We start from the raw sequence: 72,089 nt of genomic DNA, 5'->3' as shown, positions 1-72,089 counted from the left end.
GCAATTAAAGGAACAGTTACCATCTTGAAGAGAGCCCTCGGATACAATGCCAATAATGATTAATGATTAGGATGCAACTGTAGACCCCAGGGTTGGGGCCCATTGCACTCTGTAAAAAAGAAATTGAAGAGAAATAAAAAAAGACAAAAAACATTTGTCTGTTCTGAGTGTGGTCAAAGGTTTGGACGAAAGGACACCCTGAACACACACGATAATTCATACAGTTCCTACTGGACACGAGCCTCGAGTGTCCTCGGTCCCACTGTGAAGGGGTTTGTCAGGAGATATCTTGGTATGAGGATGTTTCAAAAGAAACAAACCCCAGCTACACTCAACAAAAATATAAACGCAACACTTTTGGTTTTTCTCCCATTTTGTATGAGATGAACTCAAAGATCTAAAACTTTTTCCACATACACAGTATCACCATTTCCCTCAAATATTGTTCACAAACCAGTCTAAATCTGTGATAGTGAGCACTTCTCCTTTGCTGAGATAATCCATCCCACCTCACAGGTGTACCAAGTTTCATGTTCTTTCAAATTATGCATCAAATGATCTGATTTGTTGGAGCATATTTTGAAAAAAACATAACTTTTATGCTAAGTGACCAAGATAACTGAAACTGTGGAGAATGATCATACAGAAACCGTTTTTTTTTTTTTATTTATTACAATTCTTGTTTTTTTTTTATGTATGTGTATATATAATTTTTTAAAACTTGCTTTTGTTAATCACTTCCCATTTCTACCTTCATTATTGTCCAGGCAAGAGAAAAAGGAGCCTGTTCCAGCAGGAGAATCTGTCCATCCAGCAATGTTGGGGTTGAAGCTGAACTGGGTTCAATCAATCAATCAATCAATTTTTTTATATAGCGCCAAATCACAACAAACAGTTGCCCCAAGGCGCTTTATATTGTAAGGCAAGGCCATACAATAATTATGTAAAACCCCAACGGTCAAAACGACCCCCTGTGAGCAAGCACTTGGCTACAGTGGGAAGGAAAAACTCCCTTTTAACAGGAAGAAACCTCCAGCAGAACCAGGCTCAGGGAGGGGCAGTCTTCTGCTGGGACTGGTTGGGGCTGAGGGAGAGAACCAGGAAAAAGACATGCTGTGGAGGGGAGCAGAGATCGATCACTAATGATTAAATGCAAAGTGGTGCATACAGAGCAAAAAGAGAAAGAAACAGTGCATCATGGGAACCCCCCAGCAGTCTACGTCTATAGCAGCATAACTAAGGGATGGTTCAGGGTCACCTGATCCAGCCCTAACTATAAGCTTTAGCAAAAAGGAAAGTTTTAAGCCTAATCTTAAAAGTAGAGAGGGTGTCTGTCTCCCTGATCTGAATTGGGAGCTGGTTCCACAGGAGAGGAGCCTGAAAGCTGAAAGTTCAGTGTGATCAACACATCCAACTGATCCTCAAAGAAGCAATGGAGGTGGAAGCTGCGTTTAATCAGGCATCCTTGGTGTGCTGGGCAAGCTTATCCACGTGATGCATGACCAGGGCGTGTGTCCTGCGCCCCCACCCCAGGACTATAGACACATGGAACTTGTTGCACAGATTTTTTATTTTTTTTTTGGCATTTGCTCTTCTCTTAGTTGCAGTAAACAATTTGACTTATGTGATTGTGTCATAATTTGTCATTTCTGGCTGAGTCAATAGTAAAAAACATTTTCATTGATGTTTTGGTACGATGATGGTAACATTTTACCACAAACTATTGTACTGTGGTGTATAATTCTGCTGGATGATTTATACCAAACCAGAAGTAATTTATTCAGATATTTTGAACAACCAGTTTTACTGTCTGTTTACTTCCATTTATGACCCCATTAAATGTAAAACGTATTTTACTACTGGATTATGCTTAAACAGCTTTTCAAACTGTTAGCATTTAATTTAAATCAGTAAACCTTGGTAACTTTTACAAATCAAATTGATGTTACACAAAAGTGGAGACATTTTAGCAAAAAGTACAAAAGTTTATTTGAAATTCACAGTGAAACATAACCAGTGTATAATGTATAGGCAAACGATGACAAAGGTGTCCCGTTCAGTGGCTACCATCGACATTAACGCTTGTCTGATTGTCCGGGACAAGTGTAAAATGTGATCGGACAAGCAATAGCTCTAAATCGTTGTCCGACCGGACAAGTGGCATTTTTTTTGTTTAAAACATTCAAATTCTTTATTTTCATTGCTTTGTTTTCTTATTTACATCACGTCTTGTCTTGCACCTCGTGAGAAAGTGTCTTAGGTTTTACCCACCACTCTCCATGCAGCAGACAATCGCAAAACATGATATCACAGGGTTCTCCCCAGACAATGGAACAATGGTGCCGCGCCATCAGTGTTATGACAGCGCCATCCCACTCTGCTCTGCTCTCAGGTCATTTTCTAAAATCCAGCCAGGCTGTTTGTGGGTGATTCTTTAACTACGGGCACTATTGGCCTTGTAAATGTAATTTCCACCACACCATTGCCTTACAATATACAACCCCTGGCAAAAATTATGGAATCACCGGCCTCGGAGGATGTTCATTCAGTTGTTTAATTTTGTAGAAAAAAAAGCAGATCACAGACATGACACAAAACTAAAGTCATTTCAAATGGCAACTTTCTGGCTTTAAGAAACACTATAAGAAATCAGGGAAAAAAATTGTGGCAGTCAGTAACGGTTGCTTTTTAGACCAAGCAGAGGGAAAAAAATATGGAATCACTCAATTCTGAGGAAAAAATTATGGAATCATGAAAAACAAAAGAACGCTCCAACACATCACTAGTATTTTGTTGCACCACCTCTGGCTTTTATAACAGCCTGTAGTCTCTGAGGCATGGACTTAATGAGTGACAAACAGTACTCTTCATCAATCTGGCTCCAACTTTCTCTGACTGCTGTTGCCAGATCAGCTTTGCAGGTTGGAGCCTTGTCATGGACCATTTTCTTCAACTTCCACCAAAGATTTTCAATTGGATTAAGATCCGGACTATTTGCAGGCCATGACATTGACCCTATGTGTCTTTTTGCAAGGAATGTTTTCACAGTTTTTGCTCTATGGCAAGATGCATTATCATCTTGAAAAATGATTTCATCATCCCCAAACATCCTTTCAATTGATGGGATAAGAAAAGTGTCCAAAATATCAACGTAAACTTGTGCATTTATTGATGATGTAATGACAGCCATCTCCCCAGTGCCTTTACCTGACATGCAGCCCCATATCATCAATGACTGGAAATTTACATGTTCTCTTCAGGCAGTCATCTTTATAAATCTCACTGGAACGGCACCAAACAAAAGTTCCAGCATCATCACCTTGCCCAGTGCAGATTCGAGATTCATCACTGAATATGACTTTCATCCAGTCATCCACAGTCCACAATTGCTTTTCCTTAGCTCATTGTAACCTTGTTTTTTTATGTTTAGGTGTTAATGATGGCTTTTGTTTAGCTTTTCTGTATGTAAATCCCATTTCCTTTAGGCGGTTTCTTACAGTTTGGTCACAGATGTTGACTCCAGTTTCCTCCCATTCGTTCCTCATTTGTTTTGTTGTGCATTTTCGATTTTTGAGACATATTGCTTTACGTTTTCTGTCTTGACAATTTGATGTCTTCCTTGGTCTACCAGTATGTTTGCCTTTACAACCTTGCCATGTTGTTTGTATTTGGTCCAGAGTTTAGACACAGCTGACTATGAACAACCAACATCTTTTGCAACATTGCGTGATGATTTACCCTCTTTTAAGAGTTTGATAATCCTTTCCTTTGTTTTAATTGATAGCTCTCGTGTTGGAGCCATGATTCATGTCAGTCCACTTGGTGCAACAGCTCTCCAAGGTGTGATCACTCCTTTTTAGATGCAGACTAACGAGCAGATCTGATATGATGCAGGTGTTAGTTTTGGGGATGAAAATTTACAGGGTGATTCCATAATTTCTTCCTCAGAACTGAGTGAGTCCATATTTTTCCCTCTGCTTGGTCTAAAAAAGTAACCGTTACTGACTGCCACAATTTTTTTCTTGATTTCTTATAGTGTTTCTTAAAGCCAGAAAGTTGCCATTTGAAATGACTTTAGTTTTGTGTCATGTCTGTGATCTGCTTTTTTTCTACAAAATTAAATAACTGAATGAACATCCTCCGAGGCCGGTGATTCCATAATTTTTGCCAGGGGTTGTAAAGCGCCTTGGGGCAACTGTTTGTTGTGATTTGGCGCTATATACATGTGCTCTGATGTCACTGTTTATCTCCATAGAAACTACCCAAACAACCTTTCATAGAAACTGTTTAAAGGGACATTACAGTGTTGTGGTGGAAATTACAGCAATAGTGTGGGACAACTACATTTTGTTTAAAAAAATCACAAAAGTTGTATGACACTGAATACCCCAATTATATTTTGATTATTTTACTGATATTTTATTCAGAGATATTTTAAAACATTAGAAAAAACATTTCTTTACTATTCATTTTTATCATTGAAGATCAAAAGTCTGGGTGTCGGACAAGCACAAAACAGCAATATTTGCATATAATGATGCTGAAAAAAGGTGAAAAAGTCATCATAGACTACTAGAACAAATTTCTTAACACACTTTCATTGTAAAGATAACTATAAAAGTGTGAAATTTCCCCTTTTTTCTGTTTTTCATACAATATGATCAAAGGACATAAGTGCCCGTAGTCTAAGAATCACCCTTGTGCTGAACTTCCCGCTCTCCCCTCCACCGCCGGCAGGCTGCAGCTCAGAGAGCACAGTGGGGGAAAAAACAAAACAAAAAACCTCCGTCAAAGTCTTCAGATAAAAAAGCTCCTTCTGCTTGCATAGCTCCAGAAATTTATTTATAGGCTTTATTTACAGTTGAAAGCCTTCATGTTTCCAAAGTTTGCTCAAATACGGTGTGAGAATGAAGAGTCTCTCATTCCCTCACAGAGCGAGGAGAGAGAGAGAGGGAGAGGAGGAGAGAGAGAGGAGGAAAAAGTGTTAACAGCAGACGCTACACGCTGTAAAAACGCAGCGAAACAATTTTAATAAACTATCATCTTCACCACACAGCCTCAGTGAAACAGTAAAGTGTGAAAAACTGATTCAGAAAGATTTTTCATCCAGGATTAATCTTTAAAAGAGCAGATTTACTCCTTTACTTCTTCCAGAATTTTTTTTTTCCATTTTCTTTTTATTATTGTTGTTTATGCACCAATGACACCAGATCAAATTACTTGTATGTGAGAACTTACTTGGCAATAAATTTGATTCTGATTTGACAATCAAATCAGTCCAGATTTAGCTCTTGTTCAAACAAGACAATTAGGGGTTATATTGTTTTTTTTTTTTTTAAATAAGCATGCAATTCCACTCAAAAATGTTGAAAAAAAAAAAAAAAAAAAAAGCTAAACTGTCAACATGACAGTAAAAACTCTGCCTGTACGGTACGGTGTGTCATTTTTAACGAAGAGAGCAAATGTTATGTCCATCAAATATTAGTGTTTTTAAACTTTTCTATGTCATTTATTTTCTTAACACAGACAGAAAAAATACAAAAAAGAACTTTGACATTACAACATAAGTGTAAATTTTTGTATATTACTATTGTTTTCAATGCATCTAAAACCAGTCAAAATGACTCGCAACAAGCGCCGCCACGGGTGATAATTGCCAACAGCACCACTATACTAAAAATTTCTGGGGAGAACGCTGTATCATGTGTGCATGAGACCACTGTATGGAGTGTGCGTTCATAGCATCTTCTTGCAAGATGCTGTGGCGGGAAACATTAGATAACGATCACATCGATTAACACGCCTTTTGAAGAATACAGTGAGGCAAATAAGTATTTGATCCCCTGTCAGTTTTGCAGGTTTTCCTACAAAGAATGGAGAGGTCTGTAATTTTTATTATAGGTACACTTCAACTGTGAGAGACAGAATCTAAAAACAAAATCCAGAATATCACATTGTATGATTTTTAAATAATTTGCATTTTATTGCATGAAATAAGTATTTGATCCCCTAGGAAAAACAGACCTTAGCAATTGGTACAGAAACAATTGTCTGCCATTACAGAGGTCAGACGTTTCCTGTAGTTCTTGACCAGGTTTACACACACTGCAGCAGGGATTTTGGTCCACTCCTCCATAGATCTTCTCCAAATCTTTCAGGTTTGGAGTTTCAGCTCCCTCCAAAGATTTTCTATTGAGTTCAGGTCTGGAGACTGGCCAGGCCACTCCAGGACCTTGAAATGGTTCTTACAGAGCCCCTCCTTAGTTGCCCTGGTTGTGTGTTTGGGGTCATTGTCATGCTGGAAGTCCCAGCCACGACCCATTTTCAATGCTCTTACTGAGGGAAGGAGGTTGTTTGCCAAAATCTCGCAATACATGACCCCATCCATCCTCCCTTCAATACGGTGCAGTCGTCCTGTCCCCTTTGCAGAAGAGCACCCCCAGAGTATGACGTTTCCACCCCCATGCTTCACGGTTGGGACGGTGTTCTTGGGGTTATTCTCATCCTCTAAACACGGTAAGTGGAGTTGATACCAAAAAGCTCTATTTTGGTCTCATCTGACCACATGACCTTCTCCCATGCCTCCTTTGGATCATCCAGATGGTCACTGGTGAACTTCAAACAGGCCTGGACAAGTTCTGGCTTGAGCAGGAGGAACTTGCTACCCGGCAGGATTTTAAAGCATGACGGCATCATGTGATACTAATGTAATCTTTGTAACTGTGGTCCCAGCTCTCTTCAGGTCATTGACCAGGTCCTCCTGTGTAGTTCTCAGCTTTCTCAGAATCATCCTTACCCCACAAAGTGAGATCTTTTTTTTTTTTTTATTATATTTTTTATTAGTTTTTAAGGACAATTGTACATACAATTTACAATGTATTCCATTCATCCACACATAACATCGATTTTTTCAAATAAAGACAAAACAAAGTAAAAATAAAACAACATGTAGCTGAACAACATGGGGGAATATAGATTTATATAAAATCAGATCTTATTGACTTTACAACCGCTAACCTTCCCTTCCATATTTTCTCAAATTTTTCTTCCTCAAATCTCAAATAATGTCAATTTCTCCATACAATATATACTGTGCATCACCTCTATCCAATTTTCAAATTTCAGCGCCTCTTCCTTCATCCACATTTTGGTGATCCCCTTTTTCCCTGCTAAAAGCATGATTCTGAACATCTTATTGTTGAGATAATTCTTATTTACCTCAAGTTTTCCCAAATAAAATACCTCAAAAGTAAAAGGAAGGTCAGCCCTCAATACTTTATCTATACATTTTTTTTAACTCGACCCAACAGCTTTGTATTACTGGACAAGACCAAAAGACATGTACATGATGTGCCATTTCTTCCCCACATTTTCTCCAACAACTTGTCTCGATATTTTGTCTGTGCCGGAGTTCTAAAGAATCGTACAATATTTTTCCATCCATGCTCTCTCCACATTAATGATGTTGTTTTCCATACATGTTAATTGATCTCATCCCAATCTTCTTCCCCTGTTAAATTTATATTGGCTTCTGCTTCCCATTTCAGCTTTATAAAATGTGTATCTTGGTTTTTTAAATATTCTAACCCTATGTATAACTTAGATATCAATTTTCTACTTAGTTTAGATTGGTATGCTGAAATAAATAATAAGATAATTTGTATGTCTAATGAGCAATTTTCCTTTTTGATATTATAATCTAAATAATGCCTCATTTGTAAAAATCTATAAAAAAAAAAAATCTCTATTTGCTAACCCAAATTGCTCCTTAATTTCCTCAAAACTCTTGCATTTTGTATTCTTCAAAAGTTCCCACCACATATGTGGGCCCAATTCCCACTGTCAAAAGCAATCCATCTTAACAGCTTACAGGGACCAGTCATGTTATACCTTGTGACTACTTCATACCATACTTTCAAAGCTACCTCGAGCCATGGATTTATTTCCAAACTTAAGAGTCTATATAATTTATTATCCCCTATTATTGCTTCTATTGGTGTCCCTCGTATCCTGCTGATTTCTATTTCTTTCCACCTAGCATTATATGAGGGATTACACAAATTTAACATTTTGATTTGTGCTGCTTGGAAATAACTCTAGACATGGTAGTGCCAAGCCCCCCTTTTCTTTGGGTAACTGTATTGTTTTGAATTTTACCCTTGGCTTTCTGCCCTGCCAAATGTACCTTGAAATACATTTGTCCCATTCAGTAAATTCCCCACTTGAGATCTCTACTGGTAAGTTTTGAAAAAGGTATAGTAAACGAGGGAGGATGTTAATTTTAATTACCTCCACTCTTGATACTATTGTCATGAATGGAATTAAATTCCACCTTTCTATATCAACCTTTATTTTTGACATTAACAAGTCATATTTGCCTTTTTTAATTGACTCAGGTTTTTTGTCAGCTTTACCCCTAAATATTTTATTGAATCCTGATTCCAATTAATTCCATACAAATTTCTAATACATTCCGCGGGGTTATAATTGTAAGTAAGGACTTGTGTTTTTTGTACGTTTATTTTATAACCAGATAATTGTCCAAAGTCCTTAAATTCGGACATGAGTGCTGGTAAGGAAGTGTTTGGATGAGATAAATATATCAACACATCATCTGCGAATAAAGCAATTTTTTTGAGTCCCTCCCACCATGTCTATCCCTTGAATATTCTTATTTTGTGCTACTGCCAAACTAAGGGGCTCCAGAAATATTGCAAATAATAAAGGGCTCGCCGAACAGCCCTGCCTACAACCTCTTTGTAGTTTAATATCATTAGATACCCCCCCCCCCATTCACTTTGATTTTAGCTGTTGGTGTAGAATACAAAGCTTTTATTGTCCTAATTAATGTTTCATGGAAGTTGAATTTTTGCAACACCCTGTATAAAAATTCCCACCTAACCAAATCAAATGCCTTCTCTGCATCCATCCCCATGATAACTGCCTCAATGTCCCCATCATTTATATGCTGCATCACATGTAACGTCCGTCTAATATTATCTAGAGTTTGCCTTTCTTTAATAAACCCCGTTTGGTCCAATTGTATGATATCGGGCAGAATCTTCTCCAAGCGACGGGCCAAAATTGCTGTAAATATTCTGTAATCTTGATTGAGAACACTAATCGGTCTATAATTTGAACATTCCAGCTCATCCTGTTATGTGCAGACGCGAGTTGAGGAGCGCGACCAGCGTCTGACTGAACCCAGCGCTAAAATAACCAGAAAGCGGTTCCAAAAACAAAACATTTATTTCCCTTTTGTGCAATAATTGTGTACAACATAAATGTGCGTTTGTCTGGTGAGGTGAAGGACGGCGCGCTCTCCAGCGCCCAAATCAATCAATCAATCAATCAATTTTTTTATATAGCGCCAAATCACAACAAACAGTTGCCCCAAGGCGCTTTATATTGTAAGGCAAGGCCATACAATAATTATGTAAAACCCCAACGGTCAAAACGACCCCCTGTGAGCAAGCACTTGGCTACAGTGGGAAGTAAAAACTCCCTTTTAACAGGAAGAAACGGAAATGGATCAAAGCCCGACGCTTCTGGACCCAGACTCACCACCGAACACCCCCCAGGTAGACACGACAAACTGACTCTGTGAAGGATGGAAAAGGTGAGGTAAGTCAACAGCTACAACAAATATCCTTCAAAGGCACACACTATCAGCAACACATTCAGGTCTGAATTTAAGCTTTATGTAAATGAGCAGCTTCTCACAACAGGTGGAGGATCATCAGTCCGTACGCCACAGCAGTGAGAAGCGAGCTGCACAATTCTCATCAATGTTCAAATATACTGCGTAACAAAATATCAAATTACTGTTAACACTTATTCAGACAATCATCACCTCTGATGTGTGCTGACAGCATGTGTCCCTCACCCGTCCTCCTTCACAGGCACGATGTGTCAAACCCAGGCGCGGTCCTCAGCGTCTCACAACCGAACGTCACAAGGTCGAGTTCCCGGCAATTCTGCTTGAACCACTCATGGCTTAAATGCAGAACGCCATCTCATTATCTGCTTCAGCTGAAAGTCTTTAAGTTTACACGTAAGCATCATCCACAGGTGCTGCGAGTCAGTAGGCCTGCACGTAAACATCCTCCACAGGTGCAGCTAATAATGCTGATGAGGGTGAAGGACTCTTCTGCCAGCACCTTCTCCACAGACAAAAACCAGTTTGCATGCCACCTGGAGAGCAAAGAAAAGAAAACACCAAAATGTCCAGCCAAACCCGCCAACACACAACACATCCTTGCCTTCTTTTAGGATCACTGATATAATTGCCTCTCGCCATGAGCATGGTATTTCTCCCTTTTGTAGCACCCAGTTAAATGTTTTTTTTAAAACTGGAATCAATAATTCTCTAAAAGCCTTGTACCATTCTGAGGTGTACCTGTCTGCCCCTGGGGATTTGTTTAATTTTGAAATTGCTGCATCAATCTCTCGTTCCGTGATTTCTGATACAAGGCCCCAATTTTGCTCCTCTGTAACTTTAGGTAGATGTAGTTTATCTAAAAACTTGTCTATTTCTGTTATATTATCAGTTGTTGAGTTTGAGTATAAATTTGTATAATATGCTTCAAAACACTTTTGAATGTCCTTGGTTTTAAATTTTGCTTCTTTAGTTTGAGGATTCCTAATTTTGTAGATGCTTCTTTTTGCCTCCTCTTTTTTTAATTTGTATGCCAATGATTTAGTTGATTTTCCGCCAATTTCATAATATCTTTGTTTCATAAATAACATTTTTTTTTGTATTTCTTCAGACTAAATCTCATTTATTTGAGCCTTTTTCTTCTGCAATTCTTGATATAATTCACTGGTAGAATTTTGTTTGTGATCATGTTCCATTTTTTTTTTATTCTGATTGCAATATTTCGAGTTTCTTTTGTTTTTGCCTTTTCAAAAAAGCTGTTTTGGCAATTATCTTCCCTCTTAACACAGCCTTGCAAGCATCCCAGAGGACAGGCGGGGACACCTCTCCATTATCATTTTCCTTCAAGTATCTTTGAATTTCTAGTTTTAGTTCTTCTTTTATTCCTCCTTTCAATACATTGGTGTGTGGAGAAAAGATTATGTTGTTTTGCCCCTGTCTTAAAGTAACCCTAATGATGTACTTGTTATTATTACACTGATTGCACGAATTTGTTTTTGTAGCCACTAACGACTGGGAGTGAAGCATGCTGGGGTCATTCTGAACTGGGAGTGAAGAGCTGGGGTTATGTTTTTGCAAGAGGAAATACCTTTTTGATGCCTGTTGATTAAAGGAATTATGTGCGCCAGAGAGTTTGAGATGGCCACTCACCCTCCCTTCGCGCACACACTAGAAAAGAGGGGGCAGAGCCATGCTCCGATAGAGTCTGCTGCGGGTTTCGTACGAATGCCCAGCCGGTTGACAAGCGCACTCTACCGAAAGGTGTTGGCTCTCCACCTTAAAGGTGTCACGGTAAGAGAGAAAGAGATATTTTATGCGCTGCAACCACTTTTGTGGGGAATAAATATACGCCTGTTTGTTCTAGCAAAATGCAGTCTGTGTGATCATTTTTGTGTGCCGATCTGACCGAACCTTGTTTCAAAACATTTTTGGCGTTGTCGGCAGGATACGGTTGCGCTCAGACTACACACAGAAATGTCTTGTTTTAGTAGAAAGGGAAAGAAGGATGCCGAGGAGGCATCTCAACAGGAAGAAGTGGTCCCGGGGTGGGATGGGATCACTTTTAAGGAAATAGGCCAGCTTCTACGGCGACGCGGGGGACGCCCTGGGCCGTGGACTGGAGCGATTCCCACCGCAACGCCACCGGTTTTATGTGAGATGTTAAAACGGGTGGAGGTTAAAGAGAAAGCTCCGTTGGGAGGTATTCATGAAATGATGTGGATTTGTGCGGAAGCTTGGAAAGAGCGAGTTTTAATGTTAGATACGGTTCGCTCATCAGAATGTGCTAAGTCACAAAAAGTGACAAAATTAGAACAACAAGTAAAACAGTTGGAGGGACAGTTAAAGGAGTTTGTATGGGGGGAGGAACAACAATGCTCATTTGACATGGCAAAAGAAGCCATACAACAAGCTGTGTCTTTAGGGAAAATGCAATCAGGACCAGTAGAACTTCAAGTGTCTGCTTTAAATGACTATGCTAATTGGAGTCTATGGCAGAAACAAAATAAGATACGCAAACCTTTAGGATTCTGGTCGAGGAAACTCCCAGATGCGGGTACGCGTTATACTCCCTTTGAGAAACAACTTTTAGCATGTTATTGGGCTCTAATTGAAACTGAATCACAAACAGTAGGACATGAGGTAATGATGAGAACTCAGATACCTATTCTCTCATGGGTAATGAGTAATCCTACCACACACCGAATAGGAACAGCTCAGGAAGCTAGTGTAATAAAATGGAAATGGTATGTGTCAGAACGAGTGAAACCAGGTGAGAAGGGGGTTTCGTTGCTACATGAACAAGTAGCTGATGCTCCTGAGAAAGATGAGGTGCCTTTTGAAGTTCAACCATTAGAGGAATCTCCTGTGAAAGCGGGAAAAAGATGGGATGATTTGTCAGATGATGAGAGAAGTCGAGCATGGTTTACGGATGGTTCTTGTCAATATCAAGCAGGAAAAAGGCGATGGAAAGCAGGAGCTTTCAACCCACAATTAGGTCAATCTTTAGAAGAATTAGGAGAAGGAAAAAGAAGTCAGTGGGCGGAGTTGAAGGCTGTGCATATGGTGATCATGCAGGTAGGAGAAAAAGGAGTTAAGCCGAGTGCCCCTCCCGTTGAGGAGGAAGAGGAGGAGGATTCCGATGACGACATGGTGCACATAGCTGCTACGCGTAAGGTCAAGAAAGATAGAAAGAAAGGAAAGAATAAGGGAAGGCGTTCCTGGAGTCTTGATTGTTATGATGAGGATTAGGAAAATGGTCAAGCTCTTGTGGCCCGCCGAGATTTAACACAATGGTCCACAAGTGATATTAGGCCCTATGTTCGATTGGAAATTTATTGGATTAAATCAGTTCAAGTTACTTCGGCTTTAGTGGACACAGGAGCGGAGGCCTCATTAATTCATGGCAATCCAGAAAAAATTCAGGGACCAGCTCAGACCAGTACAGGTTCAAACTGATAATGGTACTCATTTTACGGGGAATAAAGTAAAAGAGTGGGCCAAAGAACATCATGTTGAATGGATTTATCATATTCCCTATTACCCGCAAGCGGCGGGACTAGTAGAATGAATGAAAGGGCTCCTTAAAGAGACCCTATTGAAGCTGTCAAAAGATCGCACAATGCGACAATGGAAACAGGACTTGACTACTGCAGTGGATCAGTTAAACAATCGACCTATAGGGTCCGGATCCACACCATTGATAAGGATGATTTCAGGAGAAATGATAGAGCATACTACTGACAGCATCAAAATGTGGAAAATTGATCCACAAGCGGAATTACCTGTCAGAGCAACTCCAGGCTCAGCAGGACTGGATTTGAGAACATTGGCAACTGTTACATTGGTACCTGACCAAATTCATGTGGTAAAAACAGGACTAGGTTTACAGTGTCCAAAAGGGACATATGGGCATGTCCTGCCACGTAGTGGTCTATCACTCAAAGGGCTAACTATTCAAGCCGGAGTGATAGATGCAGATTATCAAGGTGAAATTGGAGTGGTTTGTAGATTGTTTGGAGAACAACCCCTGATATTGAACAAAGGGGACAAAATTGCTCAATTAATAATTAAACCCTGTGAAATGGGGTTGGTACAGGAGATACCAAAACCCGTAGTAATAACTACACGAGGAACACAAGGTTTTGGTTCCTCAGATCAAGCAGGTGCCAAAGTTTGGGTTAAACAACCTAACGGACCGCCTAAAGCGGCAGAAATTATAGCTCAAGGGAATGATGCAACTGTTAGTATACTCTATCAAGGTGAAGAAAAATGGGTAAATGTGCCCATATCAAAGTGTTATGTAAGAGAAGATTAATCATTGTCATTCTACGATTAGTTCTCTTGTTTAATTTAGATCCAAATGCCCTGGTGGGAGCTGTTGATCGGGAAACCAAGGAACACAAGAGGCGGACGTCGTCATGGCAACCGGTGGAGGCCTCGTGACTGGAGGTGTCGGCTGCTGGGTCATACTCCTCCTTGTAGGTGGTGCCATGGTCTCCAGCTGCTGGGGAATGACTGAAGGACATCCATTAACAGAACAGACTACAGTGACCCTTTCCTGGAAAAATTACACACAAAAGAGAACACAAGATAATTTTGTATATGAACCCAATAACAAATGTACCTTTGGCAATATAAGTAGCGATTGTACCATTTATGGATGTAGACAATGTTATAAAAAACTGAATATACCTGTAATAACTAAAGGGTGTAAGATAATTATTAATTCATCAGTGCATGTGTGTATATATAATCAAACGGCTGATAAATGTGAAGGTACACAAAACGGTACACAATGGAATATTACTGCAGAATCTAATATATGGATAGCAAATGGCACTGTCATAAACAATAGGACATCTTGGGGATATTTGATTTGGGTATTACCAAAAGAAGCTAAGGCAACACAAACCCAGGTTGCACCTTTAATTGATACCTGCACCTATTTGGCACAAGCAACTGTGAAAACAAAGGTATATTGGCAAATTACCTTTCCAAAGATTCCAATTTGCAAAAGACGTCGAAGGGCGTGGTATGACACTCTATTAGGAGGAACAGGAACTGTCTTAGGAGTATCAAACACAGTTGATAATGAAGTGACCAGAACAATGTTATCAAACACAGGGAAATATTCGTCTCAAGTAATCCATCAGGTAGGAGAATGGATGCCTAAAGCCTTAGTAGGCAAGTACAAAATACTAATTTGTGGCAAAAGAATTTCAAATGACAATTGGCATTATGGAATTAAACATTTAATGTCTTCCAAAATTTATCTCATATGGGAAATTGGACAGCATGTGCTATACAAACTCTTCATGCTGAAGCTCAAAGAGAAAGATTTCAGCGTATAGTTACCACAGGGAACTATCATGATTGGAAATGGATTTGGAATATAACTGATACCTTATGGTTAAAGTTACATCCAGAATTTACACAGTGTAATGAAACAGTATGTACTGGACACTGGACCCAGTACAATGTGACACAACCAAAGGTTGTTTGTAAATATCAAGTGTTACCGGTAATTACGACTAATGGCTATTGGTTCTTGCATATGGATGGAGAGTGGTTAGAACCAAAAACTAATACGACTTTTGATACCAAAATGTGTGATACCACAGATAAAGGTATGGCCTGTGTGCTGCAAATGGGATATGCCAATCCATGTCTAACCGACTCAGAGGTTGTACTTTGTGATTGGACCAGGGAAACACCAAGAGAAATGTTGTGGCAAATTGGCCCACATGCTCTGTGTGTTGCAACAATGAGAAACAATTCACAAGTACCTTCGGTTCCGTTTACTGGCTGCCTGAACAATGTGCACTTATGGCATTGGGGAAACCGGACATATCGTTTGACTAATTATTCTGTATCGAGTCGGCTGACTTCGGTACAATGGGATGTATTGCATTCCCCATGGAGTCTTTCCCTGGAGCGTTTCAAATGCGCATTGGAACAATCTACGGAAATTCAGCAATTAATAGAGTCACATACGTCCAACGTCTCCAGTCTCATGGTGTCTACATTGATAGCTAGCGAACGGGTAAAACATGTGGCAAAATTAGTACAGCAAGCGTCAGCACACCATTGGTGGGATATCTTTTCAGGGATGTCCATCATTGCCAGGAGTACCTTAGTGCCGCCCTTAATTTTATTAATTATAGCAATATGTGTTATGTTATATGTTTACGGCGAGAGGTGGAATGGGTAATATTTCAGCGTATGAGATGAAGTTATCTTTGCTATGTCATGATCCCTTTGGAGTAAACCAATATAATGTCACATTAGACCCCACAACATCGGGTTTTGTATATGAGTATATTGTTTGGAACAGGTATAATCAAGACTATATTACTCAAAATTTTGTTTGTGAATCACTAGAAGAAATGTGGGAAATGCTATGGCAAGACATAATCAATGGAATAGGCTGGAGCCCAGCATTACCTGAATCTGCTAGTGGTTACATAAATTGACTGGTGCAAAACACCAAGAGTGGAATGTGTGGAGAAAAGATTATGTTGTTTTGCCCCTGTCTTAAAGTAACCGTAATGATGTACTTGTTATTATTACACCGATTGCACAAATTTGTTTTTGTAGCCACTAACGACTGGGAGTGAAGCATGCTGGGGTCATTCTGAACTGGGAGTGAAGAGCTGGGGTTATTATGTTTTTGCAAGAGGAAATACCTTTTTGATGCCTGTTGATTAAAGGAATTATGTGCGCCAGAGAGTTTGAGATGGCCACTCACCCTCCCTTCGCGCACACACTAGAAAAGAGGGGGCAGAGCCATGCTCCGATAGAGTCTGCTGCGGGTTTTGTACGAACGCCCAGCCGGTTGACAAGCGCACTCTACCGAAAGGTGTTGGCTCTCCACCTTAAAGGCGTCACGGTAAGAGAGAAAGAGATATTTATGCGCTGCAACCACTTGTGTTTGATGTAACTGCTTTTGTGGGAAATAAATATACGCCTGTTTGTTCTAGCAAAATGCAGTCTGTGTGATCATTTCTGTGTGCCGATCTGACCGAACCTTGTTTCAAAACAATTGGCATTAAGCCTCCAAAGAGTTCTCTTTTTCTCAGGTGTCAAAAGCAGATTCACATAAACTGGGCAATGATCAGATAAATCCCTCACTCTGATTTCACAGTTCTCTATTCTATATCTATCCTTGCTATACATCATAAAATAATCAATTATAGAGTAGTTATTGTGTGGAGAGGAATAAAATGTGTAATCTTTGGTTGTGGGGTGTAATTCTCTCCAGATGTCTATGATACCTACCTCTCCAATTAAGTCTGTCATCTTTTTAGCTATCCCACTTTTTGGAGGGCCTCCTGTGGAGGTATCCCACTGTGGTTCCAACATCTGGTTTAAATCTCCCCCTGCAACTAATATTCCCTCCCCCTCAGATGTCATTAAATCAAATAGTTTTCTATAAAATATCCAATCAGATCTGGGAGGAGCATATATGTTTAAAAAGCTGATTAATATCCCCTCTAGTCTCCCCTTCACTAAAACATATCTTCCCTCTTTATCACTTATTACAGACAATTTTTGAAATGGAATTCTGTTCAATATCAAAACAGCAACACCTCTCCTGTGACCCATTTTATATGATGAAGCATATACCTGTGCAAACCGGTTTCTTTTTAATTTGTCATGTTCTTTTTCTGACATATATGTTTCTTGCAAAAATGCCACTCCCACTCCCTCTTTTTTCAATTTACTTAGAATTTACCTCTTTTAATTGAGTTAAGTAGCCCATTTACATTGTATGAAGATATTTTAATAAAGTTATTTTGCAAAGCCAACTTTAATACTTCTAAGTTTATAGTTATTCCCCCTGCTACAGTAACAACACTGAACAAAGAACATAATAACCTTAACTTGAACAAAGTTCACCTTTAAAATGAAAAATGAAATTAAAGTAACGTCCAGAAATGGGGTCTCTTCATTGACCCTATTTGAGCCCCGAAAAGGCTCAGAGGGATAGCCTCTGGATTTACACCACCGGAGGGCCCCCTTGTCGTAGAACCCAATCATGCCTCTGCTGGCAGCTCGAGAGCACAGTCCCGACTATTTCTTACTCTCCAGGAGATTTATAATAAACATTACTCCCCACCTTTATACTTTTAACCTGAATACACAAGTCACTCATCCTGTCTCCGAGGGGATCTCCTGAAAGCATCCAGTCTCTTCATAAATTCTGGTCTTGCCTCCTCCTGACGTTTTCCACTTGGTGTTCGGCCCGCCCTCCAGGTTTGATGCTTCACTCTTTCAAACACATTTTCTGCTGGTGTCACTACTGTCACCTCATATCCCCTCGCTGCCATATCCTTGGCCGCCTCCTCCGCTGTATTATAAATCCTCGTTCCGCCATCATAAAATACCCGGAGTTTTGCAGGAAATGGCGTTTGAAAGCGTATTTTCTTTCCTTGAGCACCCTTTTTGCCTCTGCATATTCTTTGCGCTGCCTCAGAACCTCCGGAGCATAATCGTGATCGATGATTATCTTCCTTCCCTCATACATGAACCCTTTCTTCTGCCATGCCGCCTTGATAATCGCCTCCTTGCACCTGTAACTTAGCAGCTTCACCACTATTGATCTCGGAGGAGCATTTTCTGGTGGCAGCCACAGCGCGGTGAGCCCTTTCTATCTGTAGATCCAGTGAAGGTTCCAGCTCCAAATTCTCTTTGAGGAGACGCTCAACAAATGCGGTCATTGATGTAGCTCTGTTTTCAGCCTCCTCTTTCACATTATGGATCCTAATATTCTCACGTCTCAACCTCCCCTCTTGGTCCGTCAGCCTCTCCATGAACTGCTTTTGCATCTCCAACAGCTTCAGAGTGGCGTCTTCCATGTTTTGAATGCGCTCCTCAGACTCCATTATGCGCTGCTCGGCTTCAACACGCGCCTTCATCATTACAATATCCTCTTTCAGCTTTTTGAATGAGTCTGCTTGTTCTCTCCTAAAGTCCTTTATCTCACGTAGCACTGTTTGTAGCTCGGTCATATTTTCTTCCCCAAGTTCTTTAGCCGCTGGTTCACCCACTGCTAGCTACATGTTAGCCGTTAGCTCCGGTCGTCTTTCAGCTTGGTCAATGTCGTTTCTTGCGTTGCCTTCAATTTTCTTTGCTTTTCCCCTTGTCATAATATTGATCCCCTTAGTAAAGTTTAACACTCGCCTTTTTCAAAAATTCTGAGAAGTAAGATCTTCAGGGGTTTTGGAACTTTTAGTCGGGGAGCTGTTTCTCCATGCCGCCACCCTGTTCATTGCACACAAAGTGAGATCTTGCATGGAATCCCAGACCAGGAGAGATTGACAGTCATCTTGTGTTTCTTCCACTTTCTAATAAATAATCATAACAGTTGTCTTCTCACCAAGATGCTTGCCTGTTGTCCTGTCGTCCATCCCACCCTTGTGCAGGTTTACAGTTTTGTCCCTGATGTCCCTCTTTGGTCTTGACTATGGTGGATAGGTTGGAGTGTGATTGATTAAGTGTGCGAACATCCATCCATCCATTTTCTTCTGCTTTATCCGGAGTCGGGTTGCAAGGTCGCATCACTGCAGATGCTGCACCGATCCGTCTATCGATCTCACGCTCCATCCGTCCCTCACTCGTGAACAAGACCCCGAGATACTTAAACTCCTCCACTTGAGGCAAGGACACTCCACCGACCTGAAGAGGGCAAAGCACCTTTTTCCGGTCGAGAACCATGGCCTCGGATTTGGAGGTGCTGATTTTCATCCCGAACGCTTCACACTCAGCTGCAAACCACCCCAGTGCACACTGAAGGTTCTGATTTGACAAAGCCAACAGAACCACATCGTCTGCAAACAGCAGAGACGAGATTCTGTGGTTCCCAAACCAGACCTCCTCTACACCCTGGCTGCGCCTAGAAATTCTGTCCATAAAGATAATGAACAGAACCGGTGACAAAGGGCAGCCCTGGCGGAGGCCAATGTGCACTGGAAACAGGTTTGACTTACTACCGGCAATGCGAACCAAGCTCCTGCTGCGGTCGTACAGGGACCGGATAGCCCTTAGCAAAGGACCCTGGACCCCGTATGTGGACTGGTTGGTCGAACTCCCATGAACCCTCGAGCACCCGATGGAGTGTGTAGAGCTGGTCCAGTGTGCCGCGACCAGGACCACACTGCTCCTACTGAATCTGAGGTTTGACCACTGGTCGAATTCTCCTCTCCAGTACTCTGTAAAAGACCTTACCGGGGAGGCTGAGGAGTGTGATCCCCCTATAGGTGGAACACACCCTCCGGTCCCCCTTCTTAAACAGAGGGACCACCACCCCGGTCTGCCAATCCAGAGGCACTGTCCCCGATCGCCACGCGATGTTGCAGAGGCGTGTCAGCCAAGACAGTCCCACAACATCCAGAGACTTAAGGTACTCAGGACGGATTTCATCCACCCCAGGAGCCTTGCCACTGAGGAGCTTTCTAACCACCTCGGTGACTTCAGCCTGGGTAATGGATGAGTCAGCCTCTGAGTCCCCAGTCTCTGCTTCCTCTTCGGAAGATGTGATGATGGGATTGAGGAGCTCCTCGAAGTATTCCTTCCACTGCCCGACAACATCCCCAGTCAGGGTCAACAGCTCCCCACCCACACCATAAACAGTGCTGGTGGAGCGCTGCTTCTGCCTCCTGAGGCGCCGGACGGTTTGCCAGAATCTCTTCGAGGCCGACCGATAGTCCTCCTCCATGGTCTCCCCGAACTCCTCCCAGACCCGGGTTTTTGCCTCTGCGACCACATGGGCTGCGGCACGCTTGGCCTGCCGGTACCTGTCAGCTGCCTCCGGGGTCCCACCTACCAACAAAGATAAGTAGGACTCCTTCAGCTTGACGGCATCCCTTACTTCCGGTGTCCCCCACCGGGTTCGGGGATTGCTGCCGCGACAGGCACCAGAGACCTTGTGACCACAGCTACAAGCGGCCGCATCAACAATGGAGATGGAGAACATGGTCCACTCAGACTCCATGTCTCCAACCTCCCCCGGGATCTGGGAGAAGCTCTCCCGGAGGTGGGAGTGTGCAAACAGGTGTCTTTTATGCAAGTAAGGAGTTCAAACAATGAAGGTAAAGAGTGCAGAATAAGAGGGCTTCTTAAAGACAAACTAACAGGTCTGTGAGAGCCAGAATTCTTGCTGGTTAGTAGGTGATCAAACACTTATTTCATGCAATAAAATGCAAATGAATTATTTAAAAATCATACAATGTGATTTTCTGGATTTTTTTTAGATTCTGTCTCTCACAGTTGAAGTGTACCTACAATAAAAATTACAGAGCTCTCCATTCTTTGTAGGTGGGAAAACCTGCAAAACTGACAGGGGATGAAATACTTATTTTCCCCACTGTATATTGAACAGAATGTCTTTTGTAAAACCTTGGAAACCGGGCCAGATACCAGGGAAAACACCAGTCAAACACAAAGCATGAACCCCTGCAAGTGTAGAAGCTTCAAAGAAGAGGTATAAAGAGAAAGGAAGTTTGTGAGTAGCTGGACACAGGATTATCCGTGGCTGGGGCACAAGGAAGAGGACAACACAATATACTGCCATGTCTGTCGGGATTTTCCTTCAATTGCGGACCAGCAAGTCATTTTTAAATGTTGAAATAAAAGAATTTGATTTGCTTTATCAAAAAACATACTGGCAAATGATCATGCATTGAACAGTGATGAATTCAGAAAACACACATGAGAGAAGCAGATGCATATTGGCATTTACCAATTATTTTAATTTTTGCCCAATTATGAACAATCGCAGGAGTAAAACATTATGAGCTATGTCTTGGTTAACAGATTAAAAGGCTAGAGGCTATGCATGCAATATGTAATAAAATTAATTTTTTTGAAATTCAATTTTACCACCCACACAGGAGAGAAGCAATTTATGAAAAAGTGTAATTTCAGTACTTCCACAGTAGCATGCCCCCAAACACCCCTTGGTGATACGCGCCACTGGCGTATGTATCACATGCCTTCGGTATGCTTCATGCAGCTCGCGCCTGCGGCGCTCACTTGTCCAGACAACCAGCTTTTCCTATAGGACAAGTAAACTGCCAGGGTTACTTGTCCTAAAGTACACTAAAAAGCTTAGTCGGTAAGTGCACAATCAGGTGTTACCATTTTAATAATGCAATGTTACCAACCTATATCTCATAAAATAATGCCATTAGGGACATTAGAAGCTATTGCTAAGGACCCTTCGGCATACCTTTATTTGTGCTCTGCTTTTTACAGTTTGGAAATGCATAAAAAACCTCAAAAATGGTGAATATATGGTGAAAAAAAAAGAAGCATTTTTTTTTGCATGTTACCTCGTTTCATGTGAAATTTGCTCATTATACAATAAAGCTGATATTTATCCTCTCGAACGTTTCAAAGAACTACACCAATCAGTGACATTCCCAGTATTTCTCTGGTCATGACAAGTTACGGAATCAAAATATCTTCACTTGTAGCCAAGCAGCAGTCATTTGAGTAAAATAATAGGTTTGTAACCAGAATTCAAATTTGTCAATTCATTTGATAAAACACTATGTTCTAAACATAAATCCTTTGATTTCATAATTCCTGTTTATTAGATTTGACACCTAAATGGATCCCCTACAAAACAGTGCTAGTAATCTGTTTCAGTTTTATTGCTGGAACTTCTGGGAAATTCACATAATCAGGGATGTGGACGTCCCCCAAAATATTGTAGTCTCTGTAGTAGCATACTCACAGAGAGGCAACACTAGGTGCAGGAATGATACCAATATATTTCACTAGAGTGTCTTTGTCTCAACCATGATCTAGAAATTTTTAGTACCTCAAGAATGACAATTTGTGCCAAATGTTGTCTCCGTAGTAGTAGCTCTATACTGGAATCACTTGTAAAACTATGGAGGTTTTACAGCAGAAATTTTGGTCCAGTCTTTTGACTCACATTATAGGACACAGAAATAACAATTTCTAATGCTTTGGTGTGTAACTTTTTGGAAAAAAAGAGTTCTTCACAAACCTAATGTAGTCTCCGTAGTACCTGTTTTTGTTCACAAGGATCAAGCACTCAGTCTGTCACCAAAAAAATCTAAATGGTATTTGCTCATGAAATTCTGCATGAAGATCCCTTGGGATGTCATCATTGTGAAACAAACTATTAAGCATTATACTGAATTTCATTTTTCGCCAAAAGTGAAACACTAGTGGTACATCTGATTGTGCAATTACCGTAATGTCAATGCCTGTCACATGTCCAAGAACTTTTCCACTATCAGAATTTATTGCACAATGTGCAATAAATCCTGATAGTGTGACTTTATCAACACTATCAGGAGCCATAATTCACCCTCAGTGTTAAAGAGGTTTTTAAAGTCGTCTTATCCGGATAGAGCTTCAATTTTATTTTCTTCTACACCTAATATGGTTATTGTGGGCAGTGTGGGGGTTAGTGTGCTCAAAGTTCAGCAATTTGGAGTCATGATGTCGATTCATGAGTTCAGATTTTATGAATTGTGTGCATAGTTCCCCTTTTGTGTATATAAAATGAGGAAAAACTGTAATCAATCATATCGATTGATCGGCTTCTTCAGTCCATCACTAAGCTGAACTGTCCATTTATCATCAACTTGTTTTATTTATTTTTGCTGATATTTGGTATTGTCTATAATAAGAACTCCAACACAAACTAACAGCTATCATTTGGATGTGGTGGAGTTGGTCTGAAATAAAGTTTAGTGGACAAACCTGCTCTGGATCAGCGAACTTCAGGCATGAAAACAGCATCCAGCACGTTGACTAGTTTCTTCTCTTTAAATCCACTCGTTTCTTCTTGCTGCTCTGCGATCTGTTGGTTTCTACCAACTTAAATATCTCGACATTAGCAGCAGTTAGCCGCTGTTTCAACAACCTTCTCAGCTTTTTGCTGCCTTTACTGTCGATCTTTGTACTTCTGGAGCTCTTCAAAAACATATTCGAGGATCACAGAGTGAAGTTTGATCTGTTCAGAGATGTTTCCAGCGTCTCCAGCAAACTAGCTTTAGCCTCGGACGACAACAGGAAACAGTTCTTCTTCGTTGGAGTCTAATGAGGGTGACGAAGTTATCGTTGTATTACCGCCACCTACTGGACTGGAGTATGGACAAGTGACTCGCAGAGACGAAAGAAAAAGAATGGTGAGCCCCTGTGTCAGTTCTGTGCGTTACCAGTCAGCTCTGTGGAAGCACTGGTATAATAGGCTTTTATAATTGCATGTTTTGTGTGTTATTGTCTGTATTGTTTTTTATATATATAGATATATATTTTATCTTTTTTTTTTTTGGTCTCTATGTTTCTTTTATGGACTTCGAGTTTGAAATAAAGTAAACTACTACTACTACTACTACTACTACTAGGTATCCAGGCAAATATTACTTGCTTATCTAATGTACCGATTGTATACAAAGTTTCCAAAAGCTGAACAATAAACGGATGTTTATAAGTTTTGTCCTGCAAAGCCGACAAACTAGACAGAGTCTGTAAATAACAAAACGTCTTTGGTTAGTGTCTGCAATAACATCCAAAGCCATTTTCAGGGCAAACAACTCGGCTGTATATATAGAAGAACTGTCTGGCAATCTAATTTGCCTTTGAAGAGGGCCACTTACACAAGCTGCACCAACTTTGTTCTGGTCTTTTGACCCATCTGCATAGATCTCACAATAATGTCTATTTATACCTCATTTCTCCAATTTCGTTCAAAAAGATTAAATTATTGGTACAACTCTTTTTAAATGTTCTTAGTGATAAATCAATTACTGGGTTAACGAGCTTCCAAGGGGGAATATTAGGTATGAGGAAAGAAGCTATATTAGTAGCACTGAGTATGCATAATAGAGTGTCCTTATTATGTAAACCAAAAGGTTTAGTAGCTGACGGCTTACTAGTATAGAAATTAGAATGTTTTGGCATAAAGGTACCATCATACGTCGGATTACGAGTTATTTTTTAGTTTAATTGCGTAGTGTAAAGATAACTTTTGAATATTAAATGTAACGGTAGTTCATTTGCCTCAACATAAAGGCTCTGCATAGGAGAGGTATGAAACGCTCCTAGACAAAGTTGGAGACCTTGATTCTGAATTGGTTTCAACCTGTCGAGGTAAGACTCACGGGCAGAGCTATAAACTGCACAACCATAATCCAGTTCAGATCTAACTAGAGATCTATAGAGGCAGAGGAGTACAATACGATCAGCACCCCAATCCATTTTTGACAGAACCCTTAGCAGGGCTAAGGCTTTAAGGCATTTCTGCCTTACGTAATCAATATGTGCTTTAAAAGTAAGTTTATTATCAAAGATTAGGCCAAGATATTTAGTCTGTCGAACCACAGGAATAATAGTACCATGTAGGAATGTAGGAGAGTAGTGATTGGAAGATGAATTATGTCCAAATTCCTCAGCCAATAAATTCACAATGTCCTGTCTTGCTGTACACTTAACACCGTTTGCTTTAATTAAATATGTTACAGAAGAGCATATGTATTTCCAGCTTATTTTTCTCACCATCTCCCACACTTTAATCATGGGAGTATTAATAGTCAGCTTAGAAACATAATTCCTCCAAGATAGTTGTTTATTTTTCTTAACTACTTTACAGGCTTTTGCCCACATCTCGCGATATATTCATAAATAATCCTGTAATTTTCATCCCCAAAACTAACACCTGCATCAAATCAGATCTGCTCATTAGTCTGCATCTAAAAAGGAGCGATCACACCTTGGAGAGCTGTTACACCAAGTGGACTGACATGAATCATGGCTCCAACACGAGAGATGTCAATTGAAACAAAGGAGAGGATTATCAAACTCTTAAAAGAGGGTAAATCATCATGCAATGTTGCAAAAGATGTTCGTTGTTCAGTCAGCTGTGTCTAAACTCTGGACCAAATACAAACAACATGGGAAGGTTGTTAAAGGCAAACATACTGGTAGACCAAGGAAGATATCAAAGCGTCAAGACAGAAAACTGTCTCAAAAATCGAAATGCACAACAAAACAAATGAGGAACGAATGAGAGGAAACTGGAGTCAACGTCTGTGACCGAACTTTAAGAAACCGCCTAAAGGAAATGGGATTTACATACAGAAAAGCTAAACGAAAGCCATCATTAACACCTAAACAGAAAAAAACAAGGTTACAATGAGCTAAGGAAAAGCAGTCGTGGACTGTGGATAACTGGATGAAAGTAATATTCAGTGATGAATCTGCATTGGGCAAGGTGATGATGCTGGAACTTTTGTTTGGTGCCGTTCCAATGAGATTTATAAAGATGACTGCCTGAAGAGAACATTTAAATTTCCACAGTCATTGATGATATGGGCTGCATGTCAGGTAAAGGCACTGGGGAGATGGCTGTCATTACATCATCAATAAATGCACAAGTTTACGTTGATATTTTGGACACTTATCTTATCCCATCAATTGAAAGGATGTTTGGGGATGCTGAAATCATTTTTCAAGATGATAATGCATCTTGCCATAGAGCAAAAACTGTGAAAACATTCCTTGCAAAAAGACACATAGGGTTAATGTCATGGCCTGCAAATAGTAAGGATCTTAATCCAATTGAAAATCTTTGGTGGAAGTTGAAGAAAATGGTCCATGACAAGGCTCCAACCTGCAAAGCTGATCTGGCAACAGCAATCAGAGAAAGTTGGAGCCAGATTGATGAAGAGTACTGTTTGTCACTCATTAAGTCCATGCCTCAGAGACTGCAAGCTGTTATAAAAGCCAGAGGTGGTGCAACAAAATACTAGTGATGTGTTGGAGCGTTCTTTTGTTTTTCATGATTCCATAATTTTTTCCTCAGAATTGAGTGATTCCATATTTTTTCCCTCTGCTTGGTCTAAAAAAAGCAACCGTTACTGACTGCCACAATTTTTTTTCCTGATTTCTTATAGTGTTTGTTAAAGCCAGAAAGTTGCCATTTGAAATGACTTTAGTTTTGTGTCATGTCTGTGAGCTGCTTTTTTTCTACAAAATTAAACAACTGAATGAACATCCTCCGAGGCCACCGATTCCATAATTTTTGCCAGGGGTTGTAAAACAAATGGTGACTGGTTTATAACACGATGACAGAGTTTGAGGGGAGAGCAAGCAGCAGCAGCAGCCAGCTCCTGCAACAAATAATGAAACTCCCCGAATTGGGAACATCTTATGAGGATGTTGTGAACCCAGGGACGGCGCCGCTGGCAACGTTTGTCAGCTTTCCACAAGAAATAGAGCACAGCAACTCCATCCGTGTGATCAAGGTCTGCCTTGTTGACTTGACTGACAACCGGAGCCGGCGAGCGGAATGGAAGCTCCTCCTATTTAATGACGCATTGGGGCAAATTTTCATTGGCATTGGATTCTAAAAAGTTTTGTGTTGCACTATTTCTTGATCCTGAGATTTCTTGATCTTGAGACTCTTGTCCTTCAGTGTGTTGTAACATTGAAATAGAGCTTTTACATAATGAATTTTTTTTACTTTTGTTTTTTCATAAAACAATTCTCATCCTACAGCACACATTCACTAAATTACGTGGTAAAAGTAACAATGTTTAGTGAACAAACCTGCATTGTACTAGCGGACTTGAGGATTAAAAGCAGCTTCCAGAATTTTCAATCCTTTGTCCTCTTCTTTTAAATGATTAATTTCTTCTTCATACTGTGCAATCAATCCTAACAACTCAAATACTTCATCATCAGCTGTTGGCAATTGTTTCAGCCTGTCCCTCAGCTGTTGGCCTTTAGACATGTTTGTAGAAAGCCTTTAAAAAGACACAAAAAGAGTTATTGACCAAGTGACTCGATGAATCAGTAAACTATCAGGGAGAGAACAAGTGCAGAGATTGAGTGACAGGGTTCTCCCCAGACAGTGGAACAACGGCATCATGCCATTATACTGCCATCTAGTGCCGCTATGCTGAGTGAAGTCATCTCATGTTTTAGCACAAAACTTGGTGGTAATCTGACTGCACTTAAACCCATTTTTGTGGGGAAATTTCACATAAAGAACTTCTGCTCTTTATTTTATCCAGTTTACATCCAGCTGACAAACCATGACAAATTGCAAATGTTACACAAACACCAATGATCAGAGGACAATCTTTATATATTTTGTTTGATCTTGGCGGGCACCATAGACTGTGTGAGGTGCAGCAATCGCTGGGCTGTCTGGGAAGGAGGCATGCCGGCGCTGAGCGTACGGAGGCAAGTGCACAGCCGACTCAATCGACGCTGTCTGTCGTGGGATCGATCAGATCAGAGTCTAAGAATGATGCTGCAGCCCCTGTGACAGTGAACAGGGAGGCTTTTATGAAGAAAGCTGCAGAATACAGGGTTCTTCCCAGACAATGGAAAAATAGCACTGCACCGTTATACAGCCATCTAACACCGCTATAGTGTGGTGTCATCTCATGATGTTTTAAGCCCCTTTCAAAGAGAAGAGAGGCTTCTTTCCAGGTTTATGGAAGAAAGTATCCACTCAACTGAACGCATTATAGGGCAACTGTTTGATGGTCTTCAGGCTCTCCTACTCATCAGCTCCACATTTACATGAACAAAGTTAGTTTAGGACCTCGCTGAGACAAGCATGTAACAGCCTGAAAATGACCACTCGTCCCAAGTGTTCCATCAAATAAGCTGTATTTTCTAACTGCAGCAGCTATAGATTTTCCAAGGTCTTCAATATGCTCAGAATGGCCGGTACATGTTTAGAAGGATCATAAAAGAGTGTAAAATTTCAAATTTTGATATTTTAAGAAAAAAACATTAGGTCAATCGACCTACATACAGTCTGGAATCACCACATATTTAGTATCTTAAACTTTCTGTTGTGGATGTTCCCTGATAATCTTTAAAACATTTAAGACCTGTAGATACTGCTGTCTGTCAAAGATACAAGGTTTGTTTTGTATTTTCCACTTTAAATGCATATTCTATTGATAACACTATGACTGAAAATAAAAATTTCATATTTGGAAAATGTTCATTTTCTTTTGACGCGTGCGGTAATACGTTGACCCACTTATTTTAGCCATATTTTTCTTAAAATATCAAAATACAAATTTTACACTTTTCTTTGACAGCGGCTGGTCTGCTCTGTCTGATCCCGTCAGACCTCAGAAGCTAAGCAGTGCGGCATCTGGTTAGTACTTGGATGGGAGACCTCTTTAGAACACCAGCGGCTGTGTGTTTCTCTAGGTAAAACTGGAGTTGCGTCAGGAAGGGCATCTGGCATAAAACTTGTGTCAAATACCAGTGCAGATCTGGCTCTATCCGCTGTGGCGACCCCAAACAAAAAGGGAGCAGCTGAATGGACAACAATGACACTTTTCTTTGACCCTCCCAAACATTTTCTGGTCATTCTGAACATATTTAACACCTTGGAAAATCTATAGCTGCTGCTGTTCAGAAATTACATCTGTATTTGAAGTAACACTCGTGATGAAAAAGGGTGTGGGTATTTTGGGCTGCTTGTCCTGGATAGAGACTTTGGCACATATCTCAAGTAGTTCATTGGGGTCATATTAGTCTGGAACAGGTGAGTTAACCTCTCCTAAATGATGTGTACACATGTCTCAGCTAAGTCCTCTACTAAGTCCACTATTTCATCAGTAATCACAGTGAGCCACCTGACCACCCGACCCAAGTTCCCACTAGTGATGTTAAGCTCGAGTCAGTCTGCTTGACGTTACACCACGTGTCGAACTTCGCGAAAAATTCGAATAATCTGGGCCTGTCAATACGACCCGCCAAGTATGTAAATGAGATCTGAATCGTAGCTCAAACCGTGGGTTTTTGAGAGGAGGGGATTGCTAGCGACACTGTTATTGCCAATTACCATGTGAATCAGAGCCAAGAAAAGCATTAGTTTATATTTAGGTCTTGTTTAGAGTTCATTTAGTATAGTTAGCTACATAGACATAGGATCTAACATAGACAGACACACACCATACACAACAGGCATCCATTCATATAAAACATTTATTCACACAGTACATCAACATAGGTTACAGGTTAGACTATATATTATAGGTAGATCAGAGACTGAGCTGTGTGACTGAAGAGCTGTGATTTTGTTGAAGTGAAAGGTGTGAGAAAGGTGAGTGTGTGTGTGTGAGAGAGTGAGTAGTGGTGAGGAAGGGACATGGAGGAGCCAGTTCCAAAAAGAGCACGATCAATTGCTTGGGAGCACTTTGATCTAATAAGCCCCAAAAAGGTCAAGTGCTTGATTTGTGCTCAAGAGTTGAGGTACAGTAACAATACGTCTTCAATGCTGCGACACCTGAGGTCCAAACATCCCGAGACACCAATGACTGCTGCTTCTGTTGCTGCTCCTGGAGCAGGAATCAGGCCATGTAAGCTATATTTTATTCTTTATCTGTCAGTATGTTATTGTGCTGACAAAAAGAGTCGACTTTAGGATTTGGTTTTATGATCTGACTTCACAGTAATGCCAGTTTAAGAAATAATGTCAAGCTCTGATGTAAGAGAATAAAAGTTTTTAGCACTACATTTTATTTTTAACCAAAGTGTTCGCCAATACCATAGCAGGCAAACACCTACCTGTAATCATGTACTGTAACCAAAGTGTTGTGCTGCAACCAAAGTGTTGTGCTGCTGCCAGGTTTTTATTTTATATATATGTGTATGGAAGAAAGTTGTATTGACTTTAATAAAAAAAAAAAATAAAAAAAAAGAGAGAGACTTGGAACTACTTGTATAAACAAACATACTGCATTCAAGATGTCATAACTCCTTTAATATTTTTCGATTTTGATTTTTTTTTTTCGGCCCTGTCCATAACTCTCATTTAATGCAGTATGTTTGTTTATACAAGTAGCTCCACGTTTTGCCACCAGAAGTATTGCTGTGCGAATAGTGAAATGAGAGTTATGGACACTGCAGCCGTGGGAATAGCCACTTCCATATAGATATGTAATTAACCTTAGCTATTGATTACATGATTACATGTTTAATAAGCATTGATAAATACTGATCACTATGAGCATATGAGTAATATATTCTTCAACAGCAACAACCTCTATATATAAATGATCACTTCCAAACATTAGAACACTCTCATAAATGTAACAATATATTCTTGGCTCAATAAAAGAGTTAAAGCAAGTTATTAAATATTAATCCATGCAAGAACACGGCAAAGCATTTTAACTGAGTCAGCATGACGGCGTTTTCTTCACAAACGTGTTTGTTGGAGTAATCCGCAAAGTTAGACATCCGGAACATCACCGTCACACGAACAACCGGAGGGAAAAAAAACGAGGAAACAATAAACCGACATTTAACACTTATTAACGGCATTCAGGTTAAAAAACAAACATTTACCTGATCATGTGCGGCCAACAACAGAGACAAAAAGATAAAACTCCACCAGATACGTCCAGACTCTACATTAGCTGTTTTCTGTTTCAAAACTTCTTCTTCTTCTTCTTCGTGTTTAATGGCGGTTGACAACCAGCTTCTATGGAGCATTACCGCCACCAACAGGACTGGAGTGTTGGTCAGGAGTCTGTTTCAAAACTTTCTGTTGTTCCACCTTTTGGCGCCAATTTCACCTTTTCTTCTTCTTCCAGTTTACTGTCGACCTTTGTGCTTCTGAAGCTCGTAAGTAATCTACAATCTCTACGTTCATATTCTGTCGGTCAATATGACATCCTGCTCTGGAGCGGTGGCTCCCATCGGGTCGGACTCTGCTGCGAATGGAGCGTAAAGTGTTGCTCCTGTCAAGAGAAAACTCATGTCAACATCCTCTTTTTCTCTCTCTGTGCTTGGACAGTGAAGGATGAGAATGACATCATCCCTTGTTGGACCGCAGCCCGCAGCTGACCACGCCCACCGCCCGGCGAGAAAGGGCGGTGTGGAGCTCCGCCCACCCTGCGGCTCGAGATCCCCGAACCGATCGGTATCCTGTCGCTGGAGCCAGTCCGTTCGCAGGGGGCGGGTCTTCCATGGTGGCTGGGGACTCGCTCTCCTGGCAATCTGATTGGCCATCAAGTGTGCTTTCTCAATTGTCATTGGCTATTTGTAATGTCAATCATTGTGCTGATTGTCATCCACCGTAGTAGGATCAAACGGAAACAAAACTGAAACATAGGCTAAGACTGAACTGTGTATGAAACTCTATGAGACTTTTATTTTGACACAATTTGAGGAAGTGGTTCAGCGGCTGCACTGATGAAATGCTGTAGCTTCACCGATCACGGACTTTCCTCGTTGTGTTGACAGCATTCTCTACACCAGGGGGCAGCACTGCACCGTTTGTCTCATTTCCGGGTTGGAGAGTCGGAGGTGGATCTCAGAGTTCGACTGAATTCTGTCTGTTTTGTCTTTTGGATTGCTGTCTGCGTCTCTTTGTCTCTGTTGTCGGCCGCTGGTCATCAACTAAAGGTTCTTTTTAACTTGTCAATGACGTCATTAAGTGTTTATTGTATTTCTCGTCTATTCGCCGTCGGTCTTCAGATTCGCTCAGAGATATTATGACGCCGACAGACTTTAGATTTGAGTGAAGAAAACGGCCTGATGAACACTGAGTTAAAACTTTGTCGTCTTCTTGTTTGAACTCATCTTAATAACTTGGCCGTGTGCGCAGACTGAACTGTGTGTCGGAATCCTGAAGCTCGTGTCGAGTCCTGCCGCGAGTCGAAGCTCCTGCTGTTTCCCAGAAATCACGACAGGCGCCAGGAGACGTGCAGGCTGTTGATTTTTGTTTATTTTTATTCCAACATTTTTATTTGGCATTTCGAGATACAAAAATGAACACGTATATAAATGCAGACAACTGATCCAAAATAGAACATAAACATCAAGCGTGTTTTTTTTTTCTTTTTCTCCTCTCCTATTCCATTTTCGGAACCTTCATGTACATGACAAATTGAAAGTAAAAACACAAATGCCAAATAGACAAATTTAATCTGGAAGCCACATTAGTCATCACAAAAGTCAAACTCGATGTTCTCAGTAGATTTGGAACCAATAGTCAACATACGAGGTCTGTTAGAAAAGTATCCGACCTTTTATTTTTTTCAAAAACCTGATGGATTTGAATCACGTGTGCTTGCATGAGCCAACCTTGAACCTTCGTGCGCATGCGTGATTTTTTTTCACGCCTGTCAGTTGCGTCATTTGCTTGTAAGCAGCCTTTGTGTGAGGATGGGTGGAGTCTCTCGTCGTTTTTTCTTTGCAAGGAAATGGCGGAACAACTGGAGCAGCGCGACTGCATCAAACTTTGCCACAAACTGGGCGACAGCCAGGTGGAAACCATTCGGATTATTCAGACGGCTTTCGGTGACGATACTCTGGGCATCACACATATTAAGGAGCGGTACAACCGGTTTAAAGACGTCCGCACAACAGTGGAGAGCGCGCGCTCCGATTGGCATCAACACGAAACGACCAGATCATTTCCAAAGTGAACGCTGTGGAGATGTGTGACCCAGCTCATGCCCAGCTCTTCCACCATTCCGAAGATTCAGATGGCTTTCGGTGGCTTTTCAGTCGTGTGACTATCCGAGAAATTGTGGATGAGCTGGGCATGTTACAACATGTCCTGTGAGGCTTCATCACGGAGGCGCTTTTGCTGCGCCCTCAGCTTCGTGCCGATGAATTTCGCTGCAACTCTTTTCATGGCCAAATCTTCTGTCACAGTGGAATGTGCCAAAAAAGTGCTGATGTCTACCTCTTCCGCAATTTCTTGAATAATCACACAACGGTCCCACATCTCCACAGCGTTCACTTTGGAATTTTCCGGTCGTTTCAGCATGTTGATGGCCGACCGGAGCGCGGCGCGCTCTCCACCGTTGTGTGGATGTCTTTAAACCAGTTGTACCGCTCCTTAATCTGTGTGATGCCCAGTTCTGCCATTTCCTTGCAAAGAAAAAACAACGAGAGACTCCACCCATCCTCACACAAAGGCTGCTTACAAGCAAATGACGCAACCGACAGGCGTGAAAAAAATCACGCATGCACACGAAGGTTCAAGGTTGGCTTATGCAAGCACACGTGATTCAAATCCATCAGGTTTTTGAAAAAATAAAAAGGTCGGATACTTTTCTAACAGACCTCGTATATTGCATATTTACTGCATCTCTTCACTTTTGGTCTCAGCTGTAACTTTAGAGGCCAAGCTTTGCTTCATCTTCAGCTTCTCCTCAGCTCTCTGTTTCTGTACTTCCTTAAAAACCTGAATACAAAGGCCTTCTTGGCCAGCCAGCGATGAGTGGCCCATCTGTAGTACTCTGGAGGGAAGGTGTAGGTGATGCCAAGCTGCTCACAAACCTTCTCACAGTCTTCATAGTGAACCAATCTCAGTTTTTTTCAAAAGCTTCTTCCTGTGGTCCACAGCCAACAGCATCTTCCTCTTATTAGCTTTGTCCTTGTGATGCTTTTGTAGGTGTTCACGGCGGTTTTGGATCATTGCTGTCAACTTCACCACCCTGACTTCCACTGAGTCACGATCAGTAGGATCCCTCTGGACTTTCGCTATGAGCTGTTCTTTTTTTAACCTCAACTTTATCCCTCTTAATTGCCAACTTCAATGAAAGAAGTCGCTTGACAATATCATCAGTCGTTGCAGCGAGGGGAACAGCTAAATATTCCTTCTTCAGCATAGTGGGAGGAATGTTGCTCAGTTGGCTTTTTGGCACCGTCTGTTGTTTTGGTGGTTGAGCAAAGTGCCTCACTGGTGGATTGATAGCAAAACATCTAAACCCACACCTGAGTCTCCACATTAACGCAGAGCTGCATGTAGAACGAAACAAAACGCCTGCTGACGACTTCAGAACACTTCACAAGGCTAAACCTGACAGCATGTTTGAAAAATACCTCACAAAGTATTTCAAGTTTAGATTCTCAACGGAACAGCTGCTCGACCCCTACACGAAGCTCGCCATCTTAAGCAGACTAGCGTAGGCTGTTTATTGGTCAGGCCTCGGCTCGGAGATGACGTCACCAAGTCTGCGCTGCTGAGTTTTGCTTTGATCGTGATTTCAAATCAAAGATGAGGTAAAGAAATGATGATTTAATAATAAAATGATTACCAATAAGTTGTCGACTGAAGCTGCAGCTTATTTTTACACAGCAAATTAAACTCATTTAATTTTAAATGAATCAGAAACAGAACAGATTGATCTGATGACTGCCTCACGTGTCATCACCTAAACATTATGACTTTTTAAATCCATTCATCTGTCAAATTTTTTAAATCTGTTGTTCCTCCATTAATAGAAGGATAAATTCAGATTTAAATGTATTCAGTTGTCTTCAGGATGAAACCAAACAATATGAATGTCTGCATGAGTTACTAATTTAGATTTGGTCCTTTTTTAGTGGGCGTGGCCACAGCTGGTCTGATCCAGATCTGCGTGTTGATTTGGCACAAGTTTTACACCGCCTCTCTGATGCAACTCCATATGACGTGGACAACTGTTGAGTTCATCACAATGTGGACAAATTCTACAACTAGATCAGAAAAAGTCCAACATTCAGTCTGGAGCTGTGTGAAGTAAAAGGTGTAAATCATGTCTCACTCAATGCTTCATCTAAAATAAAAAAAGTGTGGACCTTAAACTGTTCTTCACAATATGAGTGAATGTTGAGGAGCAGTGATCTGTGTGATCTTCTCCTGTTCTTCTTCAGTCTGCAGGCTGATTTCCACAGTCAGAGTTCAGCAGCCAAATCACTGACAGACAGCACGAAACATTTCCTGGACCGCAAGAATCCAACCTCAGGAGACCCACCGCAGAGTTCTGAGAGGGAAAACAAAAACCATGAAGAGGAGGAGGGAGTGTCCCTCAGAGTCTGAAGGACATGAAGACACCAAGAAGGTGATGAAGGGTTGTGGTAAGTGTCAAATAAATAAATGGTCTGCATTTATATAGCGCTTTTCCATCTGCATCAGACGCTCAAAGCGCTTTACAGTAATGCCTCACATTCACCCTATGTCAGGCTGCTGCCACACAAGGCGCTTACTACACACCGGGAGCAACTTGGGGATTAAGGACCTTGCCCAAGGGCCCTTAGTGATTTTCCGGTCAGGCTGGGATTTGAACCAAGGATCCGCTGGTCTCAGGCCCAATGCTTAACCACGGGACCATCACCTCCCCTAAAGTGTCAAAAATAATCACAAAATTATTTCACTTCCTGTGAAAATTGCGTCGTCCCAGTTTTATTTTGGACATAATAAATTCATTTTTTGTCAAATTATTTGTTGTAACTATATTTAGCTCATAATTCACATTATTAATTAATGACGTCACTCAGCTGTTAACGTCTCTGTCTTTTTAATTTGGTAACCTTTGATTTAGTCATGAAGATCATTATATAGGTAGATTTTAAGGTCAGGGTTAGCAGCGTGTACTGGTGAAAAAGTTCAGTAATTTTTGTCAGTAATTATAATTATTATATATTCTAGTCTCATTGCTTGTAAATGAAAATGTTTCAAATATTTTGAGTTCTTGTCCACACAGAAATGAAACCTTCCCAATACTTTTTCTTTGTTGTTTTCAAAAAGTGTTCGTAAACACGGCACAGTTTCAGAAAATATCTCCGTCCACACAAAACAGAGCGAAACCGCACTGAAAATGCTGTAGTACCTATTCCAGGTCTGTATGTGGTGCTGTAATGCTTCCACAAAAATGGAGAAGACGTGTAGTGTGTACATAACCGGTGTGAGGAGCTAATCGATGTATCAGCTTTATGAAGCAGCGCACAGAGAAAATAAAAAGTTTTATTGTCACCTGTTGCGTCCTTTCAGTTTAAAACTGTTGTCCACATGAGATGGCCTTGTTTTTGGAAGAATTTAAATCCTTAAAGTATTTCCACAGGAGCATTTCCTGCACCCGGTTTCATGAAGCAGTCTAATCTCGTTTCATCAAATAAACTCACTTAGTTGACTAAGTTTTTAGTCGTTAGTTGCTGCACAAAGCGTTTAGTCTCAAAAGTTTCACATTACCCGACTTAAAGTTTTGCTCCTGGTACAGAGGAGGCTAGGCCCAATCTCAATTCTCTTTTGTTCCCCTTCCCCTTGGCCCTTCCAATACCCCTACGCCTACCCCTTCAAAACAAGGGGTAAGGCAAAGGGGTATGCCTCTAGCCCTATGAATTGAGACACCCCTCCACCTTAGGAGAAAAAAACCTGCCCGTCTCAAATTGCCGTCTTCACTGTTTGTCAACATGGCAACCGAAGCACAACTTGTTGCAGTAGCCTGTTTGCTCTTTTTATTTTCTCGCCTTTCTGCATAAATGCAAAGAAATAGAAGAAGTCGCAGATTTCTTCGACACATCGCAATCATGTCGGAGAATTTTGTGGTATTAATAATTAATTTGATTAATTTGTAATTTATAATAGTAATAATAATAACAGTAGTATTAATAATTAATTAATTAGTAATTAATTTATGTTAATAATACAAATAATCATTAATAATAGTAATATTAATCATGTTAATTGATTGATCATTAATTGATTGATTAGTAATTAATTAATTAGTAATTAAAATAAACACTTGAAATATATCAGTTTGTGTGGAATGAATGTATACATTATACAAGTTTCACTTTTTGAATGGAATTACTGAAATAAATAAACTTTTTCATGATACTCTAATTATATGATCAGCACCTGTACGTATGTATGTTATGGGCTGCATCTGTAGTTCTCTTAACCTTATATTTCCTTTTTCAAATTCTTCCATTTTTTGCATCCAGCCCTATTTCCTTTAGAAATTTCCTTGACAAATAATAGCAGTCTATTAGGACGTCAGGTTATGTGTTACACATATACATGTGTGTGTATATATTTCCCAACTTACTCCCATTGATGAAATGTCTCATTTTCTGCCTGAAAGCTTATTAGGAGACGAGTGTGTTCAGGGCTCCCTGTTTGTTTACAAAATACACACGCTTATACAGACCTTGAAACCCAACAGCAGGGGTCGATATTATCCAAAGATTTATGAACATACAAATTAACATGCTTATCCTTTATCATGATTTTCTCCATTGTGAGATATAAAAGTGTCTTATCGTAGCGTGCATGTGTATTATATGCATTATAACAACTCAGCGCACGAGCGAAGTTACGATATTCTTCAGAACGACAGTATACACAACATGCATCCAGCAGCATACACGTTGCTGTCATAGACAACTGCCTGTAAAGTATATTGGCAAGTTATAACTTTCTAAACAGCGTAATTTGTAATGAAAGCCGCTTATTTTGTGCAGCTCTTTCGGTGCCATGTTTGTTTCTTTGGAGACAGCAGTCAGCTCCTCTTACCCCTCCAAACGGAGTGAATCTGCATGCACACTCCGTTTGGAGGGGTTTGAAGCTCTCTGTCTACCCCTCCACCTCGCTCCAAAAAGAGAATTGAGACACCCCTTTGTCTCTCGTGCCCATGCAAAACGGAGGGGAAGGGGTAAGGGAAAGGGCCAAGGGGTAGAATTGAGATTCAACCTCAGTTTATTTTTGTCAACAAAACTTCAGTGTCTTACCTCAAAACCGGCGGCTATCATGTACCACCACTTGATGGAACACTCAAGAGGTCCCCTGCGTTGCTCGTAATCCTCCAAAAGGAGGAGCTTCCTCCACTTTTGGCCACAGTTTAGCAGACGACTGTCATGTGACGTGTTTGTGACAGTTGTCACATTAACCACCCGGTGTCACTGTTACGCTGAGCAGCGTTGTGTGCACAAATGGTTTGACAGAAGCGCAAAGTCTTCACAGTACCTGATAGCCATATTTTAGTCTCTGGTAAAAATGGCGACACATCAAACTGTGGGTGTAGTTTGTCATGTGACCCAGAAGAATGCTGGGAACTCCTGTGTGACAGCATGTTGTTGTGTCTGTGTGAAGGTGAGGACACAGAGGAGGGGCCCTCGATCCAGACCAGAGCTCAGAGGTGAGACCAGGATCTGTGACTGTGGACCATGTCAGAGCTCTGCGCTCACATCGCCCCACCATCATTATTCACGCTCGGTGCTCTGTGTGTGTTCCAGGTCACAGTGGGGTCGAGCACGTGGGCCTGAACCCAGCTATGTGTCCATGAAGAGTGACAGTTCAAAGGACATTTGGACTGATTTTAAACGGAGGTATTTATATGATGGACATTAAACTGACCTGCTGTAAAGATATTTACAGTTATTTGTCCTTCAAACATTATTTATGATCATGTTTTCTTTAAGAAATAGTTGGTGCTGTTTGTCTTTCAGCGTTCATCAGAGTCCAGACCCGTCTGGACCTGGACCCAGCTGTGTGTCCCTGAACAGTGACTGGTCCATGGAGAGACTCCCTCTTTTTAAAGGACAGCATCCCTCTGCTGGACAGACGTGAGCTCTGTCTGACACCAACATGTTTCTGTCTTTATGATGTCATGATTATTCATCCTCTGAATTTGATCATAAACAGGAGTTTTAATTAATTAATTAATTAATTAATTAATTAATTAATTAATAGTAAACTAAATTGGCTTGAAGATGAGACTGTTGGACTGGAGGACTTGCAGACATGGACACAGCTGGTGTCCTGGCAGTGTGGGACTTCTCCTCTTACCAGACCCTGGAAGTTTTTGGGGGTTGACCTGGAGCGACCAGAGTCCACAAGAGGAGGTGTTTGACATCTGAGGACAGTGTGATCTTCTTCCAGAGGAGTCGTAGTGCACTGCCTGACCTGAGGGGACACACAGAGACTTTTTATTTTTTAATCCGGGTCCTGTACTCTGGGGATTGTTGGTGTACTTACAGAGGAGTTGAAACACTTTGTTTATCATCAAATCATCACAAGTCTCCACAAGACGTTAGACACATTTGAGGACATAGTCACACTGTGTGATCCTCATCGTGGCCAAGCACCTTTGACCCCAAACTCCAGCTGGTTTGACTCGTGTTGAGGGCTCTGTGCTGAACCTGGTCCACTTACAGAGAACCTTCAGGGAACGGTTCAGTTGGACTCGGCTGCTGGCCACATGTAGTATGACGACTGCCTGTGCACAAGACAGTCCTCAGACATCTGACATGACTTCATTGAACACTTCCAACAAATATTTGTCCTCCTTGGACCCGACAGTCTTCACTTCATTCAGGAGCATTTACAGATGAGGTCAAAATGATTCACCCCCAAAATTCACAAGTGCTGTTTGAACAGAGCAAAGGATTTTCAACGCAGCGTTTCTAAACATCCTGCTTTGATTTTGGACGCTGACGTTATTTTACTTGTTGCTTCCCAGTGTTTTCCCGTGACTCGAGTGTCTCCTGTTGGTCCTCTGAACCACCGTTTTCTTCTCCCACAGTCCTCTGGAAGTCTGTGTGCCTTCTGGCCTGTTTCTCTGTGTCTCTGTTTGTACCTCCGTAAACGATGCATTCCTTCCCATTGTCCGCTTCAATCTTGATCCGTAAACATGATGGACTCGAATCCAGATCAGGCACTGAAATAGGACTTACCCCAGTTGTCCCCTGAACCTTGAGGACTTAGACGGTTGTTCCCGACCCTGTCAGACAAAGTCGCCTCTAATGACCAGTTCTCATCACCTCTGGGTGATTGTGGAATTCATCGTCATGAAAGAGTGAAAAATTTTTTGGTGGGATTTTAGGTCCAACATTGTCTTTGGACCTGCATATTCAAGAGGTGACCAAGATAGACCGTCTTCATGTCCACAGCATTTAAAGGACTCGACCTGGTGATGTCCAATGGACCCACACTGATTCATGACTGTAATCTGTTATTTTGTGGTCTGATCCATAAAAGTAGATGTTCAGAAAACGACAACCAGGTTTGAACCAGACTGAGGACGTTTGGTCGTGTCTCTCCCTCAGTCGTCTTCTTGTAACGACAGGAGCAGATTCTCAGTTTTTGTTTGACATCAGATGCTGAATTTGGGACAGAACTTGTTCAATCTTGTGACCCTCACGTGTTTAAGTTGTTTAAACGGGCAGAAGACAAATGATTTGACTGACGTTTTGAGAAAAGCTTGTAGTTGGACAGAATATATCAATTTCTACAGAAAGGACAGAATTTACATCTGGAAACTGTGAGGGAACTTTCCAGCCTCGGTGTGGAAAAGTCACAGTTTAGACTTCAGGGTCCTGAACCTCATTGGATTCTTGGACCCAGTGGTTGTCAAGGTCCACAGCTGGTTTGCTGCTTTCAGGACCATCTGATCTGGACAGAAAGAGACGACTTTGAGGAAATTGTTTCCGTTTATGGTGTGCAGAGATTTCCCGACATGCTGGAGAACGGACTCAGTGAGAGCGACTTAGAATCCCATAGAGGGAGGAGATTCATTGGTACCAGCGAGCTGTAAGGAGACAGAACAGGACGTGGACATCTGTCAAATAACAGCAGCTGCATGAACAGATCCTGAGTTCCTGATCATTCAGTTTGATCCTCACTGCAGACACCAGAAACACAGACAGGAAGTTAACATTTAACATCTTCAGTCAGGATCAAAGCTCTTCATTTAGTGATGCTGATGGAGGAGCCGTCACTGTTTCTGGCACGGCGGGCCGTCCTGCCAAAACTGTGGAAGGGAAACACAACCAACAGGGTCAGCGTGAGTTCCTGTGTGGAGAGACAATCAAGCCCACTGTGGGACTCTCAGGGGACCAACAAGAAGACCATGAAATCCAGTTTGAGTGTTCAGACCAAGGATGCAGGTTGATGTGAACTTGAAGCTGTTTCTGTTCAGACATCATGTGAGTAAACTGTTTCTGATTGGTCCACAGAGTGAAGCAGCAGAGCTCAGAGGTTCTCAGGGTTCCATCTGCTCAGCAGCATCAAAGACGCCTGAACCACATGTTTACGGTCTGTTGACATCCATCTGATGTCCTCATTGAACAGTTTGTTCATAATGTCTCCATTCTGCAGCAACAAACACTTTGATGATGTTTATTCTCTCATTGATGTTCATCAGTGCATCATTCATGGATTGATCAACACTGACTGTTATTACTGTTATTACTGTTTAAAGTGAGTTTTTTTTTAATATAAATTCAGAAAAATGATTTAAAGGATTTAACTTTTCATTCTGTTTTTAATTGAACTGGATTTTCTGAACAAAATCCAGATAATCTCACACAGTGAAAATATAATGTAGAGACAAAATCCACACTTGTAACAAAGTGATGAGTTTCTTCATCCATGTTGATGTTCTGCTGCAGAACATCGAGGAGAACATGTGGATATTTATGAAAAATGAGCTGAAGATGATCCAGAAGGTTCTCCTGACAAATGATGCAGAATACTTGGAGAGTCAGAGTGAGGATGAGGAGCAGAGGAGCATCCGACTGGTTTTCCTGGACCTCACAGTGGCCTTCATGAGGAGCATGAATTACGAGGAGTTGGCTGACTGTCTGCAGAGCAGTAAGAGGACTTCTGTCCACATTTAACACAGACGCTAAATGATGTGATGTTTGTCCGTTTGAAATATATTCATGTGTGAATTCTGTCAGGGAAACACGAAGTGATGTCATCATTCAGTAACTGATCTGTGCTGTTTGTTCTTTCAGGAACTCGTGCTGAAGTTTGTCGTCGTAAAGTCAAATCTAAGGTGAAGCAGAAGTTTGAGCGTGTGTTTGAGGGGATCTCTAAAGCAGGAAAGATGACTCTTCTGAAAGAGATCTACACAGAGCTCTACATCACAGAGGGCGGGGCTTCAGAGGTCAACCAGGAACATGAGGTCAGACAGATTGAAGCAGCATCCAGGAAAACAGACACACCACAAAGAACCATCACATGTGAAGACATCTTTAAAGCCTCAGCTGACACACAGCCACCAATCAGAACAGTGCTGACAAAGGGTGTGGCCGGCATCGGGAAAACGGTCTTAACACAGAAGTGGACTCTGGACTGGGCTGAAGGACGAACCAATCAGGACTTCCACTTCATATTTCCATTCACTTTCAGAGAGCTGAATGTGCTGAAAGAGAAGAAGTTCAGCTTGGTGGAATTTGTTCATTACTTCTTTCCTGAAACCAAAGAAGCAGGAATCTGCAGCTTCCAGCACTTCCAGGTCTTGATCATCTTGGACGGTCTGGATGAGTGTCGCCTCCCTCTGGACTTCCACAGCAATGACATCCTGACTGATGTCACAGAGTCAAGCTCAGTGGATGTTCTGCTGACGAACCTCATCAGGAGGAACCTGTTTCCCTCTGCTCGCCTCTGGATCACCACACGACCTGCAGCAGCCAATCAGATCCCTCCTGAGTGTGTGGACATGGTGACAGAGGTCAGAGGCTTCACTGACCCTCAGAAGGAGGAGTACTTCAGGAAGAGATTCAGAGATGAGGAGCAGTTCAGAAGAATCATCTCCCACTTGAAGACATCACGGAGCCTCCACATCATGTGTCACATCCCAGTCTTCTGTTGGATCACTGCTACAGTTCTGGAGGACGTGTTGGACACCAGAGACAAACCAGAGCTGCCAGAGACCCTGACTGAGATGTACATCTACTTCCTGGTGGTTCAGTCCAGAGTGAAGAAGGTCAAGTATGATGAAGGAGCTGAGACAGATCCACTGTGGAATCCAGAGAACAGGGAGATGATTGGGTCTCTGGGAAAACTGGCTTTTGAGCAGCTGCAGAAAGGGAACCTGATCTTTTATGAAGAGGACCTGATAGAGTGTGGCATCGATATCAGAGCAGCCTCAGTGTACTCAGGAGTCTTCACACAGATCTTTAAAGAAGAGAGAGGACTATACCAGGACAAGGTCTTCTGCTTCGTCCATCTGAGTGTTCAGGAGTTTCTGGCTGCTCTTTTTGTCCATCTAACCTTCATCCAGTCTGGAGTCAATCTGCTGTACAACGATCAAACATCATCCAGAAGGTCTGAGACGTCTGAAGATAAACTTGAACTAACATGTCTCCATCAGAGTGCTGTGGACGAGGCCTTACAGAGTCCAAATGGACACCTGGACTTGTTCCTGCGCTTCCTTCTGGGTCTTTCCCTGCAGACCAGTCAGATGCTCCTACGAGGCCTGATGAGACAGACAGACAGAATCTCAGAGACCAGTCAGGAAACAGTCGAGTACATCAAAGAGAAACTTGATGAGAAACTGTCTGCAGAGAGAAACATCAATCTGATCCACTGTCTGAATGAACTGAAGGATCATTTTCTATTGAATTACATCCAACAGCTCCTGAACTCTGGAAGTCTCTCTAAATATGGTGTGTCTGGTTCTTATTTATCAGCTCTGGCCTTCATCTTACTGTCCTCAGATCAACATCTGGACGTGTTTGACCTGAAAAAATATGAACCTTCACATGAGGCTCTTCTGCTCCTGCTGCCAGTGATCAAAGAATCTACAAAAGTTTTGTAAGTACAGAGACACTTTGACATTTGAACACTGGGTGTAACAGATCACAGAACTCACAGATCAGATCAAGACTTAGTTACGGTTCTGATCGAGATTTCAAGTCGCGGTTTGGATCATTTTCATTTCACAAAAAAAAAAAGATTATGGGGAGACAAAAATAACTGAGTTCTAACTGAAAGAACAATGAAAACAAGACGCACAGTTTGTAAAGAAGAATTTGAAACCGTTTGTTAGATTAAATTACAACATGAACAGTGATGGTGAATAAAAATCACCTTTGACAACATCATAAAAAACAGACCGGAGTTTCTAACTTCAAATTCTTTTTCAACATGAGGATGTCTCCATCATCTGGTTAGAAGGTAAAAATCAGAATAATAACTTTATTGGTGTCACTCTTTCCGGATAAACACCACTCAGCAACATTTGGGAACTTTTTTTTTTTTTTGCTGATGATGTCACAGCTCACACTCACTGATCTGAACCATCTCAGTGAGATCAGCGCTCACATTCCATCCTCATCTTCCTCATGGTTGTTGGGTATTTTCTCCTCCAAACATTCTTAAAACCTTTAACAAGACAAACAGAGTCAAGAACCACCAGTGAGACAGAAAGTCAAATTTATCTCACGAGGAGTGCAGTCAGGCTGTACACCAAGGCTACACTAAAGTCTGGCCTGCGCTCCTGCTCTTTTATTGGAGAAGCCCTAACCACGTCATAAAACTTGTCCTAAGGGTGGGGGGGACAACGCAAGACAAGTTTCTTCCCGTGACATAAACACATACGTCAATAAGTGCAGCTGTAAGGAAAAACAGTTTCTTTCCTTTAATCTTATCGTCGAAGGTCAGCACATCCCGTTCGTTTGTTGCACTTATCATCTGTTCTGCATCTGCCTAGAGTGTCCTGTTCTTCACACTAAGCATCACATATCACAAGGCCATAAATTCACAACGGTCAAAATAACCTCCAGTTCTTTACTCCCAGTTCAGACTGACCCCAGCATGCTAAAACGAAGTTGAATAATATGTGCATTCTCAGGGTTATCTTAAGACTGGTGCAAAACAGCACAATAACGTTTTCATAAGAAAGAAGACAAAGGTACAAATGTTTAACAGTGATAAAAATATATATATATATAAAATCTTTAACATTTCCCTCCTGTTATCACTTGTTAAACATATAGTAGGCATCACCTAGCTTAGCACTTCTTTTGAGATTTTCAATAAGAGGTTCATCATGGTATGTTCTACAGGCTTACACCCCAGAGGTTATGTCATCATTGTCATCATCATCGGTGTCTGGGTCATCATACTTCCATTGGTCTGGGTACAGGTCATGAGAGCCCTCTTCCTCTTCGTCGTCGTTTTGCCCCAGGAGTGGATATGAAGCTGGTCCCCCTCCTGGTCCTGGACCTATTGCTGTGGTTATCATTCTATTTACAAGGCCTCGAAGACATGGAATACAACAACATCCACACAATGTTAGAATCGCAGCAAATACTGCTATAGACACTAATAGTGAAGAAATCAAAGACCTCCATTTTCCCATCCCTTCCAGCCACCAATCCCAGCCTTCGGTGCTTACTCCACTGTGCTCTTTCATCTTCCTGTTCAACGTCCTCAGCCCGTCGATGGCTTGAGTGAGGCTGCCATCTGCAGCTGTGTTGTTGGGAATGAATGTGCAGCATTGTTCTCCGAACATGGCACAAACACCTCCTTTTTCTGCCAACAACATATCCAGAGCAATACGGTTCTGGAAGGCCATAAGGGACGTGGCTTCTAACTGTGAATGGACAGCCTTAAATCCTTCCTCAGTCCAATTTCCTAATTTCTGCACATTGTAGTGGATGTAGTTTATTCTGTCTACGTTCTTATTAATTGAACACCACCAACAGATGGAGGATTCGAATCCAGCTGCTATCTGATCAGCCAGTTTATACTCGTCAGGCACTCCTCTGGGGACTCCTATCGCATCAATATATGTTGGATCTCCCACTCCTTTCCAATCTCTTTTTACTCTATGTCTGATTATGCCTTTCTGCCAGTCTTCAGGAATAAGAGAGGCTGCATATGTCATAACGTCTTCAGGTGTCATGGGCATGGCTTTAACTGGTAACAATAATGATATAAATGCACAATAACCTGACACATTTCTTGGCAGTCTGTCAAAAATTCTGTTATCACCACACCACCACCATACGTCACTCCTACTGACAGGTTTGAATGTGGGAGTACTATGGACCACATTCTTACACCAGGCAGTGTGGTTTAAGCTACCCAAAGTCTTACTTGTCCCTGTCAAGTTTACACATGTATGGTTTGCATGCCCAACTTTGCTTGAAAATAAAGGTTTAATCTTAGTCAATTTGGTCAATGGATAGATCTTGTCCCACTTAGAACAATTGTTGTTTGCTGCATAATAAGGACTGTCCATGGGGTCCAGGAACCCTCGTTCTTTTCGTTTTTTTCTTTTGCCATTTCTACACACTACAGCACACCTATGTTCAGAACAGTGGTTTCTTAATGTCTTCTGCTAGCTTTCGTGTCTAACCTGGATCTTAACACCAAGCTAGTCTTATCCTACTGCTCTTACTGTTTGTCTGTGTCTGCAGAAATGACTTTCTTACAGTGAGTTAAATGAATCCATGTACTTCTTTCCCCAATTTTCAAGGCTGTGGGTGTTGTGAGTAGTACTTGATGGGGCCCTTCCCACTTAGGTGAATGCCAGTGTTTTCTCTTGATGCTTCTTATCAACACCCAGTCTCCAGGTACCACTTTAGGGTCATCCTGTGGAGAAATGGGATCATCAGTGTTTGAAACTCTCCCTCGTTGTCTTTCTAACATAATCTGCCAAATTGGCTTCCTCAGGTACATCCCAAATTTGCCCATAATATGGCAATCGGTATTTTCTGCCAAACAATGTTTCATACGGTGTCAACCCCATGGTACTAGTTATGTTTATATACATTTTTACCAAATCTACACAATGTGTCCATGGTCTGCCTGTTTCCTCCATTGTCTTCCTAAGTCTGTTTTTTACTGTTCCATTCATCCTTTCCACTAATCCGGCACTTTGTGGATGATAAGCACAATGATTTTTGAGATTAATCTGTAGCGCTTCTCCTACGTATTGCACTATTGTATTAACAAAATGCGCTCCATTATCTGAATAGACTGTTTCTGGTATTCCAAATCGTGGAATGATGTCTTTGCACAATGCTTTAGCCACTGTAAGTGCATCTGCATGTTTTGTGGGGAACAATTCTACCCATTTTGAGAACGCATCAATTATGACTAAACAAAATTCTTTTCCTTCATGTTTACTCAGCTGTATATAATCCATATGAATCACTTGAAAGGGATATTGTGGTGTTGGAAATTTGCCTCTTTGGGGTCTCAAATTGCCTTGTGAGTTGTGTTTTGCACATGTCATGCATGCTCTACAATGCTGTTTTGCATATGCATCGAACCCATAAAGACAAAAAATAGATTGCAATTGCGATATCATACCCCCTGATGAGACATGCGTCACGCCATGGCTCATGATAGCTGCCCATTTAAACATATTTTTTGGCAATATGGGTTTCTTTTGTGGTCATAAGTACAAATCATTTGCGAATGTAGCTCCTTTGTGTAACCACATCTGCCTTTCTTTCTCAGGTGCCTGCTGTTGCATCTCAGCAAGCAGTATGTGACCTAAGTGCAAATCTGGAGTGGTTTCCTGTACAACAAAAATAGAAGAAGCTGCTGCTGCTGCCGCCTTCGCAGCTCTGTCAGCAAAATCATTTCCTTGTGAAACTATATCAGAGCCTTTGGTGTGAGCCGCACATTTGCATATAGCAATTTGTTTAGGCAATTTCACAGCTTTCAGTAGTGCAGTTAGGAGAGTGGCATGAGTCACCGGCTTTCCAGATGATGTCACCATTCCACGCTCTTCCCACAGTTTTGCAAACGCACTGTGCTGAAAGCGTACTGGCTGTCTGTATAAATTGTTACAGCCGTACCTTTAAACAGATAGCAAGCTGCAGTTAAAGCAACTAATTCAGCTGCTTGTGCTGAAAATGACGATGGCAATGAAGCAGAATCCAATACTTCTGAATTTGTGACAACAGCATATCCAGATTGTGTTTGTCCATAAGCATTTTTAGTGGAAGAACCATCCACATACACAATTGTACTGTTTGGGATGGGTGTGTCCTGGAGGTCTGGGCGTGCTTTCATACAGACTGTTGCTACATCAAGACAATTGTGCGGCTCACCATCCTCAGGTAAAGGTATCAATGTGGATGGATTCAATGTTGTACAGCGCTCTACCGTAAGGTGTGGTTGTGATAATAGCAAGGACATGCACGAAAGATGTCTTGCTGGGGACAAAAAGCTCATGTTTGTCTGCAACAGGAGTGCAGAAACTGCATGTGGAACTTTCAATGTCAGCTGATGGAATAGAACAACATTACTGCTACTTTGAACAGCCATAGAGGCTGCAATTACAGCTCGCACGCAGTGAGGCAATGCACTTGCTACTGTATCCAATTTGGAAGAATAATAAGCCACTGGTCGTAATTTTGTACCATGTGACTGTACTAAGACACTTGTCATGAAATTATTTTTACAATCCACTGTTTGAGTAAATGGTTTACTATAATCTGGTAGTGTCAAAACTGTAGATGACACTAACGTTTGTTTTACTTTTACAAACGCTTCCTCAGCTTCTTTGTTCCATTCCAACACGGTTGACATTGAAATATCATCTTTGTACATCAAATCAGAAAGTGGACTAGTCAATTCTGCATAGCAGGGAATCCATGCCCTGCAGTAATTAGTCAGTCCAAGAAATGACATCATCTGTCTTTTAGTTTGTGGTTTCGGAGCATATAAAATCGCTTCCTTCCTGTCAGACAGGATAGTACGCCCTGTGGCTGATAATTCATGTCCTAAATATTTTACTTTATCCCTACACAACTGAACTTTGTTTTTACTCACTTTGTGGCCATTATCAAATAAAACATAATAATGCTACTGTGTCAGTTATGCAGTTTTCTCGTGTGTCAGAGGCAATCAGAATGTCATCAACATACACTAATAGTTGGCTATCTGCCGGTGGAACGAAATTGGCTAAACATGCTGACATGACTTGAGAATAAATAGTTGGACTCTGCGTAACCCTGCGGTAATCTGGTAAATGTATATCGTTGTCCCTTAAAGGTAAAAGCAAACCAGAATTGACTATCTGGGTGTACTGGCACAGAGAAAAATGCATTACTTATGTCAATTACTGAGAAACTATTAGAATTTGGTCTCAGCGAATTTAACAAGGTGTGTGGATCTGGAACACATGGTGCTCTTTTAATCACAGCAGCATTTACTGCCTGCAGATCTTGAATCATTCTCCACCCCACTGAGGGCGGAGCCTTTTTTACAGGAAATATGGGTGTGTTACATGGTGAATCTGGGCATGGCACTATTACTCCTGCTGTTAACAAATCCTCTATTACTGGCCTGATTCCTTCGATTGCATCAGGTTTCAATGGATACTGTCTTACACATGGTCTGTATTCTGTTTTTGGTCTTATAACTACAGGTTGTGCATTTTTAATCAGTCCTACGTCTGAAGGACCTGTTGTCCACAATCCTGATGGTACTGAAGAAAGAAGATCATCTTCTTCAGGACTCAACTGAAACACTCAGGATTGTGAAGTGGACACATCAATATGTGTTCCGGCTGTCAGCACTAATGAGACATTAACTGGGACTTTATACAATTTAGTTGATGGGCTGAACTCCGTTCATGGTCCAACTCTGCTCCAATCAGTGGCTGACAAAGCTGTCATGACTATCAGTCCCAAATCTTGCCATTCTGTCAAATATGGTTTACAAAGTGACACGTAATGGCATACCTGTGAATCTCAATTTTAAAACATCTTCAGTGGCACCTGTCACTGTTATGACAGCTGTGGAGTTGCCATCATGAATCAAATCTGTCATTGTCAGCTTCACAGGTGAAATGTCTTTCAATTTTTCATAGTCACCATCCGGACCTGGAGGATCTTTATGCCACATTGTGACATGCAGGTCAGGTGGTGACATCTTTTGTTCAGGATGTTTCAGTAGGGCTGTTGCTTGCAAAACGACATCTTTACCCCATCCTGCAGCATCTTCTTCAGAAATGTCAAATGTATAGTAATAGTGGAATGTGGGGTCATCGCTTTCTTCTCTCACCATGTTAACACCACCTGTGCGCTGAAATATGGGTGTGTTTCTTCCAATGTGCCTGTAGGCAGTCCAATCCAATGTTTCTGTATCCAAGCGTTTATATCCTTGTTGGAATGCTGGATCAGAGCGTTTTTCAATTGTTGTTCATACACTGGTGTTCCTGGCACTATGCCACTGTGGACCTTTACACTCTCAAATCTGCATCTAAACTCTGTCCATGGCTCTCCTTCTTTCTGAGCTGTCCTGGTAATTTCAGTATAATTTATTTTTGGTCCTACTGCTAAGTCATAATGCTGTGGTTCGTCCTCTACCTGAGGATATAATGATTTTCCAGACGGTCCTGCCGCCTGTTTCTGAGGTTCTTGTGGTTCTTGTTGTACTATTACATCTTCCTCTGCTTTCCCTACTCCTTTCTTTTTCCTCATTTTTTCTAGTCTCCTTTTCTCTGCTTCCTCCTCCCAAAACGCCACTAAATCTGCCCCTATTGCTTTTTTTTTTTTTTTTTCTCATCACCTTTATGTTCCTTTTCTAACCTTTCCTTCAACTTCTGAATACTAGTCAGGTTCAGTCGTCCGTCAAAGTCATGTTTATTTATCCAGGTCTCCAATTTCTTAGTTGCCTTTGGATTTTTTGCTTCCATAAATTTCCAGTCGTCAGTTGATAAATTTCCCTTATTTTTAGACGTCTTTCCCCCCATTTTTATTATTATTCTTTGTTATAATTTGGGCTTCAGACGGGGGCACACCTAGGGTGTTCTAAATCTGAAGTTTTCACTTTCGTTGGACGTGACAATTAATTTGCCGTCGTGTGGTTGATTCCTTTCACCTCCCCGTAGGAAGCAGAATCACTTGCCTTTGCTTCCACACACACGGTTGCCACTTACGTTGTCCAAAGTATTACACTCTCACACTTTTATTCTCAAAAACCGGTATTACTTCGTATTTAAAACAGAGGAGTCCGTACCCTCCTTCCGGAATTTAACTACGTGCGTCCTTCGCTAACCGTAGAGGAGTCCGCCCTCCTCGCGGAGTTTAACTGCTTTACATTAACAGACGATTCCACGCCATCGTTTACGGAGTTTAACTGTTTATGTGATCACACTTTTATTCCCTACCGGTACGCGTATATAAACAGAGGAGTCCGCACCCTCCTTCGGAATTTAACTACGTGCGTTCCTCGCCATCGTAGAGGAGTCCGACCTCCTTACAGAGTTTAACTGTGTTTCATTAACAGACGATTCTGTATCATCGCTTGCGGAATTTAACTGTTTATGTGATCTGATCACCACTCACTCAGTACTGTTACAAAGAAATTTTACTCACTGACTCGACTTCCTGTCTGTCTTCTTCGGGAAAATCTCGTCAACCAGACGATGCCACCGGCGGTCGACAATTGCAGACACGATCAATCGATCGGACCTTGGCCAAGGATTTACGTCTGGACTTGGCGACCCCCGCCGGACACCTCCGGTATTGTTGAGATCCCGGACGTAGCCCCCAGTCAATGTTGGGTATTTTCTCCTCCAAACATTCTTAAAACCTTTAACAAGACAAACAGAGTCAAGAACCACCAGTGAGACAGAAAGTCAAATTTATCTCGCGAGGAGTGCAGTCAGGCTGTACACCAAGGCTACACTCAAGTCTGGCCTGCGCTCCTGCTCTTTTATTGGAGAAGCCCTAACCACATCATAAAACTTGTCCTAAGGGTGGGGGGGACAACGCAAGACAAGTTTCTTCCCGTGACATAAACACATACGTCAATAAGTGCAGCTGTAAGGAAAAACAGTTTCTTTCCTTTAATCTTATCGGCGAAGGTCAGCACATCCCGTTCGTTTGTTGCACTTATCATCTGTTCTGCATCTGCCTAGAGTGTCCTGTTCTTCACACTAAGCATCACATATCACAAGGCCATAAATTCACAACTGTCAAAATAACCTCCAGTTCTTTACTCCCAGTTCAGACTGACCCCAGCATGCTAAAACGAAGTTGAATAATATGTGCATTCTCAGGGTTATCTTAAGACTGGTGCAAAACAGCACAATAACGTTTTCATAAGAAAGAAGACAAAGGTATAAATGTTTAACAGTGATAAAAAAATATATATATATAAAATCTTTAACAATGGTTCAGTATTTTTGTCACGTTTGGAGCTTCAGTCTGTCTGCTGCTGACCACAAGGGGGCAGACTGTCTGCTTTGAACTTGCGTGCACGTGAACACACAAAAGCTTTTGCTGCTCACAATTTCACTGAAACTCTGCATCGAGATTTACTCCGTTATTCCTTTAAAAACAACTTACAGGGACAATAAATCTGTATTTCACACTGTGATGGAAACTTTGGAGTTAAATCACAGTTCATATGTGAGCTGAACGGGGGTGGGGGGGGTCATCTGTCATCTGTTCCATCGCTAATTTGAACAGAGGCTTAGTTTCTCTGATTTTAAAGTGAAAATCTTTCTTGTTTGGAATTGTCTCTGCAGGTTATCTGGCTGTAATCTGTCAGAGAGAAGCTGTGAAGTTCTGTCTTCAGTTCTCAGCTCTCAGTCCTCCAGTCTGACAGAACTGGACCTGAGTCAGAACTGGCTGCAGGATTCAGGAGTGAAGCTGCTGTCTGCTGGACTGGAGAGTCCACATTCTCACCTGGAGACTCTCAGGTCAGTATTTAGTTTCTGCTTCAAAAGGTTCAAAACGTCTCTCTGAATTCTAAACTGTTTCATCAGATTCAGTTTCACATCAACGCTCAGATATGTCATCTGAACCAGAACTAAAGGATTTCAGTCTCTCCTGATAACACGGCAGGGTGGTGCAGCGGGTATCACTTGTCTCACAGCAAGAAGGGCTTTGGTTCAATTCCCACCAAAGTCCAGGTCCAGTCTGTGTGGAGTTTCCATGTTGTCTCTGTGTCTCCACTACTGCAGTACTAAATAGAAGTAAGCAAGTAGTTTTTCTTTCTCTGGAGACCAGGTGACTGACCCTCATTATTATCCACACTGATTCATTGATTGAATGTTCAACTATCCAGGTCTGATGCTTCTCTCCAACTTCATTTTACATCAACAAACATTCTCAGGAATCGAGTCCACGTCACTCCAGACAGCTCAGTCCACTCAGCTTGAGTTTGACTTTTTACCTCCAGACATCATAAAATGTTTTTTTTTTTTGTTTTTTTTTTTTATACTTTCAGAGATAATTCATTTCATTTTATCCATGTGGCCCAGGCTGCTAAGCTAACATTAGCTTCTTCTTCAGGACCCTGGAATCTGAATAAGAAGGAATCAGGAATGTATCATCTGCAAACATTTTTGACAAATTATTTCCATCAATAAAGGCCCCTTTACACACAACACAAAGTTGGGTGAATCAGGTCACAACAGGCTGGATGATGGCCAGGCCTGGATGAACCCCAAAAAATTCTAGCCACCGTCGGGAGGGACAGACGGTCAGACAGCCACGTATGGATGCCGTACGATCCCACAGCGACAAACACAGTTTGAGCACCGTGAGAAGTGTTATACCACATCGTGCTGTCACAGCAGCGGAAGCAATTAAATGTACAAATGTTCCTAAATTGAAGAAAATGTCTGAGGGCAAAATAATGAGACCATAGAACATTATAAGAACAGTGAATGTATTGTTTAAATGCTCATGGTAGTAAAAAAGGAATTAATGAAAGCACACAAATGAGATCAAATAAAATGAAATAGACATCCCCCTCTCCCTATCACACAGAGGTCAGGACAGCGAAGTTCACGGCTGCTGAGGGCCACCTGCCTGGAACAGCTGAGCCACACGGACATGTTTTATACGGATCCACAGTGAATTGATCTCCAGTAACAGATCAGGAATATTGGTCCTTGTATGTCATTCAGGAGTTATAAATCCTAAAACCCAGGGGGTCCTGGGTTTTATCCCCCCTGTGAAAACTGCCTGTGTGGCTTCAGACTGACTCCTGCTTGGATTGCTGCTACTCCAACAACAAAAGCTCACACTCACATCTGCAGCTTCATGTGCCCCTTGTTGTGATGCATGTGCATGCTGGCTGCGCTGTGCTGATGCTGTTATTTGTGTCAGAATAAAATAATGACCCAACTTTGTTGCACAGCTGATTTTCTGCAGAAATGGTGACACCAGGCCTCTGTTTTCATGCTGTTTCCTTTTCATTGAACTTTGGGTTCAGTGGGACGAACTGAGTGTTTGTGCGCTCCAACACACTGCTGCACAGCGCACGTTCAAATGGAAATAGTGGTGAGATTTTAAGTGATCTGCCATGATCCACAGGAATCACTGATGTGGATGATTCTTGGCACTTTATGAAAGAACAGAATGAGTCTGCTTTCGGTGGAGCGCACTGTGAATATAAAGGCTGTGAAGATAAAATAAATTTTACTGAGCGGTGAAAATAAACACACATTCACACGGTTCTTCTGTGTGCGTTTTTAGATTCTGAAGTCCAAACTGTCCACATGCAGTCAGAACGTCTTGCTCGGTGCTTCTTGTCCTGTGGTGTGTCAGATTTATCACAGTCATGTGATAAATCTGTCCAGAGATCATCAAGCTGCACGCCGTCTCCTCCCAGGTTTTGGAGCAGACCGGGTGATGTGAAGGCTGATGTCAAATGTTCTGAAATCAAAAGTATATTATGGCTTTAAGAAGGACCTGAGTAAAAGTAGAAACAGGTTTCCATCAGGAAGGTGAAACGTTTAATGGTGGCCAGCAGCTGAATTCCAACCACACAACTAACATTTATAAAATAGATGATTGGCATTTGAGGATCAATTTCACAGCACGTGACTGTATACATCTAAATCCACTGAAGAATCATGTTGGACTGAATAAAAACACCTTGTGTTCACAGCTGGTTTCTGGATCCTGTCTGAGGTGCAGAACGATCTGAACCTTTGCATGACGACACAGATCTTTTTCTTGTTGATTTTTGTCTTCAGGCTGAGTTTGTGTGATCTGTCAGAGAGAAGCTGTGAAGTTCTGAGCTCAGTTCTCAGCTCTCAGTCCTCCAGTCTGACAGAACTGGACCTGAGTAACAACGATCTGCAGGATTCAGGAGTGAAGCTGCTGTCTGCTGGACTAGAGAGTCCACACTGTCACCTGGAGACTCTCAGGTCAGGACTCATCCATGTGTGCAGCAGCTCCATAAATCAGAGTGAAGCTGCAGCTTTGCTCCCTGTCATGTTGTGTGAGTGTTGATAGATCTCTGTCTGAACCACAGTCATGAGCTCATCCTGCAGCAGACATCAGTGTGTCCGTGCTGCTGCAAAGTGGGGACGTCCTGACACTGTCCTCACATTGTGTCTGCTGGTTTGTGTGTCTGCAGGCTGTCAGGCTGTCTGATCACACATGAAGGCTGTGCTTCTCTGGCCTCAGCTCTGACCTCCAACCCCTCCCATCTGAGAGAGCTGGACCTGAGCTACAACCATCCAGGAGACTCAGTCAAGCTGCTGGATCCACTCCGGACTCTGAACTCTCTCAGGTATGGACTGGGTCTGGTGGAGGAGCTCCGTGTGGTTCCTGTGGACCTGACACACCAAGCTGACCTCAGACACGTCACACTGACAAACAGCGACTCAGCAAACTCTCTGTGCCGACTCATTGTTCCTGTTTGACATGAAAATGTGACAGATCCAGCTGATGGTCAGCTGACCTCTAACATTCGTATGTGTATGTTCTGCTCACGTGTTTGAGGAAATCATTTGTTAGTCGTTCACACATTCTGGTGTAAAGACAAACAAAAACAGTCATCGATCATTTTCACTGTCAATCTGTTCAGAATCACATGTTTCAAACAGGAATGGAGACAAAAAGCTTAATTTCTCTGAAGCAGGAGTCACCAACCTGCTCCTGGAGATCACCTGCTGCCTGCATGTTCTCCGTGTGGACCTGCTGCAGCCACAGCTGATGGGTCCAGTCTGGTGTTTCCTCACAGGCGTCACATGAAAGAGCTTCAAGAAAAGCTTCTTCATGGAACATCTCTGAGCTCCAACAAAACTTTGTTGCGTTTTTAGGGTGAAGAATTCAAAGATTGAGGTTTGTGTCTCCAAATTCCTGCAGTTTTTCAGCATCTGGACCATTAAAGGTTCACTTGTTCTGGATGATAAAAAAAATCTTAAAGTACCATCAGTGGTTCTGCAGTAAATCATTAGTTTCACAGCCAGTTTTCTTTGGAGATGAACACATGAACATTTTCTTGGACTCCATTTCCATCAATCCTTCAGAAATCCAAACAGTCTGATACTGTGGAGTAAATCTGTGTGCAGCAGGCAGCTCTCAAAAACTGAGTGACTGAGAGTGAGGGAAGCCACCAAGACAGCCAGACAGCTCTGAAGGACTTATAGGCTTCTGTGGCTGAGATTGGAGAAACTGTGCAGAGTGAAACATTTTTCTGAGACAGAAAATCTGATCTGGTCCCTCTGTGGACTTGTGGACACCACCATCTTACGAAGGGATCACTCACTAATACTGTATGGTGATTGGTCCAAATCAATGTGGACGTCATTCTGCACCAACTAGAACGGAAAAGCACCAAATTTAAAACAGGATTTTTAAATAAAAACTGCAGGAAATACATTTTTCAAACATAAAACTTAAATTTAGTTCTTGATGATCTTTGAAATGTAGTTTTAGTTCTGGAGGATTTGCTCCAATATGAGGGGACATGTACTGCCTGCAGCTGATTGGCTGAACACACCTGACTTAATGAGCAGTGGGTGGAGCCTGGAGAGTCAGGTGACCTCCAGGAGCAGGGTTGGTGAGCCCTGATTGGTTAAATCCACTTCAAAAGATTTTCACCAGAATCAAACCTGAAAAAGCCAGAAGTTGTTGTTTGCTGCTGATCAGCACAGTTAGAGGTGATCAATAATCAATGATCCATTTGGAGCGATGAGTGTGTTAGAAGAGAAGAACTAAAGTGTGTGGATGAGATCAATGTCATGTTGACGTTTCCATGATTAAAGACCATGTGTTGCTCCACCCCCTCCTCCTTTCAGGGTGGATCCAGGTGGAGTCCGATGGCTGAGACCAGGTCTGAGGAAGTGTAAGTGTCTTTGTACTTTGATCCATCTGTTTCTATAGAAACCACCCTCTGTGACATCATCATTCAAGTCCTACTGACACTGAAGCAGAGTTCAACATGAATGCACGTCCAATCCACATGCGTCACACGACTGCTCTAAATGTACATGTTGAAAATAAATTCAGTGTTTTCACACTTTGATTTATTTGTGGCAGAAACAAAAACAACACTGACGTCACATGTTGCTTTTTCTTTTTAACAAATTAATATTTAAGTTCAACATGAGTTCAACATGAAGGCTGCAACAAATGATCGATTAGTAACTGTACCGTTTTCTGGTCCTTCAGATTTCTGTGAACTGATCGATTGATAACTGTGTTGTGTTGATTGATGAACTGATCAATTGATTACTGTGTTGTGGTGTTGATTGATGAACTGATTGATTGATAACTGTGTTGATTGATGAACTGATTGATTGATAACTATGTTGTGTTTTGTTCCATCAGATTTCTCTGAACTCTCTCTGGATCCAAACTCAGCGAACAGAAAACTCAAACTGTCCAAAAACAACACAAAGGTGGAACATGTGGACGAGGATCAATCATATCCTGATCATCCAGACAGATTTGACCTTTGCCCTCAGGTCCTGTCTTCAACTGGTCTGACTGGTCGCTGTTACTGGGAGGTCGAGTGGAGAGGACGTGTTTTTATATCAGTGACTTACAGAAGAATCAGAAGGAAAGGAAACAGAGTGGACTGTGAGTTTGGACGTAATGATCAGTCCTGGAGTCTGATCTGCTCTGATGGTTCTTGTTACTCTGTCTGTCACAATAACAGAGAAACAGATCTTCCTCGCTCCCTGTCATCCTCTCACAGAGTCTCAGTGTTTGTGGACTGTCCTGCTGGCACTCTGTCCTTCTATGAAGTCTGCTCTGACTCTCTGATCCACCTCCACACCTTCTTCTGCACGTTTACTGAACCTCTGTGTGCTGGGTTCAGTTTCGGGTTGGGCGACATGCTCAGCTTAATGTTCAGGTTGAGTCCTGATTTCGGTTCCTCTGTGTGTCTGTGTGGACTGTAGGACGGAGAGTCTCCTCCTGTGGACACAAACGCTCGATCATGAGTGTTTGGACAGTAAATGTGCAGCTGGTTTGACTTTGATGTCTCCGTTGTTATAAACTAACATGATTTTTGGTGCCCCCTTATGGCTGATGTATGATCCAGACACTGGCGTTTTTTTGGTTCTGTATCAGCGACATTGTGCCTTTTAAAATGTACAATTAGCCTGTGCAGTGTTACCACACAGTCCAGACCAACATCGGCAGAGCCCACACTGTGCCAAAACCCAGCTTGCTGGACTTGGACTTCTTCAAACAACTGAACCGAGTTAATTCCAGCCGACAAGAGATGGCAGCTGTGGATACATGTGAGCGACGAAGCTGACGGAGCTATTCACGGAACGTCCCAAGAGGAAGCGAGGGAAGAGAGGCGGGCTAAAGGCTAGTGCTACCAGACCTTCGCTGCCTAGTCTGTTACTAGCTAGAGTCTGATCCTAGGCTAAAGCCTAAAGCTACCAGACCACAGCTGTCTCGTCTGTTGTGGGGGGAGGTGATGGTCTAGTGGTTAAGCATTGGGCTTGAGACCAGAGGATCCTTGGTTCGAATCCCAGCCTGACCGGAAAATCACTCAGGGCCCTTGGGCAAGGTCCTTAATCCCCTAGTTGCTCCTGGGGTGTCGTGGGCACCTTGCATGGCAGCAGCCTCACATCAAGGTAAATCTGAGGCATTGATGTGTAAAGCACTTTGAGTGTCTGATGCAGATGGAAAAGCGCTATATAAATGCAGTCCATTTACCATTTACCTGCCTAGTTTGTTACCAGCTGATGTCACTCTGAGACTAAAGCTAAATAATTAGCTTTTAGCTGCAGAATCAATCACTGTCAAGCTGAGTGTTTGACCTATTTTTGTTGTTCATTCAGCTGCTCCTGGTTTTGTTTGGGGTCGCCACAGTGGATACAGCCAGATCCGCATTGGTAATTGGCACAAGTTTTACGCCGGATGCCCTTCCTGATGCAACTCCAGTTTTACCCAGAGAAACACCCACAGCTGCTGGTGTTCCAAAGAGGTCTCCCATCCAGGTACTAACCAGATCCTGCTCTGCTTATTTAGCTTCTGAGATCTGACAAAATCAGGCTTACACAGAGCAGACCGGCTGCATTTGACCTATTTTTGTTACTATATTAAACATTACTTTTCATGCTATGTTATTTGTCTAAAAATAGTTTTCTAATGTAAGAAAAGTTTTTTAACTTCAAAATGTACAGTAATCAGAAATTAATGTTGAATTAAAAACATATTTCTACGGATTTTAAGGTGTCCAAGAATTTGAAAACAGAGATCATCAATAGCGCCAAAGCTCCTGCCAAAACTCGTTAAACTCAGAAGTGAGTGAAGGTTGAACAAGTTGATGCATTAATGAGTAGGGATGGGTATTGATAAGATTTTATCTATCGATGCCATTATCGATTCTGCTTATCGATCCAATTCCTTATCTATTCCCTTATCGATACCTCTTGTGAAATTGTACTAAAAGTAGGCTTTAGAGGTTTTCTATGTATTTCATTGAGTCTTAAAGTAAATAAATATGAAATTGGTCACTGTATCCTTGATCTCTGGACATAAATAAAAATAAACAAAACGGTGTTTCGCTTTGAATTAATTGATTCCGACTGGACTCTATCATTCTAACTTGACTGGTCAGAGAGCTGCGCAGCGTTTGGCGCTGTGTGAACAGAACGGAGGACGATTCTTGTTTCTTTCTTGCAACAAGACAGGAGTCCCAGTTAGTAACTTTAATCCTCACAAAAGTGACTCACAATTTCACATATTCAGGGATGAAAGTGGTGAAAAACAAAAAAAGCTTAAACCCAAAATTACCCCCCAATACCACATGCATGAAAATGTTTGAATTCTAGAAGCTCTGAAATGCAATCTGGGACTATTCCAGACAATAAACTGCAGTGAGTGCAGCATCCATTTAGGTAAGAAAAAAAAAACCAACTTATTCAGATTCATTCCAGTAGTATTCTGCTCTTACTAGGATGCAGCAGTTTTCTAGCTTGGCAGATAGTTCTGGAGGAAATCACTGAAGAAATTAATACAATGAAAATATGGTTTGACCAAAACAAACTGTCATTAAACTTAAATAAAACAGGGATGAAATGGAGGTGTAAGAGTCACTAGGTGTTCACAGGAAACTTATTTATTTCTGTATGTATGTATTTATGTATGTTCATTGTAAGTTGGTTTTATAGAGGGTTTTCAATCATGTGACCGATTTGCTGCAGGACAGGTGCCGTCGCCATTCTGGATTACAAGGAGGCTGACGCGTGATAGAAAAATGAAGAGAATGTCCGGTTATTACGAGGCTTTAAATCCTCAAGATAAAGCTATTTATCGTGATAGATGTGTAGCAGTCGGTTCAGTGGATCCGTATCTTATACCGGATGGTGAGTTTAGTGTTAATGTAACGAACTGGCCGACAGTGTCACACTGCGATATTGTGAACTAGGAAGCTGCCGACCAGGTCAGCCTTGCCGGCCTCCTGCAGAGCATCACGGTGGAGCTCTGAAAGCGGAGGTTGTCTTGAAGTCCTGAGCAATTTCTCTCACCAGGCGCTGGAAGGGCAGCTTGTGGATCAGCAGCTTGGTGCTCGAGGACCACAATGTAAATAAGCATCCGTATTGGAAGCGTTCTTGTGTTATCTTCTGCAGTATTTTTATGTATTGTTATATAATTTTATTGCAGAATAAAATAAAATTCTGTTAGCGGCGGATCTCTCACAGTGACACGGTGCCGTGAGGCTTCTTCACACTGACGTTGAAACTTCTGCAATTGTTCGCCAAATGCACGAAGTGTAATCACAGCGGCCACCGCGTCGTAATCCAGCATGGCCGCGGGACACAAAATGACGTAACCGATACGTCACATGAAAACCCTCTATATTTTCTGTTGTGTTTTTATTCAGGTTCTTTTTTCTCTCTCTAAAATTGTATATAATCATTAGATTAGTTACTATTACTATTATTGTTGTGCTTGCTATTATTAATATATAAACAAAAATAAATTTAAAAAAATTACAGTTTGTAATACATTTGACTCTTTTACGACAACAAACGCTTGACAGCTGCAACTGCTTAATGCTAATTTTAACATGGAAAATGCCATAGACATGCTAACGTGTTAGCATCGGTCCCATTTTTAAGTTATAAAATACATCTATCAACTGTTTCAGAAGACCATAACAGGTCGGTTTAACATAAAAAAGGTAAATAATGCTCACAGCCATATGATCTTTAGGGTTTTAGCGAGGGAAAGCGAAATAAAATATTAATCAACGAAGCAATGATCGAAGCACTGCTTCCATCTGCGAATCACTGCTTCGATTGGTTCAAGGTTCAAGGCAAAGCAAGTTGATTACGGACCTGCTGCAGGGTCTGTAATCAGTGTAGAGAAATTATAATTTTCCTGACAAACACCCCCAAAAACAACGGCCACCCTGAAGGACCGATAAGGGAATCGTTAAGTAAAAAAGTTATTGATGTCGGTGGATCTAATAATTTCTTAACGATACCGGAAAGGAACCGGTTCTCGATACCCATCCCTAGGGTATCCCTGTCTTGGTCAGTCATACAGACCGACCAAGACAGATCAGCACCTTGTGTCTGCTGTCTGTGGAAGGATCTTGTGAGACACTGCAGGACGTCCTCAGCAGACATTGTCCATCCTGATGCTGTCTTCGGCCTGGCTGGTGATTGTTGAGGAAGGATATCGTGTCCTACAGATCAGAGTCGTCTGCAGGCATCACCTCAGTCCACTTGTTGTCTGTCCTCTGACAGCAGGCCAACGTCTTTCCTAGCAAGCCTCTTAAGACCGTTGTCTTTTGTACACAGGTTTGTTGACGTTTCAAGGAAAGTGTGAAAGTGAAACATCCAAAAACAGTCATTAACATATTTGGGTGATTCTTTAACTATGGGCACTATTGGCCTTGTAAATGTAATTTCCACCACACCATTGCCTTACAATATAAAGCGCCTTGGGGCAACTGTTTGTTGTGATTTGGTGCTATATACATGTGCTCCGATGTCACTGTTTATCTCCATAGAAACTACCCAAACAATCTTTCATATCAACTGTTTAAAGAGACATTACATTGTTGTGGTGAAAATTACGGCAATAGTGTGCGACAACTACATTTTGTTTAAAAAAAATCACAACAGTTGTATGACATTGAATACCCCAATTATGTTTTGATTATTTTACTGATATTCTATTCAGAGATATTTTAAAACATTAGAAAAAACGTTTCTTTACCATTCATTTTTATCATTGAAGATCAAAAGTCTGGGTGTGGGACAAGCACAAAACGGCAATATTTGCATATAATGATGCTGAAAAAAGGTGAAAAAGTCATCATAGACTACTAGAACAAATTTCTTAACACACTTTCATTGTAAAGATAACTATAAAAGTGTGAAATTTCCCCTTTTTTCTGTTTTTCATACAATATGATCAAAGGACATAAGTGCCCGTAGTCTAAGAATCACCCATTTTCAGCTTCAAACTACTGCCATGTGATTTTTTTTTTTTTTTCCATGTCATCGATTTTCCATTTGTTCATATCTGTTGATCTTTTCTTCATACACTCAACAAAAATATAAACGCAACACTTTTGGTTTTGCTCCCATTTTGTATGCACAGGTGTGCCTTAGACTGCCCACAATAAAAGGCCACTCTGAAAGGTGCACTTTTATCACACAGCACAACGCCACAGATGTTGCAAGATTTGAGGGAACGTGCAGTTGGCATGCTGACAGCAGGAATGTCAACCAGAGCTGTTGCTCGTGTATTGAATGTTCATTTCTCTACCATAAGTCGTCTCCAAAGACGTTTCAGAGAATTCTGCAGTACATCCAACCAGCCTCACAACCGCAGACCACGTGTAACCACACCAGCCCAGGACCTCCACATCCAGCATGTTCACCTCCAAGATCGTCTGAGACCAGCCACCGGACAGCTGCTGAAACAATCGGTTTGCATAACCAAAGAATTTCTGCACAAACTGTCAGAAACCGTCTCAGGGATGCTCATCTGCATGCTCGTCGTCCTCATCGGGGTCTCGACCTGACTCCAGTTCATCGTCGTAACCGACTTGAGTGGGCAAATGCTCACATTTACTGGTGTTTGGCACGTTGGAGAGGTGTTCTCTTCACGGATGAATCCCGGTTCACACTGTTCAGGGCAGATGGCAGACAGCGTGTGTGGCGTCGTGTGGGTGAGCGGTTTTCTGATGTCAATGTTGTGGATCGAGTGGCCCATGGTGGCGGTGGGGTTATGGTATGGGCAGGCGTCTGTTATGGATGAAGAACACAGGTGCATTTTATTGATGGCATTTTGAATGCACAGAGATACCGTGACAAGATCCTGAGGCCCATTGTTGTGCCATACATCCAAGAACATCACCTCATGTTGCAGCAGGATAATGCACGGCCCCATGTTGCAAGGATCTGTACACAATTCTTGGAAGCTGAAAATGTCCCAGTTCTTGCATGGCCGGCATACTCACCGGACATGTCACCCATTGAGCATGAGGCAAATGGTGGTCACACCAGATACTGACTGGTATCCCCCCCCCCCCCAATAAAACAAAACTGCACCTTTCAGAGTGGCCTTTTATTGTGGGCAGTCTAAGGCACACCTGTGCACTAATCATGGTGTCTAATCAGCATCTTGATATGGCACACCTGTGAGGTGGGATGGATTATCTCAGCAAAGGAGAAGTGCTCACTATCACAGATTTAGACTGGTTTGTGAACAATATTTGAGGGAAATGGTGATATTGTGTATGTGGAAAAAGTTTTAGATCTTTGAGTTCATCTCATACAAAATGGGAGCAAAAACAAAAGTGTTGCATTTATATTTTTGTTGAGTATATGAGTTTTAAATACCAACAACATTTCAGGCCTTGTTTTGTTTTTAAGAAATAAATGAATCAAACATCATGGAACAGAGACCAAAATAATGATGGGCAGCAGTGAAGCCAAACTGGTCTTCTGCAAAGGTCTAGTGACACCCAGTGGCCAAGAAGACAAACAGTGTCTTTATAGTTGGAAATAATGAAAAAAAACTCGGCTCTCTCAGAAAACTTCCTGGAATTTTAAGAGTTTGAAAACTAATCATGTTTAAATAAATGACTTTGAATCACGTTAAACCTTTGAGTGTTAAATTACACTGTCATCTGCATAAAAGGTGTGATTTACATGTGCTTCTACAACAAGTCTGTTTATACAAACTAACAAGTCATGGGTCTAAAACAGCCCTGAGGGACACCCTTTGAGATAACAAGCCCAATATGAGGTCTTCCACCTGGACACACTGAACTTTGTTTCAACATCTGGCATTAGGTCTCTTCTAGACCAGTTAAAATTACATAAATCCATTTAAAACAAACAAAAACTGTGGTTCATTTTAAACATCAATTATAAATCTGCTGCCTTTGAGCATTTCACCAAAATAAAATAAATATATTGCAGGATCAGCAAAATGTTCTTCCAGAATCCAAACGAGTGTATAAACAGTTAATCTGGATTCTTATCACATCAGATTGACCCCTGAATATGTGTTTAAGTTTGATCCAGTTCTGCCACGTGAGAGAGACACAATCCAGAATTCTATTCCTGACTGGCACCAGACCCACCTGCAGCGGTAGATCTCAAGGGGGTTTCGGGGGTTGCAGAACCACCATCGTCCCTCAACCTGAATCGAGATGCAGCCCTGTTCTGGAGTCAGGAGACTCCGCTCCATGGTGCTGACTTATCAAATCAGATTGACTCAAAAATACAATGGATCATCTGGACCAGCAGAAGAATGACTTTTGGACATTTGGAAAACATCAGACAGCAGGTTCAGAGCACTTGACAATCGGCCCATTTGTGCAGCTGCCTCGAATGTTTTGCACATGTTCAAAACCCTGGTGGCCCAGTGGAGGTGGAACAACTATCGAATGACAGTCAAAGTGCCGTCTGACTGTAGTCTAATCAGTCGGATGGTGTGAAAACATCATTGGTGACATCCTGATCCAGGTTTGCCAACTCTCATGTATCTGGCGTGACAGTCACGCTTTCATCATCAATCTCACGCACAAGCAAGAAATGTCAGGTCAAAATAAAAATATCTCCCGTTAATTTTCTGTTAATGACCAGACCAGACCACAGCGCTTGCCATAGAGCAAAAACTGTGAAAACATTCCTTGCAAAAAGACACATAAGGTCAGTTTCATGACATAGGGTCAATGTCAACGAGCAGATGTGATTTGATGCAGGTGTTAGTTTTGGGGATGGAAATTTACAGGGTGATTCCATAATTTATTCCTCAGAATTGAGTGATTCCATATTTTTTCCCTCTGCTTGGTCTAAAAAAGTAACCGTTACTGACTGCCACAATCTTTTTTTCTTGATTTCTTATAGTGTTTCTTAAAGCCAGAAAGTTGCCATTTGAAATGACTTTAGTTTTGTGTCATGTCTGTGATCTGCTTTTTTTCTTCAAAATTAAACAACTGAATGAACATCCTCCGAGGCCGGTGATTCCATAATTTTTGCCAGGGGTTGTAGTCCCATATTGCACTTGTCCCCCATTGTTCTGATTAGAGCAATGCAGTTGTTCTAGCTGGAGCTTGGTTGTGTCTGTTCAGTTCGGTAATGGCTCCTGGAAAGAAGCTGTTTTTTAGCCTTGTGGTCCTTTGAATAGTGAGGATGGAGAGTGTGTTGAAGACAGAGGGCAGATTTTTGGTGTTTATCTGTGCCCAAAAAGATAAAAAAGAAAATCACTGCTGTTAGAGCAGAATTCTAGAATAATGATTAAAAGGGAATAACAAAGAATTAAAAGCAGTCCAACAGTTTTTATGAGTATATTTTCTCACAGCAGCTCAGATCTGAAATTAATACATAGATTAACATTTTATATTTTAATGTGTTTCTGTTTTCATCACAATTAAATGACTCTTACAGATTAAATTGTGCCAAAGTGGAATATGGGTAAATATTATTAGCACTGATATGAGCAACACATATGACAAATTATCTTTGAAATATGATCAATATTGTTCTTATGATGCATCATAACCAGCTATTGATTAGTGAACTGTTCACTATCAGATCAAAATATTTTTAAATGGGATTGTAATGGAAATAACAGATACAGTGAATTGAAATTTAAATAAATAAATAAATTTAAAGTGATCAAATCTCACGATGGAAATTAAAGAAATATGGTGAAAAAGACCATCAGCAGCCACAACAGTTATTTTGGGCATCACACACGAAACGAAATAATAAACTTAATGAGCAGCAAAATGTCAGTGATGGTGAACGATATTAGACAAGCAAAGTGTTTTTTTTCCCCATAACTCTTGACTTCAGTCCAGATATCAGCCACACTGGCCAGTTATAAAATGGGCTGCATTTATATAGCACTTTTCCATCTGCATCAGACGCTCAAAGCACTTTACAAATTAATGCCTCACTTTCACCCCGATGTGAGGGTGTTGCCATACAAGGCGCTCACTACCCGCCGGGAGCAATAGGAGATTAAAGACCTTGCTCAAGGGCCCTTGGTGATTTTCCAGTCAGGCTGGGATTTGACCTGAGGATCTTCTGGTCTCAAGCTCAACGCCTTAACCACTAACATCACCTCCCCATAAATTCAGGTGTGGTGTCTCCAGTTATCAGTGGAGATTGGAGTGGTCTCACTGGAGGAGAAGCTCTGCTTAAAGGAACATTCTCTGGATTTTCTGGTGGCAGATGAATCCACAGGTGAGCACTTGACATCCCTGATTTGGAAGAAACTTGAAAAGTTGAAAATTCCTTTTAAGGACTGTAGAGAACAGACATAAGACAACAGACACACAGAGACGGAGCAGTTTGAGAAAATCATGTGAACATTACGAAGATGTTGTTGTGAAAGTGTCGTGACACGGACCCACAACAGGGGGCGTTAATGAACGGACAATGGATAAGCCAAAAAGTAACAATTTAATGTTGTGAATCACACAACGACGTACAGACAATAACAATATAGTGACTGTCAATCATACACCAGGTGACGTGTGGGCAGGCTCGACAATAGAAGACGCCTGGCGAGAGAGAAGCCGGATCCACACAGCTTCCACCACCAACGGAGCTGAAGAACACCGGAGCCGCCAAGCCCTGCGCCCCAGGTGGCCGCTGTCTTCAGCAGTCAGACCCGGTACTGCTGGCAGAGAACAGAGACAGTCCAGATGAGTGTGAGGTCGCACACTCAGTAATCCCACAGTCAGTGTTCAGTAAAGGAGGGAGAACCTCCACCTCCAGAAACAATTTCACCCGTGCAGCTCCTGTTGGTCTCTTCCCTGGATGGAGTGAGAGGCGAAGAACGGCGCCCTCCCACTATCCGCCAATCCAGCTTCAGACAGAGCCCGCAGGAACACGGCTGCACACAGAACAATGTTAGATACAACGATAACCACAGCAGAGAAGGTTACCTGATTGGTAGTTGATTTCTCGGCGGGGAGGTGGAGTTGCAGTCCGGCCTTTATGGTGGTGGTGATGAGTAGTGGATGAGTGACAGCTGGTACGGATGATGAGTGACAGCTGTCACTCCTGGTTGCTCCGACGCCCTCTCGTGCTTGAAGCCCGCACTTCAAGCAGGGCGCCATCTTGTGGTGGTGGGCCAGCAGTACCTCCTCTTCAGCGGCCCACACAACAGGACCCCCCCCTCAACGGGCGCCTCCTGGCGCCCGACCAGGCTTGTCCGGGTGACGGGTGTAGAAGTCGGCCAGGAGGGCCAGGTCCAGGATGAAGCTCCTCTTCACCCAGGAGCGCTCTTCGGGGCCATAACCCTCCCAGTCCACCAGATACTGGAACCCCCGGCCCTTTTGACGGACGTCCAGGAGCCGGCGTACCGTCCACACGGGCTCCCCGTCAATGATCCGGGCAGGAGGCGGCGCTGGTCCCGGGGCACACAGTGGTGAGGTATGGCAGGGCTTGAGTCTTGACACATGAAACACGGGGTGTATCCGCAGTGAAGCTGGCAGCTTCAGCTTCACTGCGGCTGGACTGAGGACTCTGAGTATTGGAAATGGTCCAATGTACCTGTCCTTAAGTTTCTGGGATTCCACCTGCAGGGGATGTCCTTAGTGGATAGCCAAACCTCCTGCCCGGGCTGGTATGCAGGGGCCAGGGAACGCCGGCGGTCTGCATGGGCCTTAGCCCTTGTCCGGGCTCCGAGCAGGGCAGAGCGGGCGGTACGCCACACCTGACGGCACTTCCTCAGATGGGCCTGGACCGAGGGCACCCCGACCTCTCCCTCCACCAGTGGAAACAATGGGGGCTGGTACCCCAAACAAACCTCAAACGGGGAGAGGCCGGTGGCAGATGAGACTTGGCTATTATGAGCGTACTCGATCCAGGCCAGATGGTCACTCCAGGCCGTCGGGTGCGTGGAGGTCACGCAGCGGAGGGCCTGCTCCAGTTCCTGGTTAGTCCGCTCTGCCTGCCCGTTCGTCTGGGGGTGGTACCCAGACGAGAGACTGACGGTGGCCCCCAGTTCCCTGCAGAAACTCCTCCAGACCTGGGAGGAGAACTGAGGACCACGATCCGAGACAATGTCTGATGGAATCCCATGCAGACGCACGACGTGGTGGACCAGGAGGTCTGCAGTCTCCTGGGCCGTCGGGAGCTTCGGGAGGGCCACGAAGTGGGCCGCCTTGGAGAATCGGTCCACTATCGTAAAGATGGTGGTGTTGCCCTGGGACGGCGGGAGGCCCGTGACAAAATCCAGGCCGATATGAGACCAGGGGCGACGAGGCACAGGCAGAGGCTGGAGGAGGCCTTGTGATGGTCAGCTTTGCCCCTGGCACAGGTGGTGCAGGCCTGGACATACTCCTGGACGTCGGCTTCCATAGACGCCCACCAGAAGCGCTGCCGGACCACTGCCATGGTCCTTCGCACCCCTGGGTGACAGGAGAGCTTGGAACCGTGACAGAAGTCAAGGACCGCAGCCCTGGCCTCTGGTGGGACGTACAGTTTGTTCTTCGGACCTGTCCCCGGGTCCGGGCTCCGTGTCAGGGCCTCCCGGACGGTCTTCTCCACGTCCCAGGTAAGGGCGGCCACGACAGTGGACTCGGGGATGATGGTTTCAGGGGGGTCTGACAGCTCGGTCTTGACCTCCTCTTCGTGCACCCGGGACAGGGCATCAGATCGTTGGTTCTTTGTCCCGGGGCGGTAGGTGATCCGGAAGTCAAAACGCCCGAAGAACAGCGACCAGCGGGCTTGTCTGGGGTTCAGACGCTTCACGGTCCGGATGTACTCCAGGTTCCGATGGTCCGTGAAAACCATAAATGGTACCGATGCTCCCTCCAACAGGTGTCTCCACTCCTCAAGAGCCTCCTTCACTGCAAGAAGTTCCCGATTACCGACGTCATAGTTCCGTTCAGCTGGGGTCAACCTGCGGGAAAAGTAGGCACATGGATGGAGAACCTTGTCGGACTCCCCGCTCTGGGATAGCACGGCTCCTATCCCTGAGTCAGAGGCATCCACTTCAACAACAAACTGGCGCTTGGGATCGGGCTGCACCAGAATCGGTGCAGTCGAGAACCGGCGTTTCAACTCCCTAAACGCGGCTTCGCACCAATCCGACCAGGTGAAGGGGACTTTTGTGGAGGTCAGGGCTGTCAGGGGGCTAACTACCTGACTGTAGCCCTTGATGAACCTCCGGTAGAAATTTGCAAAACCGAGGAACTGTTGTAGTTTCCTACGGTTCGTTGGTTGGGGCCAATCTCTCACCGCCGCAACCTTGGCCGGATCAGGGGCGACGGAGTTGGAGGAGATGATGAACCCCAAGAAGGACAAAGAAGTGCGGTGGAACTCACACTTCTCGCCCTTCACAAACAGCCGGTTCTCCAACAACTGCTGTAGGCCCTGACGTACATGCTTGACATGGGTCTCAGGATCCGGAGAAAAGATGAGTATATCGTCTAGATATACGAAGACAAACCGATGCAGGAAGTCCCACAAGACGTCATTAACCAATGCTTGGAACGTCGCGGGCGCATTGGTGAGGCCGAACGGCATGACCAGGTACTCAAAGTGACCTAACGGGGTGTTAAATGCCGTCTTCCACTCGTCTCCTTCCCGGATCCGAACCAGGTGATAAGCATTCCTAAGATCCAATTTCGTGAAAATTTGGGCTCCATGCAGGGGCGTGAACACTGAATCCAACAGAGGTAACGGGTATCGGTTGCGAACCGTGATCTCGTTCAGCCCTCTGTAATCAATGCATGGACGGAGTCCGCCGTCCTTCTTGCCCACAAAAAAGAAACCAGCACCCATCGGGGAGGTGGAGTTCCGGATCAACCCAGCAGCTAACGAGTCCCGGATGTAGGTCTCCATTGATTCGCGTTCCGGACGTGAGAGGTTGTACAGCCTGCTGGACGGGTACTCAGCGCCCGGTATCAAATCAATGGCACAATCGTACGGACGGTGCAGGGGCAGCGTGAGTGCCAGATCCTTGCTGAAGATGTCAGCAAGGATCACCGCCGCCAGATTGGGGGGGACTAAACCCTCCTCCTTAGCTGTCACACCGGGTGGAACCGAGGATCCTAAACACTCCCGGTGGCAGGTTTCGCTCCACTGAACCACAACCCCAGACGGCCAATCAATCCGGGGATTGTGTTTTAATACCCATGGAAAACCCAAAATCACTCGGGAGGTAGAAGGTGTTACATAAAACACAATCTCCTCCCTGTGATTCCCAGACACCACCAATGTCACTGGCTGTGTCTGATGTGTGATTAGTGGAAGAAGGGTGCCATCTAGCGCCCGCACCGACAATGGTGACGGTAAGGCCACTAGAGGGAGCCCGACCTCCTTTGCCCATCTGCTATCCAGCAGATTCCCGTCCGACTCCGTGTCCACCAGTGCTGGGGCGTGAAGGGTTAGATCCCCACTCAGGATCGTGACTGGGATTCGTGCAGATCGTCGGGGTTTCCCCACGTGGGTGTTGTGACCCACCCTTAGCCCAGTCTCTAAGGACGAGTGCTGTTGTTTTGACCGTTTGGGGCATTCTCTCTGTATGTGCTCGGGAGAGCTGCAGAGAAAACACTCTCCACTGATCAGCCTCCTTTGTCTCTGATCTGATCGTTTTTTGGCCCTGCTCATTTCCATAGCAACGTCAGCAGGGGGAGCTGTTGTCACGTGGAGAGCCCTGGCAGTGGAGCGTGGGGAAGTCGGCTTCCTTTCGGACCCGGGAGGAAGAGGGACGGCCTGTGCCGGGCCACGCCTCTCGTCTCGTTCCCGTCGGTGTTCCGTTAATCGGTTGTCTAACCGTATAACCAGGTCGATAAGCCCATCTAAATCCCGCGGCTCGTCCTTCGCCACCAGGTGCTCCTTAAGGACCAGAGACAGTCCGTTTACAAAGGCGGCGCGGAGCGCAACAGCATTCCAGCCGGCTCGCTCTGCCGCGATGCGGAAGTCGACTGCATACTTCGCTGCCCTTCGATGCCCCTGCCGTATCGACAGCAGCACACTTGAAGCGGTCTCGCCTCTATGAGGGTGGTCGAACACCTGTCGGAACTCCCTCACAAACTCAGTATAAACCGTTAGGAGCCGTGAATTCTGCTCCCAAAGCGCCGTAGCCCAGGCGCGTGCCTCTCCTCGAAGCAAATTGATCACATAAGCCACCCGGCTGGCGTCTGCTGCGTACATGACGGGACGCTGTGAAAAGACGAGCGAGCACTGCATCAAGAAGTCCGCGC

General features: G+C 42.6%; 2 protein-coding genes and 1 long non-coding RNA gene across 6 annotated transcripts; 1 reads left to right on the top strand and 2 right to left on the bottom strand.

Annotated features, from left to right (window-relative positions):
* Positions 1-13,858: 13,858 nt before the first annotated feature.
* LOC117507604 lies at positions 13,859-31,132 on the bottom strand. The gene is made up of 3 exons (XR_004559787.1): positions 31,031-31,132; positions 27,251-27,447; positions 13,859-14,216 (listed from the first exon to the last, which is right to left on the bottom strand). It is a non-coding gene; the product is annotated as an uncharacterized LOC117507604 (long non-coding RNA).
* Positions 31,133-31,984: 852 nt separating this feature from the next.
* On the top strand, positions 31,985-58,941 carry LOC117507602 (protein NLRC3-like). 4 transcript variants are annotated; one of them, XM_034167433.1, is made up of 14 exons: positions 34,561-34,705; positions 35,030-35,211; positions 35,339-35,542; positions 38,556-38,601; positions 38,699-38,791; positions 38,912-39,028; positions 41,420-41,498; positions 41,855-42,056; positions 42,203-44,006; positions 52,699-52,872; positions 55,162-55,335; positions 55,548-55,703; positions 57,217-57,263; positions 57,749-58,939. In XM_034167433.1, exons 3-14 carry the CDS (start codon positions 35,470-35,472, stop codon positions 58,321-58,323), a joined length of 3,540 nt encoding a protein of 1,179 aa, XP_034023324.1. In that variant the 5' UTR covers positions 34,561-34,705; positions 35,030-35,211; positions 35,339-35,469; the 3' UTR covers positions 58,324-58,939. The 4 variants fall into 4 exon arrangements, with proteins under 4 accessions (XP_034023325.1, XP_034023324.1, XP_034023326.1 ...); XM_034167434.1 differs by lacking the exons at positions 34,561-34,705; positions 35,030-35,211 and adding an exon at positions 31,985-32,092; XM_034167435.1 differs by lacking the exons at positions 34,561-34,705; positions 35,030-35,211; positions 55,162-55,335 and having other exon boundaries at positions 35,251-35,542; positions 57,749-58,941.
* Positions 33,739-34,471, bottom strand: LOC117507603 (28S ribosomal protein S15, mitochondrial-like). The gene is given in 4 exon segments (XM_034167437.1): positions 33,739-33,895; positions 33,898-34,018; positions 34,020-34,214; positions 34,216-34,471. Coding segments are annotated over 4 exon segments (648 nt in total). The 5' UTR covers positions 34,432-34,471; the 3' UTR covers positions 33,739-33,779.
* Positions 58,942-72,089: the final 13,148 nt, after the last annotated feature.

This window comes from Thalassophryne amazonica, chromosome 3, assembly GCF_902500255.1.
Source record: "Thalassophryne amazonica chromosome 3, fThaAma1.1, whole genome shotgun sequence".
Classification (NCBI taxonomy): Eukaryota; Metazoa; Chordata; class Actinopteri; order Batrachoidiformes; family Batrachoididae; genus Thalassophryne; species Thalassophryne amazonica.
Note: the sequence above shows the minus strand (reverse complement) of the source record. Positions and strands in the feature narration are given on the sequence as shown.

Excerpts from the sequence above, each read along its gene's own strand:
- LOC117507602 (XM_034167434.1), top strand. The coding sequence starts at position 35,470 with ATGAAGAGGAGGAGGGAGTGTCCCTCAGAGTCTGAAGGACATGAAGAC. Across the intron at positions 39,029-41,419 it reads CATCCCTCTGCTGGACAGAC|AGTGAAGCAGCAGAGCTCAG; the intron begins GTGAGCTCTGTC and ends ATTGGTCCACAG. Across the intron at positions 57,264-57,748 it reads GAGACCAGGTCTGAGGAAGT|ATTTCTCTGAACTCTCTCTG; the intron begins GTAAGTGTCTTT and ends TTGTTCCATCAG.